We start from the raw sequence: 72,089 nt of genomic DNA, 5'->3' as shown, positions 1-72,089 counted from the left end.
TCTAGAACGAATATATAAAACGAATTGCCCCAAACACTCGCATAATATCATATACATCAGGAACTGCAAACTGTTTTAGTATCATACGGCGCAACGTATAGGCAATATTGGTACATTTCTATGGTAAAATAAAACATTTAAACTTTAAAGTATACATTATTAGAACATGGCACTTCGTTGTGTGTTTATTTTTTTGTTCACGGATACCTATCTATAAAAGATTGGAAAGTGATTTTGGATGTGTATACAAAAATGTACGTACTTGCGTGAAGTATGATTGATTTTTGATATGTTGTTCGTATGTGTTATTCTATTCAAATTATGATTTTTGTAATTTTTTTTATATAGGTACGTACTTGATGACTACACTTTGAAGTATTTATTATTTTTATACTATTTAAGAAGTGTCCTATTGTTCTTCCAACATTTTCCAAATGAAAAAAGTGGCTAATCATGCTTGGCGAATCACTCGTACACCATTTTATTTTAAAATATTTTTCTGTAACCCTATATATAAATAAAATATTTTTCGATTTGCGTGAACCAAAATTAAATTCATGTGTGAGTCATCCTAGGTATTTCGAAATCATATAACACTTGAAATATACAAAAATCAGAATAATTTCTTTATTATGGATAAAAATGTAGATGGGCATACTCGATGAAACACAGTGCATTATAATATGTTATTACTAGTTTATAACCAGACTTTGCTTAGGAAAAAATTAATAAATATAGTTTTTAACAATCACCATAATTGTTTAAAAAAAATATAAATGCACTGACTAACGTGCATTATCAATTTAAATGTTTGTTAGCTATTATATATTTTAATATTTATATCACTATAACATAATAATGATACAACAATGGTAATAGGGGTTGGATTGTTGAAAATCCTTTTTTAGTGGATCTCTACATCATAAAGCTGCGATACAGACCAAATTACTAAAATTATTATTACCAAAATCTCATAGCTTCAGTGGTTCCAGTTAGGTGGTGATGAATCAGTCAGGACATGTTCTTTTATATGTATAGATAAATGATAGTTAGTACATATAAATAATTTAATAGCAAAAAAGTTATAACTCGAGATAGGTCTTGCGTTAAACATGTCAAATAACAGCAATATAATAAAAACTATTATAAGTTATTATATTCAGTATTTTGACCTAAGTCAGTTGTACCTATGGTATTTTGAATACTACTTATGTGTTAAGTTCGCCTAAATATTCACGCGTTTTCAGAATTTTTTTTTAACTTTAAAAAAATAAATAAAATATTAACTAATAATATTAAATACCTAATTATAATAAAACTATTGTTATTTAAAAACTCAATAGTATTTAAAAATACAATTGTCTACGGTTTTTTACAATATATCACTCATGATATAAATATAATTTAAAACGATTAGTTCAGTTAATCCAATCGGACTATCGTGTGTCTAATAATATAGCAGTTATATTATTTCTGCAGTGTGGCTTCGGTTTCATCATAAAAGTATTGAATATTGTTTTGCTTCCTATTTTTTAGTCAAGTGTCTCACTTCCGTTTGTTATATATACACGCACTAACATATTACACAACAACTTACTGTAGTAAGTACCTACTTGTACTTTTGTACCTAATCGAGTATTTGACTGCGTTGAGATATGTCACTTTATTTAATGCTCAAGTGCTATGTTATAATGTTATAATATATTATTGTTTTTATTTGCAATCGAAATAGTTATAATATTAATATGGTTTACTTTACTTTTGAGTTGTTGACGCATAACAAAATATCTTCTATTTCATGAATCACATATTTATTGTTGACTTTTTAAGCATAATAATATAATATAAGCATCATCTTCACGCGGGTAGAGCACATTACACATTGTAATTTATTATTAAAAGACACCTACGACGCATTTCCCACCAACTCGAGTATACCTAATATGTTACGATATTTTGTTTCCGCTGTAATATAATAATAATGTTATGAAGTATATGAGATATATACTCTTCATTTTCATAGTACTATATATTATATGGGTGGGCGTTTGTTAAATTATTTGCTTATGTTTTTAATTTCGCAGACGAAATATTTTGTCAGTCTAAAATTGAATTTCGTGGGCGAGTTCAATGTATTATCGAGCAATACACTTCAAACAGTGAAATGTTTTGTGAAATCGCAGAATTGTTAACTGCAGTTAAAATGTTTCTAAAATAATATAACTTTTAGACTGTACGATTAACGCAACTTTTCCACAACCATGTTCTCGATTCCCGAAAAGTGGATTGATTCCATAAAACAATAATAACGAATGTACTTTAAGGTATTATATCAGAAGTCTATTTTATTTTAATAAAATAGAACTCCGAGATTTATCTGTACTGAAAAAAATTATGTATTTATTGAGTATTGTAAAGTAGGTGATTAATTAATACCTACACGCCATACTTAATAATATTTACCTTTTTAATCATACAACATAACAACTTTATGTGGTCGTTATTTAATTGATCTGTGTATGATATCGTTAAATACACCATTTATACAGTTTACACCAATGCCTTGTAAATATATTTATAAGGTACACCTACGTGGTCATTTAAGTTACCTACGCTTCAGTATAGGTACGCCTATTATAATAATAATAGGTACAATTCAAAGAAACCTTTTATATGGAAATAGTATAAAAGTTGACGATTAATAAACTATGCAAGTTTGTTATAATTTACGAAAACCAATATTGTGCAATTTAAATTTTTAGAATAGTTTTTTTCGATTATTTTTATTTACGCAAAGAACATCAATCAATGTGTAATAAAGCAGCATCGGCTGCAGCTCCTTACTACTTTCGGTTAATTTATTGAAAAGTTCAAGGCGAGTAACTTTTGAATCGTATAGCTATGTACAATTATCTTATTTTTAACCTTAAATATCAAAGTGGTAAAATCACGTTTACTGAGCTCGAATCGACGGGAATTTTAACAACAAAACATCAACGATATGATTATTAAGCTCTTAAGTATCGAGCCAGTCGTATATACTTAACATTATTTTATTATAAAGGAATAGGAAAATGTTGAACTCCTGACGAATTATCGTGATAAATGGCGCACTAAAATAATAAACTATAATAGTACATAAATTACAGTAATCGGTTTACCAAGTGTAAATACACTGCAGCAGCTACACAACATAGTATTACTATACTTTGTCCAACGAGAGAACGTACCTATTCTGCTCATCTACCCTGCGTCACGCTGCTATAGAAAAGGTGTCGCGTGAGGATGGTTAGAAAACCCGATTTTGGTCTGCTCCTTTTTTCTTTGGACAGAGTATATACGAATAGTTTTCCACCATTCATTACGGACAACTAAAATAAATATAAACACAAATATTTTATCACAATAAGCCAGCCGATGATATGTTGTTGTACCGGAAGCGATGGAGTACCACCTAAAATATACATCTTGTTTGATATTGTGATCTCGAATTAATTGAGAAACTCAATCGATAGGGTTAATCGTTCAATCAGACGCAGTTCAAAAGATGTGACGCAAACAAGCCGCGATCGATAGCCTTGGTCAGGTCCCATATAGCATAATGCATAATATTATTATTATAATAATATGACGATTTCTAATATTCTATTATACTCGGGTATACAAATATTTATCGTAATATATTATATGAAACACTAATCATAAATATTTTTAATGACCATTCACTGTAAAGTTTTAGAAAAATCAAGTTCTACGACCAATGCATTTTTATTCGCATATGTATTTACGTACGCAACAGGTTTTTACTATTAAAAGCAATTATCGTACGCGTAATAAAAGAAAAAAAATGTTATTACGTCCATTGGTATGATACTAGTTTATTAGTACTATAATAGTATAATATTATATACCTACGTCATTCAGCAAACAGAAATTTTAATTTTTCGACGCAGTATTATGTTTTTGAAATAAGAACTATTTAAATAATATAATAAATATTATCTATGGGCTGCGGGTAAATAATGAAAATAAAAACATAGGTGTATCGCTGCGACGTCACAATTTGAATACTTATAATTTATGTATATTCTTATGTCGATAAACTATTGCCCTAATTAAAAGAAAAAAATTCCACAAATCGTTAGTACCTAAATAATTATACTAACTTCAAGGTCCTTTGCACAATAATTAGTGTTACCTAGTTATTATAGTTATTAAGTACATTTACTTTGTGATAATGCGATATCCCAAAATTTTTTTTAAGAATCAAGTAGTGAACAATTATTAATATGTATATTGCATCCATTTAGTGAAATCGAATTTTTACACGAAATAGAAATCATTCTCTTTCACTTTGTTAAATCAAATAAAACATTAAATCATTTCGAGGATATAATTTATTTATTATCTATCGCTTTATTCGTGCAATCTAATATAATATAAAACAATAATTATCTTGTATTATCAATTTTCCGATGCGAAACAAAGATATTTTACATAATGCATGGCGCTTATTAAATATTTAAAAAGAAGAAATATTAATTCAGATGTTGCACTGCAAATTATTGACGAAGTCCTAAAATATGACTATAGTATTCACAAAATAATATGTAGCCAACCATAACTGTTTTTCAGAGGTCCAAAAAAACGTTTTAGAAAAAAATGCTATGTTTACCAGTTTAATATTTGATCAAATGTTGTTGTAATGCTGTTGTTTGTATAAATACTTTTGGTAGGTTATGTTTGAATCATATTCAATAAGGTAAGTGTCGAAAATATTGATGTAATTAAAATTAAACAACATTGACAAATTATTATTATGACTGGGAATACATTGAAGAGAATCCACTGTGGCTTAATCGAATAATAATTAATAGATTTACATATACATTATTCAACATGTATTCGACTTTAATACACATGTCTATGATACACGTGTCAAAACAGCTATTGGATTATTTTTTGTTTAAGAATTTTGCGTAATTATATGTGCACAATTCTTTTGTTCGTTAAATTTTTTTTTGGTCGTATTTTTCATGATAATTATATTTCAAATGATTTAAAGTTCAAGTTCAAATGTTTAAATTACTACAAATATATTTTACATTATAAAAATACATGAATAATAGACGTATTCCAAACGTGTATTTTCAATGTTTATTGATAGTAACCTCTTACAATTATATTTTAGTGCTCAAAACCTCGGCTACGAAAAATTTATCTATGAATAATAGATATTCTTACCCTCGAGATAATTAATAATATCTTATAATTAGGTGCCTCAAATCATTTTACACTACATATCATAATATACCATGTCCTTCGTGGACCACAATCTACATATTAATATCTAAATTTATTTGAAATAGGTAAACAATTTTAATTACCATTTAGTACTCATATTTATTTTAATATAATATATTATTATTTGTATCATATAATATAATAGCACCAATTTAAATTATTTAAATTAACATTTTTCAAGTTAAAGTACTTATATTAGCAGTGTACTATGGTGTACCGCAGTGTAACGTACACCAACAGGCCATATCGCAGCGTCACGAAATTTCACTTTTAATAAAACGTATATTTTACATAACAATTTGCATTTATAGTTATTCCGCTGTGTCCTTGAACCAATCCGCACTGTAATAATCTATTGCTACTTACATTACACTATGAATAACGAATCAAATCGAACGCATTAAAGGTCTGAAATTCAAGACCACATTTTGTTCGACGACACGATGACCTATATAATGATAATGTACCTAGTATTCCTATTACGCACTTTTATTTTTCGTTTCCAGATATCCTGCAGGTATCATTAGGTACGCGTTTTATTTTTTATCTTAGCACCTTTTCGCTCCACCGAGGCGAACGTTTGAGTAAAATCGGTTATACGAACGAAATTTGTGACGATTGCCGTTTAAGTAGCGGTGGCAAAACATCGGTGGCACCGAATACACATGCAAATAATATAATTTATAATATGTAGGTACCAATAAGGTTAGGTGGCCTATGATCGGTTTACGATGAGCCTTTATCATATTTTATTTCCGGTGCTATACTCTTATGGATCGCTAACGCTAAGTGAACATACGCGTGTACAAAGTTAGTAAGTTACTACCATACTGCTTTAGGAGATGCAAGGTCTTCTACATATTTTTTATCAGGTGGCTAGTTTTTTATTCGATATCACGACGACCACTTACGTAAAGAGATTACCCGAATATACAAAATTAAAATACAAATATTTAGGTAGGTAACACATTTCCGGTCGAAGCGACGAAGTATATCTGCTGCAGCTCTTAGTCGTGTTCAACGATTATGTTTTTAGTTTTTAACTTATTTGACACTCTGATAAATAGTAATGTAATATTTTATAAATGTCCCAAAAATTTTGTTTTTTATTGGTCTTCTGAATGTGAACATAATTACAATAATATATAGGTATATTAGTATATTACAATAGTACTATTATAGAACTACAGCTAGGTTTTTCAAAGAAATAAATACAACATTAGGATTTTATCTTCTGAACATCTATGCATTTTATAGTGCATAATGTAATACGAGTAAATAAAAATGCAATTGTTTAAAATTCATTTATTTTTTGGTAGGGAATATAACACAATGTATTTTTGTTAACTATAGGTATATTATAGTTTATATACCTATATGATAATTTTTATTTGTACTTCATTGGAATCAAACACTCTATACACATTCTGTAATTAATATTACCTATTGTTGATTTAATTGGAAAAACTTAACTTACTTAACTGAGTTAACCGATCAACAAAAATATATTATCATTATAGTGGCTCAGCTTTGGACATCAAGTCAAAAATTGTATTTTGTGACGTAAACTTGTATAATTTTATGTAATACCTAAAGGCTATAATATAACTACTGTAAATGACTAAATGTATATTGTTTTAAGCAGTACTGGATATGGGATGAACGTATAGTGCCTAACGGTCACCAAATGACGGCCCATGGACTAATTTAGCCCAAGAAAAAAGGTTGAAACCGTTAATATTATACGTTCTAGACTGCAAGTGCTACAATTCATAATTTTTGTTCATTGGTTTTAACCGATGTCTGCAATATTTTGATGACCCTGGAATAACTTCCAGATTCTTAATGCGGCCCTTCAAAAATATTAATTGGTGACCACTGGTATACAGGCCAATTATACCCGGGCCTAGGTATAGGGGCGTCTTATTGGCTCAATTTTAAACCACATATATTTATTTTATGTACATAAGGGGTGTACATGCATTTATTTTTGTACATGGAAAGACATGACAAAATATATTGAATGATGAATACATAACCATTTTAAATCTATGATCTTAACTGTGGAGATGCCTCTGATTCATCGAATTATGTAACAATCCTCCCACTCCCCAGATATTCTCTCTTCAGCGTTTTTCGATATAGTAGGATATTTTCCCATGGAAAATTTTTCAATTCGGACTATTATAAAAATAATAGAAATAATAAGTAATGTTTAAGACAAGTTTAATAATAATCACAATATTTTACAAAAATCCATTGCAATTAGTAATCTACCATTGAAGTCTAAAGTTGTATCGAAAAGTAATAAAATTGCCAATGAAGTAGAATGAATTTCCAAATATTTCCACAAATGAAATCATAAATTTAGGTATAGTTTAATGTCGGTGTAAAAAAATCAGTTAAAAATTATATTTATAAAATAAAACAATGTAATAATCCAAATAATTAAATGAGTTGTAACTTATCTCCGTCTTATACAAATGTACAACAATACAACACCAATTTTTTACATTCACCAGAACTAATGTTAAATTGTTACCTTATTTAATACTATAAATTATAATGAATTTGCCTATTATCAATCTTACAAAGGTAAGTATTGCCGGTATTAATTGTACGTAGTTTTTTTAAAATTTTTAATTATAAAATAAAAATATTTTAAAATCCATGCTACAATGTAGATTATGTTTTTAGTTATTACCTTTAGATGATTATTCACTGTCACAAATAGTCCATGCTTTTGTAAGACAGAGACAATTTACGCATGCTATGACGAACTCTTTATATTAAAGTAAATAAATAAATACTAAAATATCTAATAAATATCATTTCAAAAATAAATAGTATGATAGACAATAGGTGTGAATAGTTATTAAGCTAATAACTATTAATGAATTTATAATGGAATGGTTGTCATATATTTATCATTGTCTTTATTTCATATAATATTGTTCGATATTTGGTTTCGTTTGTGACGAAATACCTAATGCACAGCATGGGATTTCCAAAATGTATGACAATACTGATTAGTAATGTGTAGGTTTAATATATAATGTACTTTGCCTACAACACGTCAACACATAATATTATGCCTACTATACGAATTAGATGCATTTACACAAAAATGTTGTAATCACAAACCACGTAGATACAGATAATGACCTCTTAGGTTTGAGATCAATTTATTTGAAACAAAAAGTACCATAAAGATATAAAATGGTGGTTAAAATATTTTAAGAATCTTTTTAAACTTTGAATGAAAAAAAAATATGTTCTCTTTTATTTTTTATGATGATAGTATCATGAAATCTTAAAATGTGCAGATAAAACATTGATGTTTCGCATGAGAATAATTACGAAAAAAAATTTACTGAGGATAACTTTAATTTTAGATTCTAAGCTAAGCGATAAATGTATTAATTTTATGATGATGTGTATGGTGTATGACAATGATGTGATAATTTTTACATTCTTTTATTTTCAAAATATTGTGACTCTTTTTGAAATGTTTATAGATAATGTTTTTGTGTGGTCAAAAATCTTAAGAATGTAATAGATTCCTCAGAAGTTGGTATAATAGCAATATTCAAAAATATTAAATATACATAGGCACAATTTTTTTATACGTATTTGTAATTAAAATTGCCAAATTCACTGACATTTGCAAATTATTTTGTATTTCAAAGTGTTTAATATGTTTAATATTTACAATTTAAGCTTGAAAATGTATTATAATATAGGTCACTCGTATAGTAGTTAATATTGGATTTGAAAACCTAAAACATATCGACACCTATATTGTATGTAAGGCAGATCGATACTCACTTGCCTCCATTTATTTTAAACATGTATTGAAATGGCATATTATTATGACTTAAAAAGTAGCAAGCATTACAACTGTTCCAGCTTTATCGATGGTAAAAATTACCTGTAGAAATAATAAGAATAAACAATTTTTGATAATTATTACAGCTTTATAATGTAGAGTTAAAGTGAGTATATTTTTTATTTCATTTTACTGATATAAATTAAGTAAAAATATCTGATGATTTTAGTATAAGTTTCGCTAAAAAAATGAATTGTCAGTCTGAATTAATGCTATCTTAGGTGATTCTATTGCGTATCATAACTATACACAACTAGCTGTTTTTAGCTGTCACATACTTAATTTATGCTCCTAAAGATTAAATGTACTGTCCGATGTACCTATAACATCATTATAAAATTATTGTAAAGTATTGTACGAGTATACTTCATATATACCTATACTTTTTGGTTTTTCCTTGTACTGTACAGGTACGTCATATATTATTGTGAAATAATAATGTATCAACGTTATTTACAAATATTTTACATTTTCACTTAAAAATACTTAATATTTTAGTAGGCTTTACTAAAAAATGAATAATGAAATTCCAGTCGGTCTTCACGCTATTATTCGTAGGTGGTAGGCGAAAATCTGTAGTAAACCTATAATTACAATATTATTTAGTAATTTTAACAAAATATTTAGATGTCACATATGTAATATAATACTCCTAAAAATTATAGATGGGTAACTCAATTATATACATTTAGTTGAATCAACTTTTTGTTTTTTTCCGTATACTTTATACAATATAGATACCTACGTCCTACGTCATATATTGTGAAATACTAGTATATTATTATTATCGTTATTTACAAATATTTAATTTGAAGACTGTATAAGTAGCAATGCAGTTTTTACATTAAAAGCATTATTTACTAATTGAAAATTAATCTATTACCCTTTAGCACGTACTACATGTTATTATTATATAGGTGTAGAAGAATGCTAAATTTAAGTATTTTTATAACTATAGAACCAATGTTTTCATTGAAGTCCGGACTTTCTCTTAGAACTTTTGGCTATTGGACGTATTTATCTTTTTGTATTATTAAACATCATCAGTCATCACATCTACTATCTATTATGTTTATAGTTCTGATATAAATCTCTTTTTTAAATATACATTTCATTTATTTGGTATTTTTATTTATTATAGGTAAATAATACCAATATTGATTATAAATTAATAATTTTAGATATGTTTTCAGTCTGTAATTATTATTTAACAAGGAAATAAATCTGTATCGATATTTTATTTCCTTGCTAAATAATTATATTGTATTGTACCACACAGTATACAGCAATAATTGCAGTTAACAGCTGCAGTCTGCGAAGGAGGAATTACGAATCTAAATCCTAACTGTATATTATGATCCAAACAATTTTGAATGTATTTATAAATTATAATAGCATAGAGGTAAACTATAGATTTATTATGACGAAACTCTACCTTATATTATATGTTATACCTTATACCGCTGTAACTCTACCACAATACAAAATTATAAGCTTTAACATAAATATGACCTAGTGCAGTCCAATTTATAAGTCTACTCAATATATTGGTAGGTTAGCTTTGGTAGATATTATTAATTACTATTATACTTATGTATAATAATATTATAAGTATAGCTGGTACTCTCTATTACCTACATAGCGTCGTTCTCGAGGTCTGTGGATAAACAGATATAGTTTGCTTTGTAATGGTAATATTATAGTCTCCGATAGCTTCTGTTGCAATCACTGGATATAATATCATTTCGCTATAAATAATGATCACATTTTAATTTGTTATCATATTATGACTGCTGAATTTCATCACATTAAATTATGTTATATTGTACATCATAATATCTACTATTATAGGTACCTACACTCAAAATTGCCGATTATAATATATAATATGTAGTTGATTTAGGTATACGGATCTGGTTGATCTGAAACAGACGGGTTTTAGCAGTTTGTAAAACCTAGGCAATTATTATTTTTTAAACTTTTTAGTCTTGGGATAATGCGTTAAAGTGTTAAACACATTTCCCAATGTTATTAATCTATTTAAAAAGTTTTTTTTTATCGAGTGTGTTTTTTATGATACCCATACGATATTATACTATAATAGTTAATAATAATTTTAAGTTTGCTTCCCGTGATCGAGTTATGAGTAGGTACTTATAGTGCACTCATGACTTATTAATAATAATTAAACCACAAATCTCTGAAATTATTAGCGAGTCACCATCGACTCCCACCTATGCCTAAACTCTGAAGTGCAGAGGCTACTGCCGTTAAAGTCATCACTTGCTGCAAGTTAAAGTCTGTCCGTTAAAGTATAATGCGTTTGGCGGGTTTGACTCCGATGAGTATGTAAAATTCTCAGGACTTAAGACTGATTTTTATAATAAAAACCCTAAATATTATTTGTTTTGAAAATTTTCTAAGATACACCTATGTCAAGATTTTGGGAGGCTTTTTCCAATGAAAATTTTCTATTTGTTTTATAAATTAAATAGTTTATATTCATATTTTTTAGAGGTTTCGTGGTAACAATTTGGGATAGATTATTGTTTAGCTGCCTGCAAAAGGCCAGTGCACCCCTCGTCAACCTGCACCATACTTGTGGATCCTGACTATATAGGCCCTTCCATATTATACGAATATTTTATCCCAATACTTACGTACATTGATAGTTTTCAAAAACACTAGATTTTTGTTTATTTCGTCAAAAATAGCTGAGACCCAAATATAAAAATTATGATGTCAAGGTCACTGCCGAACAGGTTTATAACATCGAGCACGTGAGACTGGCGGTATGTTGTCCGAAATGATAATTACCTATAAATATATAGTACTATTAATAATAGTCTACATATCGTAACAGTGGTATTGATAAAAGTTACGTCTATTCAGGTAAGCCATAAAATGGTAACAATATGTTATGGTAATTTTAGGTATTTACTTTCGATTTGTTTAGTATATTTGTTAGTATTGTAATGATATTATTACATAACTGCTGTATACTCTTATGATAAAATTATAAGAATACATAAATAAATGCATACACCAAATATTGAAATACCATAGCTAAGATACTTTACCAAACCGACGTCGATTTGTTATCGAACTGTATGTCTGTATACCCCGTCATACGTGTAATAATGTCATGGTGAATTAACTTTTTGTTCTCATAATATTTTAATATTATAGGACTATTAGTGGCTTTAGGTCAATACAAACAATTATAATTAATTCAAATATTTAACAAATTAATTATATCCTAAAAATAAATAAAATATAAATTATCATTTAGAAGTCTTACAAAATGTAGTTTTACCAATAAAATAATTATTGTTTAATCGTAAAAACTAATTTATAGGCATTGATCATTTTGAGTTCATGACTAGGTATTCCATCGCTATAGAGCAAAGCGAGCAAGAATAACATCGAAAATATAATACTAAATTGGGTATACACATTGTCAATAGGCTGAGCAATCTAACTATTTTGTTTCTCGTTTTTATCGTAACGATAATATAGAAAAACGTAAGCCAATTTTTTAATGTTTATTTATTTTTTCTTATTTAAAGTTTAAACCTCCAAAATGGGTAAGGAGTACAAACGTACAGCTATAGTTATTAAAGTTTTATAAGCGATTATACATCTTTGAATAAATATAGAAAATGTTAATAAAGAAGATTAAATTAAACTATTACCGATGCTTATGGTCTTCTTCAACTAATAACACATAAAATAAAAATATGTATAAATATTAAATATAATATGGATTCATTACTGTGAACAAAATCGAATTACTATTAATTTATTTATATATAAATTTACTCTAATACATCATCAACATTCAACACATTATTATTATTATACATTTTATTTTAACCTCTTTGTTATAACTTATAAAGCAATGGCTTTAAAATAGTGCCATAATATTTTACCACTATAAAGGAACTTCAAAAAATAATCTTTTAAAATATTAACTTTCTTAGAACATAATATTATTAACTTCTGATAAATTTTGGTTTCTTTGACGTTGAGTTGCGGGAAAAACACCTTCAAAGTAAGGTTGTGTGGCCTTTGTGTGTTTTTTGTTATGTCTATCTTTTTTATTCAACCATAATAATACAGCTGGTTCCGGGTTGAAATTATTGACAGTTACCATATTAATTTGAACATAAAGAAAATCTTTAAAGATTTCTGGTGGTAAAGAAATTTTTCTCGAGGTTTTCATAATGTTGCAACAGGCAATTAACCATTCTACATCTGCAGAATGAGGTTTAGCTCCAAAAATGCTGGCCTGTTATGAAATTTAGGCTTAAATTATTAATTGTACAGAATGTAATTAATAACATACTAATAGTCATCCTATTTGTGATAAAGAAAATTATGTTCGTGATACAAGTAATTTCATAATTTTTCAGCGTTTATAACGAAACCTAGGTATCTATTTACCTAGCTACATATATTTTCAGGTTATTTATTGACTATAGTAGCTTTTCGTCAACAGACAGGTAGTACACTAGTGCCTTGTTTAAAATTTGACACGATTTAGATGTTTACCGGATAATAAGTATGTTTATTAAAAACACAGAAAGAATCATCAAGAAATTACATAAGATAAATAAGTATAATGTAGATTAATGAAAAAAATATTTAACATTAAACTATTATATTTTTATTCTACCTCCATAATACATAGAGTTAGTTAGAGTAATATTATTAGAGCTATAGTATGTATCATAAATAATATCGTCATTTGTCAATGCATACGATGTATAACAATCGGCCGATACTCGTATTTATTAATTTTTTCTACTCGTAGGTAGAATAATTAGTTTACCTTGTTAATTTGGTTTCAGAACAAGGTCTTTCTGTAAATACAGGAAGAACAGAAAACTAAGTCTAGACTTGATTATTTTCTTCTATACGTATGAATATTTATACTATTCCCAAAACTTGTTTTTTTAGTATCACAGCATCAAAGTGCAATATTATAATTGCGTTGTATTTGTATAGTTGTCCTAATAGGTAATTATAGGTATTATTATTTATAAATACCTTCTCATATCACACGTATTTTTTTATAAAAAAATCTTTCAACTGAAGTTAGGTTATGTTGGGTTATTTATTATATAACATCGATTTACTAAGTACATTGTTAACTACATCTAAAGATAATTAACACATTCGTATCTATAATATATTCACAAAATGTCAAAGTTATATAATATGGACTGTAGTAGATTATTATTATACATTCTTAACTTACTTTATAAATTAAAAATTGTATATCTAATAAAATAATAACTAAAATATTTTCATAATAATTAGGGTGGGGTGAAAACAGTTCAAATTCGCGGCACTTTAAAAAAGTAAAAAGTAAAGAACACCGTGTTTCTGAAATTATAAAAACTGGAAAATAGTTATTTTATTATATTGATGCACAGACACAAAGTTATAAATTATAATGTAAAAGTAGATACCTACCATTATAGTTTAGTTAAGCTATTAATTCATCAATAGAATGTTAAAATATTTACACTTATAGTATATTGTTGTCAATAGACAATAACTTATTTATTAATTTAAAACATATAAATAATGTATACTTCGGATACTTATTTTATCAACGAATAGGTACTATATAACTTTGTTATTATAAATAACTTATCCATATAAGTTATTTTTAATTTATGTATAACTGAATATTGACTAACATTTTCCACTAAATCTATTTTGTCTTGTCTGTAATCTATAGTAAAATTATATTATATCATAAAATATATATTTATGCTTTATATAATATTTATGCTTAGATTGACTTACATTTTTGAGATAGTGAATATAGATTAACTGTTATATAATAACAAGAATAAATGAGTTTCACTCGTTTTCTTGATAATATATAATATAGTCATGTATATTATGAGATACCTCGTACCTAAATGCATAATTTTTATAGCAAAACGAACCGTGGCCCAAAGTAGGTTGTAAATTTAATATATTCAATAATGCAATACAAAAAGTTAGAGGCTTACAATGAATAATATATTTAATGATATAAAAATAAAAATGATAAATTGATTTGGATTTGTAATTTATTTTACATTTAAACAATTCAAAATATTTTCTAAAAGAGGTAGGTACTCATAGGTAGAAATACCTTTATTAGAGTAATTAAAATTTATTTAAAACCGACTTGTGGGCTGTGGCTATATAGTTATAGAATTTTGAATGTAGTTATAATCAATTCAATAGGTACAATACGAATAAATCAATTTGTTTAAGAAGATGTAAGCGTAACATTTTAAATATGTTATTTTCTGATATTTATGTTTAAGGTTAACACACACAAACTATAGATAGGTAGTAGGTACTTGTATAATAATGTATAGCTCGTAAGTTAATTATCATAACAAAACCGCTCTACAAATTCTCATTTTGTTTTATATACCCACTGTTCAAAATTCAAATCAGGTAATATAACCAATAACCTGAATAACCTACATCATAACAATTGCTGAATTGGCCTACCTACGATTTTAACCCAACTAAGATTTGTTAATTCTAATTTAAAATTATCAGATAACTACCATAGTATTATGTTTAGCTGATCTAAACTAACTGCTGCTCTAAGTCGTGGTTGCAGTGATATTGGCAAAAACAAATTCTTATCAATTTAAAAAAATAAATAATTTTATAACTTGTAAATTATATTTTAAAAACTATTATGTGATAATATAAACGATTTTATTTATTAGAATAATTTTTGGGAAGGGTCTAAACTCGTTTTTAGAGAGAACAAGTTAGAAATCTAGCCATCCCCATGACCCCATATGCCTAATTGTGGTTATTGATAAGAATCAGATATGAATACAGATAATGGAAGTATACGTGGGTGGTAGCAGGTGATCTACATTTTATAATTTTAAGTAAGTATAGTAGATCCTGGTGATACATCAAATTGTATAATGAACGTTTTTCAACAGTTATAATACACACTATTTACATTTATTTTATAGTATGCAATGTACATTTGTACCTAAAGTCCTACAACCTCCGATGAGCAGTGAGCATTTGGCTATTATATAATATTATAATATAAAATGTTAATTGTTAATACTTTACTTATAAAAATAATTTGCAGATTTCAGTATTATAATTTATAAAGATGATAAAGGCTTTGTATCACAAGCAATAAGCTTGCACATCCATGATCCATATGTACTTATATGATGTTATATATGTATATATTATGTATGATAGTATTGCAATAATAATACTCCAAACAATTTGAATTGTGTATACCCAAGGGCGCTCTCTGTTTTAGTTAAAATTAATTGTTTTATCACTTATAAACAAATATACATTATGTGCTGTATTATCAGAGACTTTTGACTTTGCCTCCCCCGGGTTTCTATTCTGCTGGCGTCCTTGTCACAAGGCCTAACAAGGGCTTTGTGCATACCTATATAATAGGGCTGTATTAAGTAAATTATAAATATTGCGCAATAGCCATTAACTTAACAATAATACAAAAAATATACTTGCTTAAATTATGGTGTACAATAATCAAACATAGTATTATTTCTATAAGATCAATAAATTAAAAATAACACAACACAATATTATAGATTTTTTAATTTGAATTGATTTATAAGTTCTTTTATAAAATAAATTGTTCTTATTTTTTGGATTAGACGACCGACGGTCGGACTGAAGATGCAAACAATTGTGCAAAATGAAAATTATACCTAAATTAGTAATTTTAAAATAACAACAAATCGTTCCAATATTAACTATTATAAACTATTGCTATAAAATGACAATAATAAATACATTTGTGTTTTTGAAATGATTTGAGGGGACCTATACGGCAAGGCGCCAATCCTCAGTGAACTATACACTTCACCGCCATGGCGCCATCACACGATCTTCACCCGTAGCCAGTAGGCGCCAATGCGCCATAGCGGCAGTGCTGCTATCAATCGGCGTTGTCGGTGTCGTTTATTATCATAATTGTAATGATATTGTATTGTTTTTGTTATTATTGTTATTATTATTATTATTATTATTATACCATTTCTTAAGTAAGGAACAATGACGAGAAGTCGAAATGCCGGGTCCGTCGGGCGTCGTCGTCGGTGGTACCGCGTTTGTTCCATGAGAGAGCGGCGTGATAACCGTGGCGCACTGGATGCGGTTAATGATAAGACGGCAAGCACGGACCGTACGCGTTTGTGTGTGTGCGCGGGCGAGTGTATTTACACGCGTGTATGTGCGGTCGCGTGTGTGTGCGATTTCGCGTGCATTTCGTATTTCCGTCACATTGACATTGTTGTGTGTGCATGTGTGACCGACGTAGACCAAACGGGGCAGTGCGTGGGAGAAAGAGCGAGACGGGACCCGCGGCGCCTAGAGATCGAAAAGGAAACGAAAAGTGGGAAAAGCCCATAAAAGTCGTCTCCGGAGCTGTAGATCTCGTCGCGTCCTGTTTGTGACCGGCGAAATTATAATTCTCGTGCGAGTGTGTGAATAATATAGTAACAACATAAATTGTAAAACATTAGTGAAATTATTTTTTTTTAGGTACCTATTTAATGTAAATTTTAAGAAAAAAATGATTTGTTGAACCGTTCGCCCACGGCCAACGCTCATCGATTTTTATTGCCTATCGTTTGTCGCAAACGCCTTTGCGTATCGTAACGACCGTCGTTCACGTGTGTAAAAAATCGTTTTTCATTGTCGGCGTACCTATTTATTGTTTTTTTTCTCCGTTAATTAATTTTAATTTTCACGCGTCTAGTAGCCGCACCGTACCGCCAGTCTACAGATCACCAGGTCGTTTATTCTGGTCACCTTAAAGTAACATGACCACTACTAAACGCTGCCCGGTAGCCGGATTTGGCGTCTTGTAGACGCCACTGCAAAACGTCATTCATTCTCCAGAAAATTATCTGTACTAGGTAAGAAAATAAAATTTCAGACAAATACAATATGATAATTTTTGAACATTTTCACCCCACCTTGGTGTTTGGGTACTATCCTCCTTCCTTTGCCTCAGATCTACTGGGTACCCATAGTACTCTAGTATTCTAGTACCTACCACTTACAGAACTTCATTTCCAGTTTAGATCTACAATATGATGAAAGAATGTTGTGTGCAAATCAAACTGCTTAAACTTGCAGTATTCCTACGAGCATTCCCTATTCTCTTAGTATTTTAATGCACCCACCACCTGGCACTTGGGGTCATTGATGAATTACTAATGCATCAAAATTTGACAAAGTATAAAGTACAACTTTTCGCTCAGTTTTATAATAATACATTAGTTTGTAAAATTAATATTGAATTAAGCTACAACCTGTTTATTCTTATATATATGTTATTTTATTCAAATGTGCTATCAGTGTTAATGTTAGGATATTGATACTGCAGCTGTTGTTTGGCTAGTTATACCTTAACAAAGTAATATCAAATAATGTGTATTATATATATCTATGTAGCATGAGATATAGCAGCTGTGCACAGTGCATTTAAAGCTCATATAGGTACAATTGAAAAGAAAATTCCATAGATGATTCTAACACTTTTCCTATCACAGTTAATACATACATATCAAATGTTCAGTCAGTTAATGAATGATAGTTTACCGCCTACCTAGCTAATAAGTAATTGTATTTAGGCCTAATTTTAGGAAAAATATATGTATACATATTTTTTGTCTTTAAGTTTTATGTTTGTATATTAATTATGTAAAGGAATTATAATACACACTTTGTTATGTATAAATTCTTGACAACATAAATTTGTTGATATCCTCTTCTATATGAGGAACACTGTAATCAAAAATGTTGGTTTAGGTTATCTTAGCTAGTATTGTAGGTAGATATACCGTACCTACATAATATCTTGGTTTAATTAAATGTATATTTGGCTCCTATAACCATTAGAATTTATAATGTTGTACCTACATAACTTTATTTTTGATAAACATATAGATTGTTAATTACTTGGAATGTAAAGAGGTGTCACAACCTATTTTTATAATTTACTGTCTACTGATATTGTGTATGGTAGTCGATGGTAGTATTTTTTGTTTTGATTTTAGATTAACAGGCAGGTAGATCAGTAGGTACTTTAAAATAAAATTTGTGAGTAGGTACAATATGCACTATACAATCTTTAGTTGTACTCTTTTGCCTATTAAAATAAATACCTAATTATTAAAACCTATAGTTTGAAATTTAAAAATTGAATATTACTTCAATACCCAGGTACCTAATATGAAATAAATATGTATTTTCAAAAAACCTAACATTTAAAAAATAAATTAAATTTTTACTTTATTTTTAACAAATGAACCAATCTATTTGTATTTTAAATGGAAATTAAAATTATAGATATTTTTAAATGATAAGTATTAGAGAGTAATTAGTGTATGCTAATTTATTATGTTATGATAAAATAATACACGTACATGTTTGTATTTGAATTAAATATATACATGCCTCACCATGTGCCACTCATAACAAACTTGACCCATTCTAAAACATGTACTACCTCTATTATTATTACATATGAAATTAGGAAGATAATTAATGTCTAATTGATCCCCTTTTAGTTTTAAATTTCAGCAAACATTATACTGACAATGTTTGACTATTGACCTTTATAATATACTAGCTGATAAAATACACTTTGTTGCCTGTTAAAAATGCCAACTCTATATGAGATTCGCTGGTGGTAAAGCGCACAGTATATTATTATCAGGTAGGCAATCCATCTGCAGTTGGTGCGTTCTCTATGTGAATAAAATGTTTAATTTTAATTTTTTTATTTTGATTTCGGATACAATGATTAGCGGCCATAAGTGCAACTCAGCCACCTTGATAGGTAATGTGTGAACATTAAATTTGATGCATGCTTGTACCTGATCTGCCTGATTGACCAATGGCAACCAATAAATAAAAAAATACTTATTTCTACTGAATATCTCCTATAACCAATAGCAATAATTTATAAACAAAAATTCATTAATATATTTTATATTCTTTAATGGTTTAATTTTTAAGAGTAAATTAAAAGTCAGATTTAATTAAATTACCTATGCGGTTAAATTATGATTAAATTCTGTTTTTTTTTTTAATTTAATGCCAAGTGTTATTTGTTAGAAGTTATCATTTACTTATTATTTATTAATCGTTACTTTTATCTTCAGTTTATTTCTTTATTATAAATTTAAATCTGAACATCTGAAAAACAATTTTTACCAAAACTTAGTGTGTAATGTATTCATATGATATTTATAGGAGTATGTACCCTAGTATGTATTTAAAAGTTAAATTTACTTACACTTATAGTAAATGATTATAGATTATAATTTAAAAACATTCATTAAAGTAGGTTATGAAGTAATGCTAATGTAATGCATACAGAGTAAATAGGTACCTATATATTATGAAAATTAAACTTGAATTCAAATGTTAAGGTTTAAATTAATACTTCAGTGAGTTACATTTCTAAAAAGTGGATGTAGCTCTGCTGTACATTAGGTGTCTAAAGAGTCGCGGTAATGAGTGTTAAATTTGAATTCAATGATGTAAAATCATTCTATACAAAAAACCATTCTGAGCGAAGACGGTGTATAGCCATAAAATTTCTAAGTAGGCATATTTTAAGATATTATTGTGATTTAAGTAATTAATTTTTTTATTATTATGCATTAGTACTACAGTAGGTTAGACTTAAATTCATAATACTTAAATTCAAATTGTCATTGTGTGTATAAAATATAATAATATACCTACCTACTCTAAAAGTTTCAAGTAGTCACAAATAGTATTTTTGAATTACAACAAATTAACTAAAATTGTTATTTTTGGGTTTATTATGGAATTTAGGGTGTAATTTCGTTCAAATTTAAACTTAAAATAACTAAAAAACTGTGTTAATATAATTTTTAGATTTTTAGGTTTCAGAACTAACTACTTACTTACTTTTTTAAATTTTCAATCTTTAGCTATAAAAGTTGCACATTTTATACATTTGAACTTAAAATGCTTTTTTAAAAAAACCTTGCCTATGTATTTTTAATATTTTTAAACTGATATTGTAACAATGTGGGAGGCCTTGCATTACATATTCAAGCGTTTTGACTCAATAACAAATCGAATACTGAAAATGTCCGTAGGCAGATAAAAACAAGTCGAAATTTTATCAAGTATAGGAAAATATAGTGTAAATTTCAAGTATCTACAGTTATTCTTTTTTGAATTACAACAATATAAGAAAATGAGAAATCGAGTGAATTATCCAATGTTGTAAAAAATTAAACTTTAAACGCTAGTAAAAATTTAATTTGACTTTCCGATAGACATTTTTTTTCCTTTTTTTTTTTTGATAACGTTAGACAAGTTTATGAGGAATGTCGCAATGATTTTTCAAATCTTAGATTTAAAAAGACAAATTTTTACGAATTTCTTACTTAAAAATAATTTTCATGATTGTTGCGAATTATGTCAAAAAAAATTCTAATGCTCCTAAAAAATGATTGTAGACTTACGCTCAACTTTTTCTTAATATCCACTAACACTAACTTACGAGAAACCTTGTATTACATTTTCATGAAATCAAACGAAAATGATTTTTAAAAATAATAATAATAGTCTACCATTTCATATGCATATAAATAGTTCAACAAGAGTCAAAATATTTTATGGTGTATAAAAAATGCTAATATAAACATTCAGTGAAAATTTCATGTATCAACGGTTATTATTTTTACAGTTAAATCGAATTTGTCAAAAACTGCAGTTTTCCTTAAAAATCTCCGTTTTTCATTAATTTTTTTTTTGTTTTTCCCGGCGCTTACCAATGGTAATTTTAAATTTTGACCTCTTGAATGCTCAACTATGGATCCACATTCCTATCGGAAAATATACTGAAGTTTAATATCGAAGAATTATTTCAACTAGGTAGGTAGTTATCGTGCAATAGACAAAAATAAACAAGATAAAAACACATCATTGTTAAATCTATACACTCATCGTTCCTCTCAGAATCTGAAATGACACTGTTAAGATATAATTGAAAATAACAGTTTGGATAATTCACTGTTGCACAAATTCCTCAAAAATGTCAATAATTTCTACCATTTTGTGTCAGTGAAAGCTGGTTATTGTATTAAATGTAATTAATTACCTATACTCAATTATTAAATTAATTAATTTAATGTGAATATAATATGGATAAAATGCACAATTACCTAACGATAATGGTATTTCTTATTCAGTGCCTTTTACCTATAATAATTTGTATTATTGTTAAAATACTGTTAGTATAAAAACAACAATGTTATTGCCTATTGGTAATTATTGTAAGGCTATTATATACGAAATTCGAGACGAGTAGAAATAACGTCACAAGTAGAGTGTTATTAATATTAAATTAGTACCTATAACTAAAATTAACAGTACATTTTCAAAATGCTAAAGAAGATCCTTGAACCTAGATTAGTATAGATAAACATTTTTAGTCTTTATGATTATCAAGTTCTGAATATTACAATTCACACAGATTAATTTTAACTTGCAAATAGCAGAATATAATAAAATACTGATTTTGTGCAATTCATATCTTTTTTTTAGTTTTTGAATTTTGATTTAGAAATGTTCAGAAAATCTTAAATAAGTAGGTACTTCGTCGTAACACTATTAAGCCGATCGTAGGTCGATATACAAATGTTTTTCTTTAGCGATTACTGACTTTATCGATCGACCGATGTTGAACGAGACGTGTAGTAACACGATTATTATTGTGTATTAACCAACTGTACCTTTATAAAGTGATTAAAATGTATTGTAAAAAAATTCCTCGGGTATTCCCCAAATATTTACATAAGTACATTAATAATATAATAAATTTGTAGGTCGAAGATGCTATTTAGTGCCGTTTAAAAACTAATTAGAAATAAATTACCATACTAAAATGTATTTTAAGTATGCTTACAAAATATTAATAACTAGCTGATCCCGTGCACTTCGTTGCCCGTCGAAAATGCCAAATCTATTTATGATACTTGCTTGTTATAATGCGAGCAGTATATTATCAGGTAGGATATTATATTATATTATTATTATTGTACCCCACGTACTCAATATGAATAATATTTTTTATTTTCATTTTATTTTTTATTTTGACTGGATACGCCGATGGGCGGCTATAAATGCAACTCAGTATTGCCTCAGTAGGCAATGTGTGAAAATTAGATTAGTTATTTTTTATTAGTTATTTTTTACCAAAAACTAAATAATTATAATAATTGTTTATTATTCTACGTCGATACCGACCTGCCTGTGGTTGTCGAGTTTGATTGTTATTTATTTTCAGTCAGCGACTATTTCTTATTAAAAAAGGTTTAGGTATACAATTCACACTTTTATTTTAATTAATAATAACTAATTATTTATTAACTTTATCGGACTAAATTTATGCCTAAAACCTTCTATGTGATGTCCTCTTTAATTTAAAAAAAACTGCACGAACATCCAATAAGTAGTTTTCTCGATCAACACGGTCATAGAAAACCCCTTACAATTTTATATAATAGTATAGATATATAATGTTTTATTTACCTACCAAGCTACGTACCATTTAAACATAACCAGGACCAAATATTAAACTAGGCCAATTGAATGTAAAACAATTCAATTGTTCTACGAAAAAAAAATATGTAGGTTGGTTTATTATACATTATTGATATATAATTTTAAAATTAAAGTTTTGTCGTTGTCATTGTTTTTAATGTTTGAATATTCTCGACATTTGTAATAATTATTTATTTATATTTAAAAAAAATACTAAATAACCATCAAATATAAAATTAAAATAATACAGAATGGAGTTTTTTAATTATATAAAGTATTGTATACCTATTACTTATTTATTGAGCATTATTTTATAGGCATACGTATAGTTCCAAAAGTGGTTCAATGTATAGAACACTTTTTAGTAGGTATCTATTTAGAATAGTTACTGATACGGCTTGAATTTAAAATAATATGTAGGTATAAATAGAAGTCTATATTTGTAATGTGTATCGAATATTCATGGTATATTTAGTATTTACACATATGTATTTTAATTTTTTCATGTAAAATGGTAATTATATTACAATAATACATTTTAAACTTCGAAAATATTGAGGATAAAGAGCATAATATAAGTAAGTTATAAAAAATATAGATTATAGATTTATGATGAAAGCTCTGAACATTTTAAAACATAGGTACCCAATAGTTTTTGTTTAATAAATTAAAACATGCAGTTTCTTATATTTTCCAAAACAAAGTGATTGAATTAAATGAAAATTAGACCGTATTTTAGTTAGATGTTATAAATCTGTTTGGTTGATATAATATTATATTCAATTGCTTTAATTTAGTTTGTATTTGGTTAGTACAATTTGTCTATCAAGGTTCAAATAACATTCGTTTTGGACCTTAACCTGTTATGGATTTTTCGTACTTATAGTATGGGGCTTATACTTTTATACACTACCTAGTTTATCCGAAACTAGTTATTCCTGGCCTCGGCTAAATAATTCTAATTGTGAAGGTTGTTATACTAGTCAATTTTTCTGTTAAATGTGAGATATAAATATACTTTTTATTTTTTATTTTAGAATAAAGTAATTTGCTATTAAGCTAGATAATAAGTTTCTAATGTAATGTAATAAAATGCATTTGTGCACTATACTGAAATTCTAACAATGGAAACGTCACACGATGAAGTGTCTGGAGCTTTCAAATTAAATTTCAATATTAAATTGTGTATATAATTTATTTTTATTTATTATTTAATTATAAAACTATACACATTTTGTTAAATTAAGACCTATTTTGTTATTTAGATTTGTAAAGTTATGTTTTCATAAAGTATTGAAATTGAATTACTAAATTTATCATATGTTTTTAACGATACAAACTATCCAAAAATATTAAATTACCCGCCAGTAGAGGTATTGTTTTTTTTATTTCATAATTTTTGGTATTGGTATACAAAATATGTAAAAATTTAGTAAGTACCTAATTAAATTACCAAAGTAAATAGAATTATCATTAATAAAAGCAGATAAATATCCGATTTTGTTTAGACTTTACTGGAGCGTCAAATAAATTTCATAAATATTTTATTTGAGCATCCGCTTATAGTAATACGAATAAAAGAAAAATAGTTGAAATGTGGGATGATTTACTTCATGAAAAATTGTCTTTGAGGTATTTTTTATTGGTTTTGCTTTCCTACTATTAAAATAAACTATTTTAGCTTAAACATAAAGTATTGGTGAAATCGAAAATAACTTCCAATGACATTTAACTGGAATATTTAATATATTTTTATATTTAAGTGGAATAAAAATGGCATTAATTATGCATTTATGCGTCTCAAAATCTATACCTATAATCAATGGATGGTTGACGTACTACGCCGGTTGATACCAATAACTGCTAGCTCATTGATTTTTTTCAGTTTGGCTTCACATTTTATTTATTAAGACTATGTATTATGTTTCAATTTTAAGTTTTGAATAGGAATATGTCCTGTACACAACTTGATATTGAGTTTTGAGTGCTATGTTGTCTCGCCATCATATTTTTGACGTGGCGTGAAATAAAACTGTTATAGGTATATTATTGTTTAATACACTTTAAAATAATGGCAAATTTTATTTTAAAAAAATTTGTTCTAACCAATTGTAGTCAATATCGTTTTTAATTTTTTTAAATGTTCTCACAAATGTTTATCGATTTTTCGAGTCCAATTTTGGGTTTTCAGTAAAATCCCTGTAATTGCTTGAATATAATTTTCTCCTCACATTTTTTATGCCGTGTTTGAAGTTAACATTTGAATATTTTATAAAATTCATTAAAATCACGAACATTAGTAAATTTTTTAGAAGTTGAAAATTAATTAAAATTTTAGTTGTAATACCCACTGCTTGAAGATTCCCTTTTTACTGCAAATAAAAAAAAGTCTTCTATAAAGCCACATGATTGTATTGTGTATATTACTTTTAAGTTATAACTTACTTGAAGGTCAATCCAACGTAATATTCTAATATTGTTTCCAAACATATACCTAGGTGTACACTTGAATCTAAGTGAGCACTTATAACCGCTTCCATTAATGCCTGAGCATTTAAGTGAATTCATACCATTATTTTATATGTACACTCGTCGTATTTACTATAGTTTACATTAGATAAATGTCGAAAAACTGTATTCATAACACTAATAAACATTATAATATATTGTGTAGTCAATCGATCTCATTTTACTGATGCTACAATATATTATATTACTATTAATATTGTACATAATATTAACAAAGGTATATTCTCAAACCTCCAAAACATAATTTGACATTAAAAAAAAATTAATTTGTATAATAGTATAATATAATTTTTAATGTTAAAATGAACACTTGTAAGCCAATAACCTACGTAGTTGATGCTTAATCAATAAAAAAAAAAATATATTAACAAAGTATTGTAAATGTACAATAGTGCACCATTAAATCTTAGGGATGAACAAAACGAGAGTATCCTGTACGAATTTCTTAAATTGTTTGACATGTTATGATAATGTAGTTGTCACGTATTTCCTGTTTTTTATAGGTACCTATGACGTATCTATTATATAATAATTTAGTACCTAACTAGTTTTATTTATGGTATGTAATAGTTGATATGTATACAATTTATATTTTGATACTAGTTGCATGTTATTATTTAAATTATTAATTGGTGGTATATGCATTCACAACGTTTATAAATTTTTTAACATTTGTGGTTTTATGCTTAATTTCTGTGTTTGTAATTTTAAATATAATAATCCGACTATAACACGTGGTCAATAAATGAAGTACTTAGTGCGGGGGTGGCCAACCCGCAGCCCGTGGTAGATTTTGATGTGGCCCTCACTTCAATTTAAAAACCATGAATTAATTGTATTTAATATATTAATATTACGAGAGCAAATTTATTTTAAGAATATAAAACATCAAATAAACTGTAAGGGCCGATGCACATGTCCGTGTTTTGAGTTGACCATTGCTTAAAGGAGCACACAACACAAAAAATAAGTTTTTTTTATTTGAAAGAATGTTCAATTCTAAGGATAATTGTATTGTTTTTATGTTTCTACTCACATTATTCAATAAGTTATGAGCAATTGAAAAAAGACGTGTGACGTCACTGGGCCGGAGTCATCGTAATTGCCTATCTTATTCGTGTAAAAGTTCCTCGCTTCACACAACGATTTATCAACCTAAACATTTTCTTTTTAAAATTTAATTGACGTTTAAATGTGAGGTTTTATGTGGTTAAGACGATGCAAGAATCAGAATTTCAATATGACGTTTAGTTTTTTAAGTATTAAAAATCTTAAAACAGACATTTTGGTTAAACGGCGGACCCGTTTTTCGAACTCCGCGCGCCGCTCGCCATGACGTGCGGTTTAACCAAAATGTCTCTTTTTTTTAAGATTTTTAATATTTAAAAAACTAAACATCATATTGAAATTTTGATTCTCGCATCGTCTTAAACACATAAAACCACACATTTATACGTCAATTAAATTTTAAAAAGAAAATGTTTAGGTCGATAAATCGTTGTGTGAAGCAAGAAACTTTTACACGTATAAGATAGGCAATTATAATGAGTCCGGCCCAATGACGTCACGCGATTATTCTACATCTCTTAATATTTTTTTTTACATCGTATCTTCACAAAATCATTTCATATAACCATAACTACAATAATTTAACATTTAAAAAAAATTTAAAGAATTTTTTTATTTGTGTTGTTAGCTCCTTTAATAGGATTGCCACAACTTCAATCGATCTAGGTATTGATTCATTACTTTCACAAAAAAAGAAATTTCAAATTTCACATTAAATAAAACTAATGACTTTTAATTTTTTTAAACTAAAACTTTTTTTGTTTATTATAAATAAATATATTTTTTTGTGCACTTATAATTAAATATTAATACTTGTAAAAATATTTCTGCTTATTAATCGCTATTGTAAAATTATAAAAAAATTTATTGTATTATAGAATATAATTTAATCATTAAATTTGAATGTATTATTATTAAATAGAAGTATGTGGCCTAGTCTTCACAAAAGGTTGGACACCCCTGACCTAGTGTATTAATTTAATACACTAAAACGAAATACACAAATACATAAAATATATATGCATAAATATTAAATTTACATCAAATTTCTCTATAGGTATAACATTATTTTGTGTTTAAAAAAATGTGTACCATAGTTAAAATTATAGTATTAGGTACACATATAGACATATTATAGTTATTATACTTTGCAACTGCTTTACAATGTTTCAAATAGTCATGCCCAGTGTCAGATGTAGCAGGGGGTGTAATATAGTGTTATTATCGTAGGTATTATATAGATAGTTTGAGCTGCACATAATTATTTGCGTTTTTACGCAACTATCTATATTATATCCCTTTTTTTATCAGGCCGGTAAAAATAATTTATACAAATATTTACGTACATATTTCATTTTAAATTCTGAGCAAAGCAATGAATATATTGGTTTTTCAATGATGTCTTTTCTCGTGTCTTTTTCATACCTGCTATACATTTGAAGGGAAAAACATTTTTTAACCTTCTAAATTGAGAGTTTTTTTCTGGTATCCAATTTGATTCTGGTTGCCCCGTAATGAGTCAAAACTAGAAGAACTCTTTTTTTATTTATAATAATTCAATAATTGAGAAAAAATTAACCAAAAACAGCGGAGGACTGAAAGATGTTTACCGTTTAATAATTTGGTACAACATATCCGGCGTAAAGAAGTTTTCTGCATTGATATAGACACAAGACACACATTTAAGTCAAGTATGGACATTGATTTTGCTAAATACACGTACGTGTTACTTGATAAAATGGTCAGATGGTAAATTATTTTTTTTATAGATTTAACAACTACTATTTTTAAAGAAGCAGAGATTAGTGGATATTTATTATTTACCATATAATGGTCTTAAATATATTATACACCTCATTCTATATTATATTGTATTACCTTGATTTTTCTAGAATATAATACATGAGTTTTTATAGTTATTTGTTAAATTAATATAATATGTAGATTGTAGGAACCTGACTGTAGAAAAAAAAATTAAACATTTCAGTAATTTAAAATTTTAATATTGACTTAACTGCTGCTGCTACTTCTAGAGGTCATTAAAGTTGTTTCACTAATTAAGATAACTAACGATTTTTTGCTGTGTAATATATCACATTTTTAATTACTTATAATTGAATTGGATAATTAAATGTTCCGCTATATACTTATTTGGTTTTTAAAAAAAATATAACACGCGGGTACTGCTATCAACGAAACGATGTCTTAATATTTGTTTCATTTCGATATTTTCTTATTTGAAATGAATTCGTGTGTAAACAAAAATATTTAAATAAAATAACTATGTTGTGAATTACGTTATAAGTACTTATATACTTGTATCAGATTATAAATTCCTGAAGTTGCTTCAAAGTTGTATGCCGTCTACGTTTTAGTTGAATAATAAAATATATAAAACATTAAACATGTTAACAGTGCATAGCGAATGCCGTGTTACCTACTTATAATTTTTTTTTATTATATGAGATAAAACATTGGCAACAGTAGGGTCATTGGCTTGTATTAAAAAAAATTTGTTTGATTCTTTTGACAAAATACAAGTTAAATAATATTTGTCGAAAAAAATATTCAACCTTCTTTAATACATTTCTTTAATAAAATTTACATTGTTTATTGTTTTATTGTGTCTTCATCAAATCCCAGCTATGTAGGTCCCAGATTTTTGACTTTAGAACACGCCAAATTGAATATATTTGGTCTTCTGCACTCATAAAGTGGCCTTGAATAAAATGTGTGTTACCTATTTTGAGTCAATATATTTCTGGATGTTTTACTTTGTCCTCGACTTTTTCATTCCTTCTGTTTCATTATGTTTAGCCCAGATTTTTTTTAGTATTTTTGGTTTCGTTTAACTTTTTAGATGTTTCTAACATTCGCATTCCCATTTTATTTCATATTCATTGTAAATGAAATTATTGATGTCATCTTTTGATATTTTGATTGTATACCCAGCTACATCATATCAAAGTATTTTTGCCTTATCTTTAGCAAGTTGACCTTTGGATCCACTATCCACTCTTTCATTTCCTGACTATCACAGTGCCTAGTTATGCAAATATTATATTAGTATTAATTTTATTATTTTAATTTATAAACATTAATTTTGTAATTGGAATTATTCACCCTAATAATATAAATTACTATGTCTAATATGAATATATACCAGACATTAACAATTTTTTTTCTTTATTGATTAACCATCAACTACATAGGTTATTAGCTTACAAGTCTTCATTTTAACATTAAAGATTACATTAACAATTATATTGTCTTGTAATATTGTTTTCGCAGATATATCTAATAATTAGGATTTATAAAATAGGATACTATAATATTTTATTAAAAAAATTACATTAAATTAAAATGTTAAATTATCATGACCTATAATTCTCATATACCTTCGGTACTAGTGTACTACTATATTTATATATTTTATAGTACTTTAAGGTAAGTACTATCTTTGTACTATATTAAATAATTTTCTATTATACCCATAGTCAAAATAATTTACAGAAACATATTTTAACTAAGAAAAATAATAAAAATATAAAAATAAATTGCGTCTACGTAAGACTAACACATAAGTATACTGCCTTACTATTATAACTCATATTGTTGTTTTAAGTATTATTATATTTTAAATTTATTTTATGAATTATGTTTATACATATATAATACCAATGGATTGATAGTATGTTTTGTGTTGTGGTAATTTTAGGTAACAGTTGTACATAGTATGTGTAGGTATGTGAATGCACAGTATTATTGATTTACATCTTTGACAAATGGGTGCGGTAACTATATTATATGATTCTAATATACAACGTTAGTAAATATATATAATATACATTTTCTTATCAATAGTTATAAATACTTAGAATTTTTAATGTACGAATGAGTTTAAAAAAAAACAGCAAGTAAAAAAAAACAAATGAAAAAAAGCATATAGAAAAGAAAGCAAAATCTAATTATTATTTATTTATTGTTTTTTAAATCAGTAGGTACATAATATTATTGTAGTTATATAATATTAATTTGTTATAATAAGTCATATGAAATAATATTACATTCCATCCGTGCATAGGTACTATATCAAAGTGTTTGTATTACATTTCAATATTAAAATTGACAATGAGCATAAAATATTAAAAGTGGCTTCTCGAGTCGTGGTCGTATGCTCAATTTACGAAAATGCTCTGAGCCTACGTACCGGCCGTCATTGCTAGCACTCAGATGGGTGGCCACCCGGGTTTTTAGCAACCATCCTTGCCACTCACACAAATACCGAAATAAATCAACCGTTTCCCCCTACAGCTAATGGCCATAGTTACTGGACTTTAGAGTTTAGACCATAAAAAAATAAAAATAAATTAAATTAAACTAAAATTAAAATGCATCATTTGTAAGTGCCCAGTCACCTATAATTAAAAAAAAAAATAATTGATACAATTTTTTGTTATAATTAGGTATATCATATATTTAATATAATTAATATTTGGAAATATTTTTAAAAAATGGTATAGGTTATTAAATATTAACAATTTCATTACTTATAATTAAATATTAAAAGATTTAATATTTATCAATAAAAAAATATAAATAATAATATACTATTGTATAGATTGTATAGTTACCTATAAATGTCTGTTCTTTTAAATTATGAATTACCTAACCTTGATTTTTGATTACGAAAAGTAACTGTTTCTGATGGCACCTTAGCTCGAATTGCATTATCCAAGCTTCCAAATTCTTCACAGTAAATCCCAATTGGATTTGTAGCCGTAGTTGTTGACTTATCCTTTATTCGAGCTAAGCATTTATTGACTTAAACTTCATGCGTTCTTGGAGGATGAGTTAGTGCTTTATTGATTATTGGTATTTACTATTTCAGTAGGATTTTCTTTCGATGTAGTTAATTTACCTGGACACTTAAGAGTTGACGCCTTAGAGCACCTCCAAACATCAGATATTAACGTACCTACTGTAATGTTTCGTATACATGTGGCCATTAAAACAATAAGTTTTTTCGTATTTTTATTCGGTTTATTATTTGATACGACATTTCAATTATTAAAAAAATATTTATAATATTTACTTAAAACGAAGTAGAAAATTGTTGAATTTTTGTATTAAAATAATGAACACAGCCAAGCTGTAATCTCGTAGCTTTGGACTGACTGAAGTCTGTACATCGGAGATATATTATTTATATTTGGGAAGTTTTTGTAATCTATAATCGGTGTGCGATTTGGAAACACGTTGCTGTCATAAGCCGTTATCCAAGCTGCAGCGATAACAAGACATTGACGAGTTATTTATTGTTATTTTGTATATACCTATACCTTATATTTATATTGTATGTTTAACTTTTGTAATGTTTTGCTTTTTTTTCATTAGTTTTTTTCCATTTGCTTTTTTTTACTTGCTTTTTTTCCTAATCCCGTTTGAACAATACTGTTATGATATGAAACATTCTTAATTTCACTGGCATACCTGCTTTCAATTCAATAGTAATTAAAGACATTATATTATATTGGCATTCAGTTATTTCAAACGTTTCTGGGTACCTAAAGATCTACAATTCAAATGTTTAATTAATTGATGATTTGTAACGTAACTATTTATTTTTCACTAACTTTAGAAATTAGATTTTTATGTAGGTACCTTATCCAATTATGTAATATAATGTTATAGGTAAATTGTAAAATGTGGTTCAGAATACCCTGCTCAAATTCAACCAAATTCGATTCTATACCTTTACAATTTTAAAAAAAAAATGTTTATAATTACATATTTCGGAATTCAGTTTGAGTTAGTAATTAATATTATGTGTCTCAAGTACCTATAGTATAAAAGATTATATTATATGTACAATCTACATCATACATTATATGTTAAGTAGTTTTATCAGAAGGTACATAATATAGACAATTAAATTAGTAGATATTATAATTTTTTTCGACAATTATATAGATATGTATTCGCATTGATATTTAATTACAATAAGGATGAGAAGATTATTATGTAGTTTCAAATTTCCAAGTCATAGGTACATGAGGAACGTTCTCTAACTATATGACCTCACTTAGTGTACCAATCTAATTATTATAAGGTTTAATTTTTAATTGATTGCAGGTTAAAATAAAACGTTATGATAAAATATGTTACGTGTTTATATATTTAGCCGAACTATCTCTAATGTTTGATAATATCTATCATATTATAGATCTTTAAGTGTAAATTTCCAAGTTGTTTGTAAATATTTTTTTGGCTTTCAGATTACAATTTATAAAATTAATGTTTTTGTTTATTTTAATTTTTATACAATACCTAATGAAACAATGGAGTAACTGTAGAAATATGTATTGGGATTAGGTGGTGATAGCTTAGTTTTAGCCCTATTGGAGTAGGTAGGTTAAGTAGAGTGGTTAAGTTAGGGTAGGTACTTATTTTATATACTTAGCTTGTTCTATTGTTTCATATTTTCAATTTATTGTATTTTTGTTCACGAAAATTTAAAGTTATTAATGAGTTAGGTTGGGTTAGAGTGGGCGATCTGATACACTTTGGATGACTTAGGGCAATACACCCATCGTCAGATCTGATGAGTTTGATGAATTAGATAATAGACTTGGCTCGGCCTGTGTAATTTACGAATCAGTCTTGTAGTCTGGTGGCACAAGTTTCATACTTTGAACGGGTATGTCGGATAATAACAACTGATTATCTAATATAGCATAAGATAAACAGTAATAATTATAGTCATATTGGGGGGTCAGTCGAGATTCGTGGCCGTCACTGTTATGGACAGTATACTGATTGTTATTGAGTTATTATTTTAAATTAACATATACATTTTAATTAAGGCGTCGAGTAGCATAGGGCCGTTGGTTTGGTTACACCATGTTTTTCGCTAATTTATCATTTATTGAAAGTATGAAAGCGTAGTATACTCAAATAAACTTATAAGCAGTTACCATTAATTTCTTCAACAAATATTGTTGAGTTCAAATTATCGCTGGATTCAAAAATAACTAAACAGTTATTAATTATTTTGTATCAAACAATTTCATGGCAATTTACTTTGAAAATGTGCATGCATAAAATTTTAATTACATTTTCAATTAAACAATATAATTGTCCGCTTGTTTATATATGCACGATATATTATAATAGTTTTAATTTATTTTGAGTTATTATTAGCATTTAAATATAAATAACTTGGTAAATATTATTTTAAATCTTAACGTCTAACAAAAAACATTACAGTTAAAAAATGATTCTGAAGAGAGCTCAAGTTAACCAAAAATGGTCAAGATTTTAAAATCTTGTCAGGCATGGGAGTTTATTTATATTTTTCTACCACTTTTTTTCAAAGACGAAAACTACGTATCTGTGAACTACCCCCCTCCACCCTGATTTGTCAAATCGATTAAAAAAATTGACCAATTTTGTATTTTGTACCTTGTTCATAAGCTAAGAACCAAAAAAATTGGTAAATAATTGCCAAAAAATTGTAAAATTCACCAAATAACAAATTAATTATTTGAAAAATATTGACACATTCATTTTATCATATAGACTGAGTTGGAACTACGTGAATTACCCCCCCCCCTGAAATGTAGGGCCAACCTAACAGATATGAAATATAGATAATTATATATTTACTTACTTAATAATGTACGATTACCATTAATATTATTATTATACAAGTGTACTTATCAAAAGTAATAGTAAGAAAAAAATTTAGAAAAAAAACTGAGGTATGTAAATTACTATAGATAATTATTAACAAAAATATATTTTAATACCGGTATGCTATGATTTGACGTCAAAGCAAGTATATTTTAACGAATGATTCACAATTTAGTCATGTTTATCTCAGACTAATATTTTGATAAAATATCAATGGGAATATTATTTTTATTTGTGGTTTGGTTCTAATCGGGGTTCTAATTATTAAAATTGTACTTAATATTAAATGAAGAATTTAATTTAAATCATATTGTGTAGGTGCTAGGTACCTTAATTGTGATGGGTTATACTTTATCATATAGAAATAATAAGAATGTGTATGGAAACATGTAGTTTTTTTAAAAACTTGTCATTATTGTTATATAATAATTATTAACTTGTGTGTAGACGATGTTCATGGCACGAATGAAATGTATGTATTTAATAACAGAGGAATAACTCCACCTTCCTACAAAAAAGGTCTGAAAAATTGTTATTCACCAAGTATATCCCATTATATATGTATACAGTTGGTGGTGTTTATTTTAAAAGTCGTATTGCTATAATTATTATAGTGTTATATGTATTTACTATTTATATATATTTTTTGTTTTAATTCTGCATCAGCAGCAGCGTTTATATTTACTGCGGTCGTTCGTCAATAGGTGGAGCGGTGCGGTTTCTCTCTTGCTCTCCGTCTTCCCCGGTCATCGTCTATATTATAAAACGAGCAAATCGTTGAGAAGCAGTAAGGACAACCCTTTGAGTTGGAAGAAAAAAACGATGAAGAGGATAATAATAATAATAATAAAAATGTGACTTTATACATAATAAAACATACATAAGCCGGTGCCGCGAAGGATTTTTACACGGTTTCCGTCCCCTCTCACTGGCTGGTCGCTCTCATTATCTTTCTCTCTCACTCTCTCCCGGGCCGACGCACACTACTTGCTATCTAAAAAAGGCCAGTAGTAGTTGGAGTTATCTCGTCCGGTCACCGCCGCGTCACACTCTCCCACTCCCACACATACACGCGCGCGCCGCCTCTGACGACGACGACGACACGGTCTCGGAATCGCCGACGCCGCCGCCGCCGCATAGTGGTCTTATAATAATCGTCCGCGGTATCGGTCCAGTCAACCGCGTGGCTTTCGTGCGTATTGTTCGACGTTACCGTCGCCGCCGTCGCCGCCGTCGTCGTCGCGTAAAGTGACATGAAACACGTCCGAAAATCAAAATAAATATATAAATACCTATATTTCTGATACGATATCAGAGAGGTACCTAGCGTTACACAGCGGCCGCCACCGGACTACTATACTAGTGTTTCGGAATAATATTGGTTACCGTGGAATTTTTTTTTTAATTTTATGAGATAAGGTACAGTCTTATTTTAAAATTTTTTTTTATTTTGCTTATGCCATAGTAAATTTTGGTTCCTCGATTGCCTCTATAGATTATAGCAGGTATCCGGACATCGGGATTGCCGCCGTGTGTTCTGTCTTGGCGGATTCGACTATTGTTCTTTCTTGTTTTAGAAATAATTAGATTTTTTTAATTATTTAGCAATAATACTCTACCTGTGTGTACATTTCGTCTCCCTCCCCCGCTCGGTGACATCCGCGTACACGTCTCTGGCTGATGAACCGGCAACGTTTGCGAGTTGAATTATGTATAATATGCTCTCTCGTTGGTTGCGGTGGTGGTGGCGATGGTGGTGTACGTGGGTCGAATCACAATTATTATATTACATTCGATTTTAAAGACGGCTGTATTATACCTATATAATATGAAAAACATGCGCGTGCGAAATGCATCGCCCGTGGTTGACGGCGGGTGTTTTGACGCGTCGCCGTGACGTCACTGTCATGGACGGCGGCGAATAGCACGTGCAGTCGCAACAGCAGTTGTGGTTCTTAACGCTCTTTTTAAAACTATAAATTATTTTACAAAATATTATGTTATTAGTTAGTTACGTGTAACGTACGTTTAGCGTGACGAAAACTTACAAGTTTGTTCATTTTTTTTCATTTCAATCTTAAAACTTGTTGGAACAGTGGTAGGATAAATTATTGTTCACAACTTGTGATATAAAATTATCGTTGCAGCGGGTAAAACTTAGGTTAGCTTTTTCGTCGAACCTTTGTATTAAACGTAGAATCTAGGTGAAAATCAATCGACCTACCTATATTATTAAGTCATAACCCCGTCACGGCGACGTACACAAATACACGCACAAATAATACAATACAATATTATATTATAATAATAACTAATATGGCTTCTTTACGTAACCCAAAGAACTTTTATATTTCCTTACGAATTCTGAATCGGCGAAGAGCGTTTTATGCTCTACAGCCGCTTGTGACCGTGATGATAACATTTTCAGTTTACATATTAGTATAATCGTTATAATATAATATATAATATGCTATTTCGACTTTACAATGTACGAATACGTAAATATGGGTTTGCTTACAATATAGGGAAGTCAACACTATGCCTATATTTAACAATATTACTATACCTACAAGATTAACAAACCATCGTAGAACTTAAATTATTATTATTATTAGTTACTCGTTTATTTATAAATGTATAAAAAAAATTGTTCTAGTGTTTATTACAGTATCGTACCTGTCCTTCCTGTTTATAATATTATATTTTACCCTGTACGCGGTTTTCCTGGTTCAGGCATCTTGTTATCATATCGCGTCGAATACCTGTTTTTTTTTTGTTTATTACGTGAGTTTGTTCAGTTTGCTTGGACGAATCGACTTATACACCGTTGTTGTTTTTTTTCTTTTCCCGCCATGTAAACGTTTGTTGTTGTATATACACATAATATTAATATGTCTTTTTTCTTTTTATTTCAGTACCTACATACAGGGACAACTACTACAGTCACCGAACAGATCTTAAAGAAAATATAACAATTAAAAAAAAAAAAAATGGCACAACTAGTCTTAAACTTTATCGACAGTTACCACGACATAATGGACAACAAAAGTGGTTAGTACTTTTATTATATTAAGTATTTTTTTCATTTAACGGTATCAACTTTCGATTTCGGTATTACGTCAAAAAAAATCTTAATTCTAAAGGAATTATGTTATACCGGCAGAACAGGTGGATAGATGTAGGTACCTATAGGAAGTGCGATTACTACTATGTAATCGGTGAGGACAAAAATTTTGCTTGGAGAAAGGTGTAGATGTAGGTCATTAAGTAATATTTTTCTAACGAATGTATGTTTAAATTATTCTAATAAACGCTATTTTTCAGCAGTTCGGTGTATCTAAAAGTTTTCAAAATTTAAGTGACAATATAAATCGATTGGGGGGAGGAGGGAGTAAGTAGTCGTTATTAAGGTTTCCGATTATGTGAAAATCGTTAAAATGCATAAAATGTATAGTATGTGCGAACGCGATCGAATGCATTTCTGTTAGTCATTCTTAGTTGTTGCTTGTATTAATATTATTAAAACTATTGTATTTCTAAATTGTATTATTTAAACACTGAAATATGATGATGGACCCTTCAGGGTCGATTATGATAAATAATACACATTGCATCATAATTCATAAGTATTATGTAAAGTCTTTAGTATGGCTCATGTTTGTCTTGCAACCCTATAGAATAAACGCTATGTTATAACAAATCATTGTATAGGTAGTTCTTATATTAGGTATTATATGTTGGTTTTGTACGCTTACATATATCGTAGAAAGTGCACGGTATCTACCAGTTATATACCATTCACGACAGCTCCAGCTGTTATCGGCATTCTGGTTTCTATTGTACATGCCATAAAATTCCTTCCCGAATCTTGAAAACATCCTTATATTCTAAATTTCAAAACAAATCTTTTATCGGGTTTTTTTGCCTCTGTTCCTGTTTGTTTGTTTTTTTTTTTTTGTTCGCTTCCGAATGCTCTAATGCACCCAATATAATATAAGTATTGTGGTATGATTTTAAATCGTATCATTCCCAATAAAATATATTCTTTGTTTTCTTTTATTTAGTCACACATATACAAAAATAAAATATACCTACCTATTGGAAAATATTTTTTTTTATTATTCTTTCCCTGGGATTTTAAATAAATTCCTTTTGCATATTTGCAGGGGTAGATGATTTGACTTTGACATGCGTCACGTTCTAAATTAAATTACTATTAATTTTTAAAAGCTTATAATAATGACTGTATTTATTTTAATACCTATTGTTTTTAAATTTGGTTTTGCTAAGTTCTTTTATAAAATTTCATTTTCCAAAATTGTTGAATTATTATTATTTATTTTATTTTATTTTAATTTAATTTAACTATCTTAGTTAAGTTAGTAGTTATAAGGCAAGAAGTACGTTGTCAGTTGAGTTCGATGCTTAGTTAGTGTGGTGTGAAACGGTAACAATAAAAAATATAATTTTTAACAAAATAACAACTATAGGTAACCGTATATATTACATACCCGAGGCATAATTAATAATGAGTACTAATTATTTTCAAAACAGTCATAATACATTAATGCAAATTTAGTTTAAAGGCCGGAAGATACATAGGTCCAAATACGTTTATACGTTCTTTTCCTATGTGCTAAACATACATTTATATCCGGCCTTTAATAACAGTTACTGTTGTAATAATATAAAACCTTATTAAAATGTTGAATTATGTTTTGTGAAAATAATAATTTTTATTTCACGTGTGATAAATTATTTTTTACTTGGCTATCGTAAATTCACTACATATTTTTTGGGTACTGCTAGAAAATGTATTCCCTGTAGTATTTTTGTTTTGTTTAGTATATTATATTCAGAGTAAACAACATTTTTTTTTTTTTTGGCCATCTGTTTTTCTGTATTATAGCTATTTGATATAACAGGCGATCCACCCTGTATAATATGAACCATGCATGCTGACTTATTTCATTGTAAGACATTTTCGTTATTGGAAAAATCAAATTTATATATAAACCAAAATAATTGTATGGTTAAAAGTAATGAGACTATTTTCTAACAAAATAAATGAAAATTATTCGTAACAAAAAAAAAAAAAAAAAAAATAAAACACATTCATAATTTAACTGGTTGGCTAAACATAAATCCATTAATTTGTATAACATTTATATGTTAGATAATTCACAAATAAATATTATTCGTAACAAAAAAAAAAAAAAAACATTTAAATGTGTAATATATTTTGGATACCTAGTTATATTACATCAAGTATTAGGTATATATTTTTATATTATTATATAATTTTAATGGTTATTTAATTATATTTTTATTACTTGTCTAACTTTTTAACTCATCGTTATTAAATTAACTATATAAATTATAGCTTATATATTAGCTTATTATAAATTTAGCAGATACATTGTGCGAAATATACCTAAAATAAAACAGTATAAAATATATCCATTACTAAATATACAAAGACAAAAATAAGTTAAACCTTTATTTTGACTTAATATATCAACATAGTAAAAGAAAAATATTATGTACAAATCATAATTAATTTGTGGTTTAATAAAATAGTTTTTTTTAGTTATTACACTTTTTTTTTACTGCGAAATAATTTAAAAAATATTTAAATAAATAAGTAAGTATAAGAAAGTACGGTGGTACAATTATTGGGCAATTTTTTAACAATACATATCTTACATCATTTAAAATATAATTAAATTATAAAACAATATTAAAAAATAAAAAACATACGACCTAATTCAATGATAAATTGCACACGAATAACGATTCTGAGCGGAGACGGTCTGTCAACCTATATTTCTGAGAATATTGATATTGTTATTGGTAATTTATTTTGCTGATAAATTCGTATTTATATTATATACAGGTAGTACTAATTATTATACCAATATTTTATTATATTATTAACTTATAAGTCAATAACAACGTAGTACTTTCGCCAACGGTGTGTATAAAGTCATGGGACAAATAGCTTAATATTAATCTAAATATTTTGTAATAAATAACCATATTATACTTACGAAGTGGTGAAAAGGTTTAAGCCCTTAAGAATAATATTTTTGACTGAGCCTTAAAATGTTTATCAACACCAATAAATAAAACTTAAGAGTAGAACGTTTCAAATGTCTTTAAATAACCCAAAAATAGCAAAAACATTTTGAAATTGAAATCATGTTCTTAAATAGACATTAGTCCCTTTAAATTATTAGTATTTGCTATTTTCTAATTTCCCAATTAATTTAGTTTTTGTAGGTACTCTATATAGCTAAGTTTGAACTATTCATATTTGGTTTCAATCTATTTATTACTTTTCTAATCACTTATTTAGTATCTAGGTCTACTTATAACTTATTATTATACTAAAAAAAAAATCCGCAGTAATAATTAACATACTTGCCTAATTCCCGATGGTAGCAAATTAACTAGGCCCACTAACTAATATTATTTTGATAAAATTCAAAATATCAATGTAATATTTTGGGGCACTGCCCCACTTTTTCCTTTGATAAAGATATGCTACTGGCCTAATCGCAATGTTTAAAATTTAGTTTATCTCATTTTTACTCATACAATGTTAGTACAAATAATTATTTCTGTATTGTATCCTTGAATATTATAGGTAGTGATTTCATTTAGTATTTATATTTATTTAAAGGACATCTCAATCAGTACCAGTTATATTTAAAGTAGTTAAAAATCACCTACTATTATACTGATATCCTCTAGATTGTTAAGAGATAATAAATTTAAATAGGTAATAACCCACAAAATTATATAGTTCTATTGAGTAAAATAAATAAGGATTAACTTTAACAATACATTAAAATGTTATGAATAATAACTAAAATCAATATGTTCAAATTTGATACGATAATATTGTACTTCAAATTATTTTGAGCATAGCTCGATAATTATTATAACAATACGCATATCATTAATAACCCAAGTTAAATATGTTTTAAAGACGTTAAAAATGTGTTTTTACTTTAACTAGAGTAGAACAAAGTTACATCTAAAACATTTGATTTAATTTTTAAGTTTATTCTGTGATTAGTTAAAATTGGAAATAAAAAAATTAAATTTGGGCACTGAATAAAAATAATATGTTGAGCATCCCGCTACTCTGGTCTGAGCCAATGAGTCCTATATAGCGTCGAAAGTCAGTTATTGACTCCGTCCGACGTCTATTATTATAATAACTAGAAAAAAAAATTAAAAATGTTCTTTATTTTTTTTAGAAATAACGTTTAATATTGTAATTTACAATCCATACTAATAATCAAGCCAGGAAAATATGTGATGATATAATATAGATATTATTATTAAGTATTTCCTGTATAACACATTACGCATCACCTTTTGCTGCAAGGCCTTCTGTCCTAAATTAAAGATCATGAACTATTAGAATAAATAATTTTAATATATACACTGGTATTTATTACTGCATTAATGGAAATGTTTATTTATGTGTTGTATGATTATTATGCACGCAAAATGAAGATTTTATATTACCGCCTGAATAATATTTGATTTTAGTAAAGTTGATTTTTGTTTTTTAACTTTTGGTGTTACAGTTGTTCAGTTTACATTATATAGTATACATGTAAACATGATCATCAGCTATTGGCTCTAACCCTTAAATAGAAACATTTTGTAACCAAAAGTTGAATGCATCGGAGGGCACCAACTTGTTAGTTGTAGATATACTTGTATGCCATACCACAACATGTATCAACAAATATAAATAATAATCAACATTTTATCTTATTTTTTTAATATTTGTATCATTTAAATCTATTCTTTCACGATGAGTATTTAAAATTATTAGTTATTGGGTGTTTTTTATTCTTAACACAGAATATATTCACATTGTTTGTGGTGAAATCATGGCTGATTATTTATAATGTACTTATGTACGACTACTATTTTAATATTAATCATTGCATTATATTGTACTTAAAAATAATTTGACACACTAATGATAATAATATATTTTTGGAACATTGGAGGTCTTAAATTTATAACTTTATATTTAATATAAAAATATATTTATGTAACAGTATAGTATATATTTACTTATATTTTGTTGTTTTCAATATTTTATAAATTACTAATTATATTATTAACTATTAACTAGTACAATTTAACTTTATTTAGTAAATAGTTAAATAAAGCTATCTTTCATTTGCTTTAAGAATGTAATAATATACCTAGGTACTCCTTGTAGTCTAGAAAAAAAAATATGGTTTACTGTGTATTACACATTCCTACCCCGTCTTTCGTTTTATAGTGTGTTTTCTATTTACGGACTTATAACGTTATGAATCTAAAAAATACCATTTACTATTCACGTATTTCACGAATTTTAATTTTACGTTTTTCTATTTCAGATCCCAGAGTAAACGACTGGCCGATGTTGTCCAGTCCATTCCCGACGCTGTTTATTTGTCTATTCTATGGTTACTTTGCCAAGACGCTCGGACCAAGACTGATGGAAAACCGAAAACCTTTTCAACTTAGAAAAGTTCTCATAGTTTATAATGCAATACAAACGATGTTCAGCGCTTGGATATTTTATGAAGTAAGTACAAATTGCCGGCCACGTGCACTTTTTGCCAATTACTAAATATTGTAGATAGATTATGTGATAGGAATTTAGTAATACGTAAATTATAATTCAAACGTGTGTTTGTGTCATTTGCGTTTCCGCGTTCAGTTTCCTCGTTTTGAATCTTGTCTTCATGATGCAATAGAAAACAATCAACAATATTATTTTTAACCGTCCTTTTGAGCTGCAACTTCGTGCGCCCATGTAAATATTTAGGATAGTTAAATTAAAATATTTTTTCGGGTATTATACTCTGTGTACTTTAAAAAAAAAAAAATAGACGTTTGTAGATAACTTGCAATTATTGTTGTCCACTGAATATATTTATGCAACTAGAACGTCGTTGCACGTTATGACTTTTAACGCTTCTGTAAAGTAAGGCTATGACGTCTTTCAGTTGAGCTATAATAATGATTATATTGTTATATTATTAAAAACAAACAACTATGATCTTTGTTTTCTCTTTAAATTTGGACTAATCAAATCTCTGGAACAGCCGGATGGTTAACCCTGTGATACTCGGGTAAATTAGCGTTGGTTAATTTGTTTTCCTATATTTAGATGAAATTTTAAAAGCGATGATAGATAATAATAGATGGTAGTACCTAAGTACAATTAATTATTAGGTATCAACTGTAGTTATGTGTTAAAAAAATAGTTTGATTTACCTATATAATGTAAGTACTATATGTAAGTTGTACCTAATGATTTTTTTTATTTAAGCATCACGCTTCGTTCTTTGTTATAATTAATATTGTTTTTTCAATGGAAATTAATTATAACTATAACCATGCATAAATTAATATAGAAAATACTAATTTGTATGTGAATTTAAAAAAAAAACAGTTGAAGAGATAATTTTATTCATTAAGCATCATATAATATCTTAGATGCCATTAGGTTAACTTATTTAATTAGGTCATACGAAAAGCTTTGGTGCATTGTATATGGGTGCTGAATGATTAGGTGATGACCATTAATTCTGCAGTGTGTCCGTGTTTACAGATGTTTTTTATGTAATTTTCTTTATTTTTGTGCGAGTCTATTTGGGTTTGGTATTACTGGCCGTTAGAGTTTATGGACAATTATTTCTTCAGTGTTATTTTAATTTCCAACCGTTGTCTATTATTTTATCTGTTTAAAAAATGGATATAAAGTAATACTTAACTCAATACATCTAGTCGATTTAATGTGCTATTATAAATCTATTTAACTGCTATTTTTTTCTTTGAAGAAATTATAAATTATAATACCTATTGCTAAATCTTTTACAAATACACATATTTATATTTTCTTATCATAATATTTTTTTTAAACCTTTCAAAATATGTATATAGATAGGTACTGATATTTATATGTCAATTAATAAATTGATAATTTATTTTATTCGCACGTTAAAAGTTGATGGACAAATGTTAACAAAATATAGATTTATCACAATTAACGAAAATTAAATTATGAACTCTCATTAAAATGTATCTAAAAAATACTTTTAAAAACTGGGAAAATAGAAGTTCCAACCGTTGTTGGTTATCATTTTACTTTATGTTACCATTTAGATACATTTTTATAAGTAGTAAAAATGAATTTAAATAATTATTTATTTGTTACCTAGTTTTTTTATCTTATTTTGAGAATACAATTTTTCTTTTCAATGTTTTGTTCTTCGGCCTTGATACCTATTATCTAATTAATAATTCTATTATACTAATATATAAATAAAATATATACAAATAATAAATAATAATATTACTATATAAACGTTAAACATCATGACAATATTTTTTACTATTTGAATTATTTGTTAAGATTTTTTAGTTTTTAAATTAACTATTAATTTTAATAAATTACAAAAATACAGATCATGCCATAATTATCTTAACCTTGATTAATGTTAAATTAATTTTTTTATTTTTGTGCAATATCGGAAATACATTTTACCTACTACCTATAAGCTTGTTTTCTTAAATTAAACAACTGTAGGTAGGTATTTACTTTTTTATGTTAACCCCGATGACATTCATCTGTAGTACCTTCATACAAGTTAGAATTGATTAATGTACTTTAATCATATTAAAATTCCTTGTTTTACAACTAAAATATAAGAATATTGTTTTACGCAAGGTTAAATACTAGAGTATATCAACTGCATTAATCGATCGTCATAATATATCGTCGTAGCACAGTTACATTTTAATACATTGAGATTCGTATTTTGAATTTATAATATTTCGATGGTATTAAAAAATATATCAAAGTCATAATCCAACATTTAAATTCATTAGTTTCTATATACTACGCTTATAATATTGCGTACCTAATTATAGATATCAACTTTTCAGTAATTTTGTTTGCAATATTCAAAATTTGAAATTTTATTTAAGTTATAGATATGATTAGGTACTGTAATTAACTAAGTTGCTTATGTGCTTTAAAAAAATTTATTTTAATCTCAAATTCACAAAAATCTAAATAATGTTAGTTCTTTTAAATACACTCCAATAACAGTTATATATTCTACAGTATATTGTTTAAAATTTAAAAGAGATTATATTTCAATGAACCTCGCAGCACTATCATATCAATAATATTATATAAACTACTAAACGATGTTTAACAATATAGTTAGTTGAATAAATTAATACTGACACGTTATACGTTTCAATCGCAGATAAAGTTATTTGTAAACGTGTAACAACATAAGTCAATAGTTATAGGTACTAATGTTAAAATAGTTCTTCTTTTAAACACTTAAAGTTTATTTATTTCTTAAGTGTTTAGAATACAATATTAATGCGTACTATTTAGTTCAATTTTACATAAATCATTCAATCACTAACACTTATTTCTGAAATTATTCAATATCCTTTAGTGTACCTACTTGCGTACTTTCTGTAATTAATCAAACTTCTTTAAAGGGTATTTATATTTTCGTGTGGAACCAGCATCTTCCTACTTATATAATAAACTGTGTAGGTATTTATTTAGCTTTTTTGCTAATTGATTTATGGAGTTGTTATAATAGTTATAGGCCGTATTTGAGATTACTCGGCGTACTACTTTTATTAGGACTGTTATATGGCGCATTTACACGTTGGGGTCGAAATGTGTATTATTTAGCTGTATTTTTAAGTACAGTTTGGCAAACGTATATATACCGTGATTAGGCTGAAATTCAATTGGCTGATTCTTCAGTATTGTTTTAGATGACGGCGTATATATTTGTAATCAATCTGTAAACGCGTGTATATTTGACCCAAATTTATTCTTTGTCCATTATAGTGGTATTTTTATTTATTTTTTAATAAATTAATGATATTTGATAATGATATAATAGCTTATAATAATTTAAATTGTACTTGGCTACATAAAATATGTATTTAGTAGACAATACAAAAAAATTTCATGAGCTTACATTATCAAAAAAAAATTAATGATAATAATATTTATATTAAGATGTATAATAATATATTATTATACATTTTACTGATGTGTTTTAAAATGTAATATTTTGATTGTAATATGTATATTATACCTGTATGTATTTGCATATAGTTAATAAATATATAATAATAGCTAAATCGAATTTTTTTGTTAAATCGAGTAATACAATTCGAAATAGAAATGAGTTTAATTTATCTATATCTTCCTTGAAATTCGAATTACTGAGACTCGACTGTAGTATAAATTATAATATAGGTTAGGTACCTATGTGGTGTGCGCCCGGCATATCATAAACGTTCATCGGGTCATGATACCCAATTCGGCCTTGCCTAAATTACTATTTTTTTTCTAATATATCATACTATCGTTTTTGTCAATTATGATAATTTTTGCTTTTTTTGTGAAAATCTACCATAACCGTTTTGAAAGCCGAGCCGAAGACATGTATCAATATAATATTTATATGCTAAACCTAGCATAAACTATAGCATAAAAAATATGCTTCTAATTCAAAAATAATGTTTTGTTTCCTCAGTATATGATGAGCGGCTGGGGAGGATCGTACAGTCTAAAATGTCAGCCGGTTGACTATTCCTATAGTCCGATGGCCTTGCGAGTGAGTATTATATAATACCTACATTATTATATCAATATACTATAAACTTTGTATTTTTGATTTGTTATTATATATTTTGTTAACGAATCATAGTAGTGTACCGCTTTGCAACTGTCTAGGTTCTACTGACGTCTACTGATGATATGATAAAATAATACAATTATAATAATATTATGCTATTTTGTTGCTATAATATGCTCTTGTCTTTATATTTCTAGATGGCCCAAACTTGCTGGTGGTATTATATTTCTAAATTCACAGAATTTTTCGATACGGTAAGTCTTTCTAGCAGTGACTGTTTAATATAATATATTATTTTATCATTATTATTATAATTGTGTGTTGTACTCGCAGGTGGGTGGTGTGGCGGCGGGTAGGTGGGTTATAGAAATGGCATTGTGTTCACGAATATCGCGGGTGGTCAGCGTATTACAAAATATTTCACGATATACCCTGAAACTGTGTAGGTATATATATATATATATTAAATATAGTTGGGTCGGGGTGCCTGAAAATAACTGGCCGCGTAGAAATAATTCACAGACGTCGTGTATATAATACCATAATATATATTAACGGTGGCGGCGTGTAGCGGGGAAGAAAAACAAAATCGATCGACCAATGTCACACGAGCTTTCGTGTTATTTTCGTATAACTCAATGCTATTGCCTTCTCTATTATATACATTGTAAAAGGATGGTGGTGGGGGTGGGGGTACGTTTTTGGTCTATATACATATATATTGCATTGTGTTGGGGTACCGCAGCTATTGTGTGCATAATATATATTAGGTAATTTTCGTAACTACTACACAATAATAATAATAATTTTATATTTTACCTACCTATTTAACTTCGTATGATATAATTAACAAAAACCGTATCGTTTTCGCTTTGTTTTTTTTTCCAGTTGTTTTTTATACTTAGGAAGAAGAACCAACAAGTGTCGACGTTGCATGTCATCCACCATGGATGCATGCCGATGAGCGTCTGGATGGGAATGAAATTCGCCCCCGGTTTGTCAACATATATCATATTTATATTACTTAAGTGCCAATTTTTTTTTTTATTACAACTATTGAATATTTATACATGGTGATATCAACCGTAATTTAGCGTGGACAGAGACAACCGATCGTACCTATATGTTATTTTTGGAATTCTAACTATATATAGTTGAATTTAGTTAAATGTATTCAACTGCCCTTGTTTTAGATAATTTTTAATATTCTATATCGTAACTGTGCTCAATACTCATGAACTGAAATTTGCCAAAAAATAATAATTGTACTTGTAAAATTAAAAAATAATACATGATGAAAAATATTTAATCAATTTTTGAATTGCGTTGACCCGGGAATGAACCTTTCCACCCTCTTTGATGATACACTATAGACAGTAGCATATTTATAAATTTCTCGCCTAATCCTATTCCCCTATTCCTAATCACACGATGAGCTAATACTGATATGAAACTGTATTTGAATATATTTTGGTATATACATCATAATTAAATCTTAACCGTATGTGACGTTTGTAGACATTAATTAACTTAAACCCAATAATATAATCATTGAATCATATATATGTTCATTATAAATTATCTTATTAAAATATATAATACGATATAAGTAATGGTCTTACCATAAAATATAGTAATATTATGGATTCAACTATAAAATAATATAGAAAAAAATATCACTTAAATTTATTTGTACCTGTCCAAATTAGTCAATAGCGTATTAAACTTTTAAAGTGGCAACTATTAAATATCTAATATTTTCAAATAAAATAGCTGTAAATATTCACAGCTAAAATATGATCAAGATTAATATCTAAACTATTTTTTTCTTGCTCGCATGTGTATTGTCTATCCATACTAAACAGTAATCCGTTTAAATGGGTATACTAATTTGAAAAGTTAGTTTCATGTTTTTTTAATACGATTTAATAGGTATTCACAAAATACTTATAACAGCAAGTGGCTCCCCTTAAAATGGGAAACCTATTCTTTGAGCAACATTTTTTTCCGATGACTTAATCTCTAAATAGTTTGAAAATATAAACATTTATTAATTCAATAGTGGATATTCTGATATCTATAAACTTCAATATTTTTTGAAAAGTATTCTAGCTGCTTCTGGTTATGGTATTAAAAATATTAAAATATAAGATTTTCGCAATTATCTGTCGTCATAAATAATTAATAGTCGACAAATCCTCGCCACATATATACAAGTGTTCTAACCGACCAAACCCTCCCCACCGTTAAAAACTTTCTAAAAACATCTCAAACAATTATTTTAAATGTTACAAATGGATCACTCTTTTGGTATATAAGTACACTGTATACAGCCACGTAAACGAAATAAAATGTCGAGAGGGGCCACCCAAAACCTCTGTATCTTATTTGTGTACATATTATAATATGTGTAATTAATATTTTTAAATTTTTTTAAAATCATATAGGCGGCCACAGCACTTTCTTCGCGTTGCTCAACACGTTCGTGCACATCGTTATGTACTTCTACTACATGGTGTCGGCGATGGGACCTAAGTACCAAAAATACATTTGGTGGAAGAAGTATCTCACCTCATTCCAGATGGTATGACTTTATATCCACTACAAATTAAAATAAATTACAATTTATTGTGGTGATCGTTAATCGAAATTTGTTTTTCCTCTATATATATATTTACAGCTCCAGTTTGTGTGCATTTTCGTCCACCAGTTCCAACTTTTGTTCCGCGAATGCAACTACCCGAAGAGTTTCATGGTTTGGATAGGCCTGCATGGCGTCATGTTCTTGTTCCTGTTCTCAGACTTCTACAAATCCAAATACACTAGTGACGGTAAACGGAGACCTGCAAACGACGGAGCTTGTATGGTATGTTGTGTAATTATTAAAACAAATAATACAATAGTACTAGGTCATGTAAATTGGATGCGAACTGATGGGGACGAATTATAAAGAGCCCTTGTAATTTCAACTGTTTCTACGCTCTATTGACCTTAAGGATGTCATTTTTATGACGTTGAAAATATTTGTATCGATCTCTTAGTCACTTTTTATTTATCCCCAAGGACTCCCGGTCGCGCGCTTGTGCTATACGTTTCACTAAATGTCACGGAAAAAGTATATATAATTGACTCGTCTGAATTCTTATGTTAAGTATACTGAACTGTATTTCAGTCTTATCCTTATGTCGATTGTTATTGTGTACCTTTGTGCAATGACATATTTGACCATAATTTCCCAGAGGATAGAGAAAATAATGAATTTTTATACTTATACAAATTATTTAGTATAGAAATGGATAGGTTTAATTCTTTTTTTAATATTCTAAATCAATAACATTTTCTTTTCTTAAGTTTGCAGCAATTGAGAGGAGCATAATGAAGCCAACACAAAATATAAATTATATAGACATTGCCCACAATAATTTGTGATATCAATCATTTGTAGTGATTATGATTGTCCCTCAGAATGAAGTACCTACCTCTTATTTGGTTTAAGATACAATAGTTAATCGGTTTAGAGGTGGCCACTTTTATTGTCGAAATCTTAATCCTAATGTAATTTTAATTACCAAATGATATATTTTGACGGAAATGCAACCAAATTAAAAATATTTGCGTTATTATGATGAAAATAAAAAATAAAAATCGCAATATTGCTTTCTTCAATTCTTTAATAATTTCCCCTTCTTCCCCCTCAATTACACCCCTGGCAATATACAATATATGTATAAGCTATATCTACGAGAACAAAACAAAAAGAATTAACCCTCTTATAGTGCCTTTTTATTACTGCAAAATATTATAATGGTGTATGTTGTTTTCTAATACCTATATAATATAAGTATTATACCTAAACGGATTTTTCCCTCTTCCGAATTTTTAAGTTTTTCTCCTTCAATTGAATCGAATTTTTTATTTAAAGCGACCGGTCTAGTTTTAGAAATTGCAACTACTGCAGTCGTCGTTATCCGACTTTAGGCGTATGTCCGCGGTATCGATGTTAATAATATTATGCTGAAATCATGAACCCAGCGTCATACAACACCATACCTATACTATGTTATTTTTATATGTTCAGAATTATAAAAGACTAATTGAGCGGCACTCATAAACGTGAACATTATGACATAAAAAAACTGGTATAAATTATTAGTAAATTATTTTGACATTTAAACGAGTTTAATGTGTAGTAAAAGTTCATATTGTTAAATTTCGTTGAAACAAAATATATAATAATAATTGTATTGTCTTTGATTTATTCTATTTTTTTAATTGGGCAGCATATTATACATATTATACCTACTTCATATTTTCATGACTATATTGATTTCGTTTAATCCATGTTGTATGTAATATGTATACAATTATATACTTAACTTAAATTTGTTTAATCGAATTTATTGTCATTCCATATTATATGTTCGTTATATTTTGGTGGCTTAAAAGATTCTAAATATAAAAATCAAAAACAGCCATGTCGATCTCTGTTATAATGTTGAATATTGTACCAGCTGATGCAGTTTCAGCGATTCGAAGCTTACATTATTTACAATTACCGCTAACTTAAATATACTCTAAATATGTTATAGGTGGGTACGCGGATGTATAATATATAAATATATTTAATTTGTATAGAACATATTCAAATGTGTGTCTAATCGAGTATTTTAATTCGAAAAGCCGATGCAGTATATTATATATAGACTTGTCGAGCATTATAACTTATTCAGTATATTACGTAAACATACGTTATGCCAACATTGACTTTTGTTTTTGAATATAAATTACATATATATGCTCGGCGGTCGTCCCCGCCGAATCCACACGTATACTTACTATACGTTTTATATTATATATGCCACCGCACCTAAACTCTTAAAGGATTTCGGTATATACATGTATATATGTAGTCGTCTGCGTATATACTTCAGACTTCTTAAAAGCCCGAACTTTAAGATTTATAGATTTTACGTTCGGGGGTAGAAAAACAACGCTTGCGCTATTATTTATTTTATTTATATTGACATATTGTATATAGAGAATAAATATACATGTACCTATTATATATCATAATTCATAAGCGTTGTATATGCGGGCGGAATTGCAGTTTTCTCGATAAATACGAATGTATAAATTGGTGTGTGTGTGGAATGTTAGTAATTGCACCTTTCTGTGGCTTTTGTCATGTACACATGATACCGTTACTTGCGATATCAAAAGGCGCGTTCTATAATGTAAAATCATATAAATAATACTATATTATGTAATGTAGAAAACATTTTTGGAACGAAACATATTTAAACTCTTAACGATTGTGCATACAATAATAAAATATTTTGATACCAAATTCTAGAAAGAAAATTGACATTCTACTAAACATTCGCCCCCCCCCCCAAAAAAAAAAAAAATGTATATACTATGAAACATAGAGCTACAACTTAAAATGAATTAAAATCTACGTTCGAGGATCACAATTTTAGTCAACTTTTACCCGATATATTTTTATACTTCATCTGACAATTTTTGGTGACTAAAATATATGCGCATGTCTACGCAGAAAAAAAGCTATCTCGTTTGGTTTTATAAAACGTTTTACACCCCCCCACACACACACACACACACACACACACACACACAAAATCTGCTCTGAAACAACATCTATTTTGAATAATTCTATATAAGAAAAATACATCAACTATAAGTACCCAGTCGAGTTGGAAGAGAACTGCATTTTATAGCATGTGTTAAATAATGTAACTAGTAGGTAACTACATATTTAGCTCTTATATATTGGTTAGAAAACAGTCAAATTTTATGAGAAAAAAATAATGACTACCTACTTAGTACTACTGACTTGCAGGCTTATTAATAATAAGTTATTATATAATCGTCTAACTCGTTAACGCCAGCCTTGATGTGGCGTTAATAATATTATAATCATTCGGGCTTATATATACATTTATTGTTTATGTACTAACCGTTGTGTATGTACCTTTATGGCTGTATATACATGTATAATCGTTGTTGTTTTACAGCCGGTGGAGGGAGCGAGTTACAGCAAGTGTTCCTCCAACGAACACGACAACGTCGTGTACTATTCGAACGGCATCGTCAACGGTTTCAAAACGACTGAAGACGCCAAAACCAAATAGTGATGGGCCGATACGATTAAACGTTCCTAATCGAATAGAGGAGAACAGCTGGCGGATATATGACACAATCACCAATAATATAAAGCACACTCAAAACAAAATAAAAATATTGAAACACAATATATAATTATATAAAAATTATTGAAAATGAATTATTTGAAGAAAAAAAATGTCCATATAATTAACTAAAAAAATATTTAAACGAAAAAAAAAATTTAAAAAAACGAAAAAATGTTTATATGAAGCAGTAAAACTTGGACTTATACGCTGATCGTCTGAGGTGTACATGTAACAACAAATCTAATACGTATAAACAAACATAACTAAACTAAAACAATAATATATATGGTATGTATAATATGCATATTATGTACGATACTGTATATTATGCGTATAAACATAAAATATTTGATTCTTTAGATTCAATATCCATTTAGATTTTCAATTTTAATGTAGCGCATTTTTTTTTTTATATATACGAATTTGTAATTAACGGTTTTTTCATTATTGGAACCCAGTATTATTCGCGAATTGGTGTGAAAACGTGTGCAATGCTTGAAGTACTTATATATATTGTTATCGGTAGGTAAATTTCGGGGGATGGGTATAAGTATATTGTGTAAGTATAGTACATCGAATAACATTTTTTTTTTAATTATTAACTCGTACACTTCGTAATAATATATATTATATACTTAACGTTCGAATTATATATACCCATCCCGATGGAATTTTCTCTCTTGTTTTCACTCGAAATATAACTAATACGAATCAATAAACTACACAATATTATATTGTATAAATATATTAAAAACGAATAAGATAAAACGGAGGAACAGTACAAACGATATTAAATACACTAATTAGGTAGAGTTATTTTGGAATTGTGTTACCTTTCGTATATAGATTATGTTATTATGATAATTTTAAATTTTTAAATTTATATTTTTTTCCTTGTTCCCATATATTGTTGTGTACAATATGTAATACATACGGCAACGAAAAATATAAATGTAGAACTCTCTAAGTATAACCTTATATATAGTGTCAACAATGTATATGTATGTAGATTGTAAGAACGTGAGGCCATCGTACTTTTCTGAATCAGCGTGTTTTTTGTTTTTTTTTTACAATTTTAGTCATATATTATATATATATACTTTCTTTTTTAATTTTTGTTTTTTTTGTATGGCTATTAATAAATACAAAAAAGATTTTATGTTTGAATATCTTTTTAACTTTTTGATATATAAGTGTATTTATTTAAAATGAAATTAAAAAAAAAAAAAAAAATTGTAAATCAAAAAAAATTGTTATTTTGCAAAATATAGAATTTTGAAAAAAAATTGTCTGTTTATTTGATTACTATTTCGTGTGGACGGTTATTATTTTGATTCGTATGCAATATAAAATATGTATTGGGTAATACCTATAAAACATAATACGTATGGTGTTTGTTCGATATTGGAGAAAAACTCAAGTGTTCCTTACTGGAATATTACGTTTATGGGTTTGCACCGGAAAAGAAAATCTCGCCAAAACAAAAAACGTGTACCACCAACTATATTACACCGATGTATCTATTTCAATTACCATGATACATTGGTACAGGTACCTCGTTTAATACCGGCTGCAGAGATTTGTTCAGGTATTAATGTATTATACAGGCGAGCCAACTGCAGCATAATACATGACAATATGCTAATACAAATGCAATGTAATATTTTGTTTATATTTTAGCGGGACACGATCGAACACACTTTTAATATTATCGATCCGCAAAAATAATATCATCGTCGCCCGGCGTAGGTGATCATAAAAAAAATATGTGTACAAAGCTGATGGCGAGTACCAAGCGTACCTATATACATCGTCGAATTACGAAACGTCGGTGTTGGATAACGAGTGAACTTCCGGCGTTTGTGGTGGGGGGGAGTGACTGAGCGGCGACGACATGGTGATATTATAATAATGTGTACAAACTACAAACGAACGGCATTGACGACTCGGTTGTCGAGTGTACGGCAGCTGCTGCAGCCGCCGCATTTATCGTATCTTGTAGTTCATCTTCGTCGATTGTGTGTGAATATTGAATATAGGTGCATTTAACAACGGCGAGAAGGACGTATTATACGCATAAATAGTTCGACTCGTATTTTGTGACTATAATATTATATTTTGTATTTTTCTAATCCTATAAATTATAATACATAATATTGTTATGGTCCATGTGTGGGTAGGTACATATTTTATGATCATCAAAGATATAAGGCATAATCTACTGCTGAAAACATGATTGAATTCGTCTTGAACTTCACTTTAAAATGATACTATCTTAAAATTGTTACATTAATTGTTTCTCTTCGGCATTAATGTCATTTCTTTTAGGCAGATAGGCGCAAAGAAACTTCAAGAGTTGAATTATTATATTTTTTTAACTTCAAAGTTCGAACTAGGTCACTTAACTTGAGTAAATTATTTCCATTAACTTACTCACTAACCTTCGTAAAATAAAATATATTACTACGATAATTGATATTAAACATAATTTCATGCACACCGGATATGGCATTCCTATCTTCACTAAACATACACCACTAATTTTAGACCAACGTTAACGACGTGAGAGAAACGATGATTATCACTTGCATGGAAGCCTACAAACGATAAATAAACCTCAACATTAAAATATGGTATATATTTTCTATGATTTAAACAAGGTCGAAAAAGATAATATGGAACGTCGTGGTTGAGGTTAACAATAGTATCAGCTGCAACCGTGTTGACCTATAGATTTTTATATTATACAGTGCAGGCCGTATTTATGATGAATTCAATCATAATTTTTCATAATAGATTCAATAATATGATGACAAATTAATAAATATCTGAAAATGATTACCTCGGCTATGGTATCGCACGGTGTTATAGGCGCGTGCCTTCGATTATTGTGTATAATTTACCTACATAAATCGGATCGATCAAAGAAGTTATAATGACATATTATATTATTATATCGTTGCAACAGACGTGTTTAAGAGTATTAAAAATTCGATTCACCTTCGGCCGGTCCGGTCCCGTGCCCACGGGTTTTATTTTGTTCGACGCTGTAATATGATAATATAATATACAAGATCGTCTACAAGGTGATATTTCGTATTGGGAGAAAACAGTATATAAATGTACTTACCTTATAATTATTACTAAAATTCGGTGCCTACAGTTTTCATAGTAAATTGTTATTATTTAAATATTTAAATCTATCGTAATTGTTATGATTATCGCCTCATTACGCTTATGTGTTTTACAAAAACGTTACTTTTTTTATTTTTAACGAGCAGCGACCATAATTTCTTTTTAAATTTTAATGGTGAAAACTGGACTACAAAATTATGTTTTGTCGAAATCATTAGTTAGACTTGGAGAGGTGATTTGGGGTCACTTGTATGATGTTATTATATCATGGGACAAACTGCATGTGCTTATAGGTATCTTTATTTTGGCGGCAACACGATTCTTCAAATTTAATTTCTACATACACGATTCAGCATGGTTTTTAATGCAACGTTGCCACATCGTAATACATATTGTATAAACAAATATAATATTTTGTTATAACGTAGGTAGGTATAGTATAACATATCGTATTGTGCAATAGACGACTCTTCCTTTTCGCAAAATTGATTTCAGTGTATACTTTATACAAATTGTTGAACTTATCATATTTGATATTCTGAATTAGGCCTGTGATATATTTCCTTATGATAATAGACACATATTTTGAAATTATAAATACATTTTTACGACATTTCATAATCTTAATATTGTTTAATAACAATAATAGTTGTAAAAAATAGAAAAATCTTAAAAGGAAGTACTTATAGCCTACGCTTCAATTGTAATGAATAGATTAAACACCAATCTTAAGATATTTATCTATTTTCAAATTATTATTTTAATTGTATATAATATCGTATAAGACATATACTCAAAACTGATATATTCTCGACTTTTAGTTTTTACTTTTGAATTATAAATGTATAATATAATATAATTTGAAAATACGCATTTTAAGTTATAACAAGAGCAAACATACCGAATGCCATCGTTGCATTAAAAAAACCATGCTGAATCGTATACATTAATATTAAACAGTTATTAATATCATAAGGATTCCTCAAATGTTCGGAATCGTTCTCTACTGGATATTTTATTGGGCGATTACTATATAAAGTCGTAGACAAGACTTGTACAGTAATAGTACTATTTATATAGGTATACTATATAAATATATAATTTATACAAAAGGCAAACATTTAATATAGGGTAGGTATGCGTAAAAACCACTTCAATCTGATTCGGAACCTTAGGTGACACCTGCTCTACCTGGCCCTGGATGGATAAAGTATGGTAGGCTCCGTGTTATACTCGATGCTTTAGTGCTTGAATTGGGAAAACAAATGTAAGGGGAATGCAAAAATATAAAACGAATTTGCTAGTAAAGTAGGTAAAAGTTAAGTTATTGTTACTTTCCTCACCCGAATATTTAAACTTCTTATTGATAAAGATATAATTTGAAAGGGTCCTACACACTAGAATATTTTTAAAAAGAAGAGAGGGGTACTCCGTACCTCTACAACACTCTCCAGTCTATAAGCACTGGGTATACAGTACATTTTATATTAATAACAATATACGAACAAACACCGTTGTAATATTATATTATATAAGTATAAAATATGTATACCTAGAGTGTATGATATTTCGAAAAATTTAAACTATAAAAAATACCAGAAAATACTGTTTTTTGACGACTTAAAATTATTTTTAAAAACGTAAATAGTTGTTGAGTATCATACTTTAAATGAAACATCCTGTATTATATTGTAAAAATAACGATGTATGTGTATAATAGGTGTCGTGTCGCGTGTTCCCGAGCATGGGAGAGAGAGAGAAAGAGAGATAAAACATATAATGATATCGTAGTAAATTATCAAATACACATGTAGGTAAATATCAATTCATTTTTTTTTAATTTTAAGAGCTGTTACAGTGTTATCATTGTCTTGTGACAATATTAAGCTATAGTAGTACCTATCAAGTAATAATATCATTATTACTATTAATATTATCGTTTTATTAGTCTTCGAGTGTGTTTGATACGACAAAGGTCACACACACACGAACGTATAAAATGAATATAATAATAGATATTATATTATTGTCGTGGACAACGTACTACGCGTGAGTAATAATAATAAATTTGCTTACAATTAATATTTTATTGTACCAATAAAATATACATATATATCATATATGTTTATGTACGTATTATATATCATAATTAATTATATATAACATACACATGACACACTGTAATGTATAGGACCAGATTTCAAGGTGGACGTTATTATTTTTATTTTACTGTTGACCGTCCAGAGAGGATACGAGTTGAATCGAGACGCGGTCATAGTATATATATATTATTGTGTCCAAACGATTGTCACCGTATTGTAAATTGTAATAATTACCTGTTGTAAGATATTGCATTCCATTAAAACATTAGGTAGACTCCTTTGTGCCCTAGTACTCAGGGTTTTTATTAATCGAAAGCATTCGGGGGTGGTACGTTATTATTTATTTGTAAGTAAAAATTGTAAGGTCCTTTGACTATAGTTCTCTACTAAATGCGTGGGCAGAATTTCTATCTACTCCCGAATCAACTATATCTGTACGATTCTTCCGCGTCTAGTAGAGCTGTTACTTTTTCAGCCTCGTCGGTTGGAAGGTCGACGAGGGCTGGCCAACAATGTATTTCAGATCGTGGTGATTCGATGAGTCAGATATACAGGTTCCCAACTGTAAGTACTTGATATATTCACAAATTGATCATAGTAATTATTTTCTATAAAAGAAAACATATTCAATTTTGAAGTGAAAAATGTATGAAATGTTCAATTTTTATAGCTAAGTATTGAAAATATAATACAAGTTTTCTCATAAGTATGGTTCATACTGTAACCAAGAAAATTTAAAACTATTTAAATCCAATTTTTTCAGACATTTTCGGTTAACATTTTGACAAAATAAAATATTAATAAAAGAATAACAATTTTAGTTATTTTTTGTTGTAACTTAAAAATACTATTCGTTGGTACTTGATAATTTTAACATAATATATAATTATATTTTATACACACAATGGCATTCTCAAAACATTTTCATTAATTTTATGGTACTGCCTATTTATAGTTGTACAGTATAAGTGTATAAGTAATATTAAAATAAATTATTATAATAATTAATAGCAATACTTAAACGATAATATGCTGACAGACCGTCTCCACTCAAAGTCGTTTTTCGTAGCTATGTAATGATTTATCATTGAATCCAAATTAACACTAACATCTATAATGACTTACTCAATGACGATGTACACTGGACACTTACATTACAGCAGACCACTCAGACCAGTTGCCTACATTCTACTTTTTTTTAACAACAACTTCATTCAAATTCTGATTACTTAAGTACCGAAACGCTTACATTTTTTAATGACTCTATTTTCAAAAATATTATACGTGCTTTATAAAGAGTGTCTCATGACGATGCTTAAAAATGTTTTTATACTATAGCTATTATTTATATACATCCTGGCAAAATCATCGAGAGTATATTAAAGTTTTTATGATTTAATTTTTCATTGCAAAAAATTAAGAACTAATAATTTCTATTTATAATAATATAAAACATCTAATAATATCTATCTATATGGAATCATTCTCATAAACAAAATAATTTGATTTCAAACAAACCATTTATAGATTTTATGCCATTATTGCTCTGCGTTCCATCTACATGCATATTGTGTTCTTAGCTACCAACAGATAAACATCATAAATCTGTTCAGTATGACGTTTTTTTGCAAGGTTCGTGATACCGAAGACGTGCGATTGGTTGACTGTATTCGATGGTAAGATGATCGTCGGTGCAACGATGCACGTGGTCGAGTCCTGCAGTGGTGCTGCGCGTGTCGTCGTGACGGATCTGCCTGGACCGTGAATCGCAAAGCGAGCATTGTCCGAAATTTTGTGGTGACCACATCGTCGTTTATGAGTGATCTGAAAACCATCTGTTCATCGGTATGGTAAAATATATTTTTTCAAGATTTATTTCAATAGTGCAATACATGGTATAACAAATACTAGTGTCTTGTTTAATTATTATTAATATCAAAATCTCTCGTATTCCACCGTTTGTTACTACTGTGTTAGGTGTTACTATTAAATACTGTATGGAAGATGTAATAGATAGTGTTTAAGAGGACGCTACACAGACATTTTTTGGCTCCTTAAGTGAGAACTTCTCTTACAAGATTATACAAGGCATTACAAGGTGTAATTACAAGATATGTGTCTGTTCTCAGTTTATCATTTAACGCACTAAATACTAAATATTAATTATTAACTATCACACAATTGGCATTCAGCAGTTATACGTTTTACAGAAAATTGGCATTTTTTTAAATAAAAAAATACCTTAAATTATACCAGTTATAACTCACACTGGAAGTTACGACGAGTTCCCCCAATTGGTGTTCGGTGTACTTACTTGCCGAATTCGTCACTTGTGTACCTATAATAATAAATTTCCGTGAAGTAGGAATTAGGAATAGTTCACTTGTCCAGTTAGATTTTATCACTGGTGCGTTTCCCGATACAAATCGTCTGTAAATGTGTCTCAAGTCAAAGGAACGGACAATATTGTGTAATGATTATAAGTACTTGACAAAATATATTATGCTAGGTATTCGTTATTGGAACACTTAACGTAAAGCGTAAGTACTTATGCATAAATTATTAGCCCGCATAATGCTCATATTATAATTATTGGTGGTATACTTGACACGTATTTGTAGGTACCTACCTAATATTATATATTATGTCTCCTTATTATATAAAAAAGTTTTGGTTTTTTTATGTCCCACGTATATTTTTGTTTCAAATTACATTAATTTCAAAATGCAAATGGTTGTGACCCTTGGGCAGCGGGGATGAAGATCCCAAGTGATTGGTGAGCGAAACCAGCAGGATGAAAACCACGTAGTGTATAATATGAAACTAATATTATATAAACCTAATAATATTTGTATGGTCAGTATTACGCGAAACTTGGTATTAATATCGAATACTGTTCGACACAAGTAATGACACTATCACTTAGCTAATTAGTTTAAACTAGCTTCTTTGCTCGCGGTCATCACTCGTCATTACAAAAGTACTGATATGTGAGCTAATCCTTGGAAAATAGCTAGTATGATATATAATATGAGTTTAATTCACCCGCAATTTTCATGATTATACATTATATTTGCTGTACATAATAATATCCGACTATAATATAATATTCTATAAGGAGCAGCCTCACACGCGCATCGTTCTGCACCGAGTTATATATAGCTAAGTTAACCATATATAATGTGCCTTGGACGAAGTGAAACGCAAATCGTTTGTAATATGACATCAGAGCGTGCATCATGCAAGTATAGAATATTATTGTCTTTGGGCTATGTAATCGTCGTGTCTTATAAAATATGGGTGTAAAATATATGATTTGTGTATAGTGATAATGCATGTAGATACTTGCGGGTACATGTTAATATCATTATATTCACATCTTGACGTATTTTTTGTCTTATTTTCGATACAATTTAATATAATTAAATACTCCAGGCAGAGATGCGGAATGACAATCTGCAGAGACGGGCTATTTTTCATTTGAAACGCGACCACATCACATAAATGTTTTCTTCGGAACAAATTATTATTATATCGATCAAGCGCAGTGCGACCGCCGTCGTAGGTCTTCGCGGACAGTATTAGACAAAATAATGTACGCTATAGGGTATAGCACATTCGTATTGTACTACGCATGCTTTAGTGCATTGCGATTCTTTGCGGCGATAAAAACGTGCGTTTGTCATGGGCGATTAAAACGATAAAATACAACAATAATTCTCGAGATCCGTTTCGGAATGACGACGACCGCGGAGTCCCTGTCAAAAAATCGTGACAAACTGCCATTTTTTTCTTCGGCCCGAAATTCCGTCATGATAAAGGTACATAATAATAATATATATCATATTATTATGTGCAGTGGGGTAAACTGAAAATTGGTATACAATCTATTGTGTTTTGAATAAAATAATTGAAATAGCCGGAATATAATATTATATATCGTAGTACTATAAGATATTTTATTTTTAATGGTTCAAGGCTACATATTATTTTAATAATTATATTAAGATTTTAACAAATGTTCGTATTTATTTTATTGTTTTCCCCGATTATTTTAAAAAGAACTGAGCACTTTTAATGTTGACTTCCTAAAAGTATCAACTAGATCCGACTTGCTACCAGAAATCTCCTTCGAAGATATAAACAGATAATTTTTTTTTCAACTATAAAAATGTTCTTTAGACATAAACAAACAATTGAAAAATCAATACATTCTTCGCTTCGTAAAGAACCAAAAAAAAATCTCCAAGTAAACAAATAAAATAAATCAATCCAGGAGATTCCCTATGGTATTTAAAAAAAATAACTGTATCATTGTTTCTTTATTTAACCTTTTATAGCATATATATATATAAGGCATTTTCAACCCTGTTAATCTAAAAATTGGTATGCGACTGGCTTCCGTGAAATTTTTTTTCGTTCATAGTACCTACCTAATTAATAATTACCTAAAAAAGTTTGTTTTATAATGAAACTGATATTTTGTTTTTCCTATATGAGTTAAATTATTATGCATACAAGTTTCATGAGGTATTCTGTCAATTCATGTTGTAGATTACCATTATACTCGTATAATGCATATAATGCGAATTTAGAAGTTTGAAATTAGTTTTAAACTATTCTGGTTAACTAGATTGAGGTACTGGCATGATATAAAATCTGAGAAATAATTTACCAATTATAAATAAAATTCATGACTGCAATATGTATGAATTATTTTTTTTAAGTTTACGAACAATAAAGAGCGATCGGTAATTGTGATTATTTTCAAATTATTGTGTAGGTACTGACATTGAGATTATAATATTATAATAATGCTAAATAATATATATGTATACGTTGTACACTTGTACAGTTTACATATACTATAGCTATTAACTACATCTTATATTCCTCATGCCACTAAAAAAATATTCACCTAAATAAGCTATGCGTATATAATAGGTGAATCACGTTGACACCATTACTGATCCTTCTCATTCCCGATTTTAACTTTATCGTTATAAATATTTAACGTTATTAAGTAATTCTTAGTATATCGTTTATATTTTTGTAATAATTTACTATTTAGGTACATCAAATATCAATGATAACTCTTTTCGTATTTCCGTTCTTAGCTTGTATGCCAATCGCTATAATTTTTTTTTTGAATTTTCTACTGCTAAGGTTATTATAACTTACAAAAATAAATAATTATTTAAGTTGAAAAAGAGCTTAGTAATATATATTGTGGTGTCAAAATTGAGTTGTACATATTAATTGTTTTTAGAAAGGAAAGAATTTCCTTAAGATTGTCTACTTCAAAGCTGTATATATTATAGGTTGTCATCTGGAATTTCTGGGATTGTTCAAGTTTCGGCAGTAGACATCAAGGTATTTTATTGTCAAAGGTTCGCCACATGTTTGGCTCAATACTGGTTCCTCCTTCCTATAAGATGGTCGGGGGACTTCTATTCGGGACCCCTACTCGCAGTCTGCTGATAATGACTTCATTTGTAGTATTAAAATGATTGGAATATATTAATTAAGTCAGTGTATTAGATTTCGAGTTATACGAGTATTTCCTTAACTTTAGTGTTCCCTGAACGTCACTCTTCCAATTTCTATAAGTAAGAATAATTTTAGTGGGTTGTACTTTTTTCTATTAAGTCCTCTCTCGTTTGTATATGGATTACAAAAAAAAAATAATAATAACTTATCATAATTTTGAAATTGTTAGTGCGTAATATATATTATTATGATTTATCACCTTATTTTTAATTAAATTAAATACATTTTCGGAATGTATAATAGTTTACATTTTTAAATATCGCAATGTGTAACATTAAAATGCATCCGCATTCCGCAATTGTGTCTTTTTCTTATTTAAAAATATATAATATCTTTTGTTATGTTGAAACTTGACATTTTCTGCAATAGTGTTACGAAAACGATAAAACTTCCGCAATCGTGTTACATACAGTGCGTCAGTTGTAAATACTTCATAATATAAAATAAAGATTATTCACTATTCGGAAATTCCGACTTTCAAGGTACCCACCTACAATTATTATATTAATATACCGCAGCGGAAATAACGTTTGTACAATAATTATATATAAGTGCAGAGGATATTGTTTTCCTACTTACAATTATATGACGTAGGTACATGTGATATTATATTATAATGTCAGTGGATAAAAAACGAAAAGTCGCAAGTCCGTTTTTTTATCATTATAAATTATGATCGTTTTATGAGGCATTATGAATGTTAGTCAATTTTAGTAATCTAGAAAAAATGTGTATGTTCAATAATATTAACATCTTAAACCAATCATTTTGAATAATTTTTTAAAAATTTAATTTTTGTTTATTCTGATCCATAAAACGTGTTTTTTAGTGTTCAAAGTATAATATAGACTATTCATACTTTTTAATTTTTAAAAATATTTTAAATTGACTTAGGCATAATATAAAGCGCACACAATATAATATACAACGTAATGTGCGGACTTGTTATTTTTGTCAAAAACGAAACAACTAATTTCGTCCTTGTTTGAACGTTTCAAGCAAATTATATGTTTTACTATATCTAACACGTTTTTCATTTATATTGCATTGTGTACGTCAAATGAGACATTGTATTTTAAACTTGTTTAATAGTAATTAATATTTCTTTTATATCCATAACTTTTTAAAGTAAAAATATTAAAAATACTTGATGGGAAAAAGTAATTTCCACTTAACACAAAACTCTGTTTTCATAACAGAATTTTTATTATTTTTAATTTTCAATTGTTCTAATTTATCCACTAAATGAATAAAATTATGCAAAAAGACGAGTCTTAAAAAACAGCTCTTATGTAAAAATGTTAACATCAAATTGCTGTTAGCTACTTACAATATTGTTGGCTTTTTAGCTATGATGCAATCTTCTCCTGCAAAAATTCAGAAGTATTAGACAGACCGTTTATCCTACTCCGGAAAGTCACCAAAACGCGTATTAAATCAAATTAAAATATTTTAAATCTCACTTCTATGACGTCCCTTAGACTTTATACTATTATAAGGTTTGTGGTTGCCCCCGACTTACAAATGCGCAACATACCAAATTTAGGTTAAGCTGTTCTCATTTAGTTTTATTATTATTTTAATATTTGAGTGGATTTAGATACCTATAATTAAATTCAAAGGAAACAACACATTATTAAGCTGCAGTTTGTCAGGAGAGTTTTTTTGATATTTTAATATTTTGGACTGATTTATACATAGGTGCTTATAACTGGGTTCAAAATTAAAGTATCGAAAATACAATTCCAGTAAATAATGGAATTTGTTGTTAACTTTAATTTTGATAATAGGTAAGTTCACTCTCATATTGTACCACGAGCCAAAGCCCAAATGAAAACTGAAGAATGACAATGTGCCTTTACTTAACACTCTTGTAAGTTGTAAGACGGAAACAACATGTCTAGGTGAGATGTCTCACGCCCTGGGAACTGCAGTATACCCACCATACATGTATTCGATACATTTCCCTCTCTTTCTTGAAAATCTCGATTCTCTGTTTAAAATAAAATTGTACTCGGTTTCATTGTAGGTACACATCAGACATACGGATGATGGACAGATGGCTGGCGTGACAGACGAGCGTTGCCTGACCACCGCCACTTTATGGTTAAGTATTTATAAGTATATTATACTATTTCTTAATTGTTATACATTTAATTTTTAGTAACTGGCTTGAGCCCCATGTAACATGTACATTTTTTAATTTATCTATATTAGTACATAAAAATATTAATCGTAATTGTGAGGGAGTAGGTAGTTATTTCTGAGAGGAGTAGGGGTTTTCATTTGATAGCTGCATTGAGCGGTTGAGCGGTTCATTCACTAAATAGTTTGAGTAGTATAAAATGAGAAACTGCATTTGTTGACGAGTGTAACATAAAGGTACTCTGATGCTGATGAGTGAGAGGAGAGAAATATAATTGATTTTAAAGATGATGATACTTCAATGTTATATAATAATATACTACATCAATCTATGTATTTTACAATCAAATTTAAGAGTATCGAGTAGTAAGTATACTTTTAATATGGCAATAAATGTATTAGCATATATTAATATACCTTAGGAGTATTTTTTTTTATGTAAGACCCTTTAATTCAAACTGATTTTATTATTCATCTGATATCAAAATTACTAACAAAAAAATGTGTTCAAGCGAGTAACCACCAACCGCCCTGCTGCAGTGCAATTACTCTTCAAAAAATTATCTCCCTGTACACTGTTCTTTCATATAATATTATGTAGAATAAGATTTCATACGATTAACTAATATACCTACCAATGAATAATTTTTCCACATTTTTTTCAGAATAATTAAAATCAAAATAAGTGGTGTTAAAAAAAATGTACCTATAAATAAAAATATTATACCTAATTATGAAGACAAATTAGTTAGGGTTATTGATTTATTATAATTTATCAGTATTACCATTGATTATAACTACTAGTATTTCTCTCGTGACCGGAGTCTTAGTCCTCAATTCTTTCCACCCTAATTGTGCCACTGCGGTCACGGGTGCAACTATTGTCCGACCTCGAGCATCCTCGAAATATAATTTTTTTTTCATTTCATAATATTCGATAATAATTTTGTGGGACGTAACGTATGTAATGTCCTGCTGTCTATATTCTAGTAATATTATACTATTATGTATTCCGTCGTGTATGATATTATACCTCCGGGTACTTGCTGTAACTCCTGCAATAACGATTTATCAATATTCGCTCGAAAACGACGCTGTAGTCGGGCTAATGCAGTTTTATAGGTATGTGCTTGTAGTTGAGCGAGTGGAAAATAATAAATATTCACAAAGTGTATAAAATATAATATAGTTACATAACACTATATAAATCGCTATGATATTATCATGTATATTATGTACTGTGTATTTGTGCACAAGACCGCGATTGGACGCGACCGATCGAAGTGAATTATTAAACGGGAATCTGTTTCCGGCACCCGGCATAATTTAATGTCGAACCAGAAATTTAAAATAAAAAACCAGTCACTGTCGTCGGCCACTGCAGTCTGTGACCCCGCGCACGCACTTTCAACAGGACAATAATATGTACATAGAAATGTAAATAAATTGTTTATAACTTACCTGTTGCAGATTCGAAGCAACGATCTATCCGGTGGAGGTCGTCTGAGTGGTTGCGTTGATGGGCGGGAGTACGCGGCGACTGCTGTAAATTGTTCGCGACATAAAATTGCTGTAACCTATAATGATGTATAAATGTATAATATTATTTAAAATTGCTATACTGTAGCGATATTTTCGTAAACCAAAAAACTTATGTCTTTCTACAGGTTTTTACTTTTTTCAAGATTCTGTCAAAAGCTACATGCGCCGGAAGGTTATCCTCGGAAAATGAGCAAACATTCTCCATTCGAGTGCGCAGTTCATTTGTTTAGTGGCTTAGGTGGCGAATTCGAAGCTCTTCAGTCTTCATCTATTATGTCAAGGCCTATACAATTTAATTAACATATAATAATATAGTAAAAACGTGTTTGAGCTTGTCCGCACTTTGTAGAATAATATTAAGTAGGTGTATTCGATACTACTACGATAAAATCAAATTCCTAGTCAAAACGGGAGAGATGCCCGTATTGCTTCGGATTTTGGAGGGTATTATTATCACTGAAGCAACGTGAGTAGAAACTATAGCGGTCAATTTTAGGTCCCCTGCATGGGGTCTTCGGGGCCCACAGTATAGGAACTCGACTAATTTGGTGACCCGCTAATTAGAAATTATTTTTTACATTCTTAAACATACTTAATAAAATATTAACGTGTGATCAACAAAGTAAAGTAATCATACAAAAAAAGTAATTCTCTTCAAATGAAAATTTAATTTAATATTAGATTCAACAGAATACCTGAAAATGTATTAAATAGTTAGCCTCAAATTATTATCAATAAATAGTAAAAGAAATTAAAATAACACCAAGATTTTAAGAATCTGTATGATGAATCAAAAAAGGAAAAACGTTTTTTCGACAAAACACAAAAACAGAAACTTGTCAACAAATTAAAAATAAAAATTGTAATTTATTAACTACCCATAGCTAAATGTATGCAAATTCACGTTTTTTAAAGTTATATTTTATAGTATAATACAGTATTATTCAATAACATATTAGGTACATTATTACATTATAGTATATCGAAGTGTAGATTCGGCCGATCCGGGTAAAAAGTGTAGTATATAGAGGCCCAAAATTTGATGTGAGGAGCCTGGTCATTCTATATTATATTATCACGATTGTAAAACAATATCGACTATCATATTATATAGTTTATTAAAAACGTGTCTAGAGCATGTAAGCGTAATTTAGGAGACATTATGTCTATTAAGTACCCCCAGTTTGGAGCACAACAATCACCCTCATAATTTATGAAATTATTATAGTTAATTATTACTTATAGTTCTGATCTTATATTATAATCAACTAATGTGTACAGAACAAAATATATTATATATTATATATATTTGCATAATATGGATATTTTATGGGAGGGGGGGACTAAGTTGTTCATTGTGTAATCCACGGTTATAAGACCAACTAAAAAAATAATGAGTCTTCGTTCTCTAATTTTTATAGTTGCACCCATGGTCGAGTGATTTACGAACTGTTAAAAGTGAACGCGGACCGGATTTAGTCATCGTATAACAAAAATATCGTCCTTTTTACGATGACAAAGTACCTGTATGTAGTAGAAGCAGTATAACAATTTATAATTTGTAATTTATTATAGTTCAAGGGACAAGCAGCCCTTTTTATACATTATGAAAACAAACAACATAATATTTAAAGATAAACAAAATAATATTAAAATAATGCAAATTAACAATTAAAAAAAAAAATTAATTAAAAGTATGTATACATTTATGAATGTCCTCATTGGCCGATTTCATCATACGCAAGATATAGGCTTGTTTTTAAATAATTAGTTGCACACAAACATGAAATGGAGTGAACACTATAGGAGCCTTGAAATTTACCTTTGGTAATAGGTCCGGAGCATTCACCATACCACTAATGAGTTTAGATAGGAATAATAAGTTAGCTTGGATTCCTCTGTTACTGAATGTACCTACTTAAATTTAGGCGTTTTAATGCCGGCGTGTAGTCGTGCGAAGAGCACATTTAAAAGCAAACCACTTTCGAAAAATTTAAGGTGACAACTATCATCACTATATAATATATTCCAAATATATTATGTCCACATTTCACTATGCACCCATGTCTTACAATCGGCGGCGTAAATGATAACCTGAACAATAAATGCTTTTAGTCAGCTTTTTAAAATTGTTTGATTCCTCGGGATCGGACTGCCTCCATAACAGTATACAATTTGTGCTGTTCGGTCTTACGCTAGGCCATTAAAAAATCAGTTGATTTTTAGCCGACAAAAATTCGTAATTTGAAATAATTGTTATGACATTGACATCAACTCTCAAGCATAGGTAGTTGTAAATATTTATAGTTATCATATTAGCTGTAATATCAATATATTTTACCAGAAAATATAAGACATTATTTAGTATCTTCGACAACTGCAAGATCTGCTGCAGTCGGTGCATAGCTGCAGCGCCAGTGTACTGCGTCATGAATTTATTGTCGGCGACACAACCGGCCACGACAACGAACAAAAGTTTAACAATAACGAATAACTGTAATATAATTGTAGATATATAATACTGAAGACATATTATATTGTACCTTAACTACGTGTATTATCATTATACACGTAATAATAGTATTATAATATAATGTAGAAGGAAGTTTTTCGGGGTTCTTTGACACGCGGTCGCCGACGCCGCCACGATGCACAAATAATCATTAACAGAGTATATTATAAAATACCCGGTTCCTTGGCACCCTCACCCTCACCCACCCTTAAGTAACCAACCACCGCCATATCCGGTCGGCCGACGAACGCGTCGTACGCACACTATCGCCGAACGCCGGCGAGACACGCGATCCGCCGCGGCCGTCGCCCTACCATCAATTGCCGCTATTATTCTCACTCGAAATGTATAAGTTTCTTTTTATTAATTTTTTCGAATTTCAACGTTGTTCCGGGCAAAATTTTCAGCGGTTTGCCGTCGTTGTGCTTGTTACGGGCCATTATCCAACGTTCTAACATTCGACTTAGTCGTTTATTACACAGACTGATTCATCAAGCAGCCTCACGACTTTTTTACTCTCGAACAATGCAGTTATTCGAAATCTGAATTTTGACATTTTTAAATATACTTTAGGGCCATATTTTCAAATGTCGTGGTTAAACAAACAAATAGTTCAATCAATAGTTCAACTGTAAAATATTCAGCTGATTATTTTTCGGAAAATGTTGTCCGCGGTGGTATATATCTGCTATTTTGCTATTTTCTAAACGTTGTACCTAACTTTGATATTTGGAAAACAAAATAATATAGTGTTACTCCAGCCTATAAATCTGCGGGGCATCGGTCAGTAGCGACAAAATTCAGGCTGATTTCTGGTCACTCGTTTTAATAGGTTTCATTTTTGAACTCGAATAAAGTGAAACATGTAGCCTTTAATCAACTAAATCGATTGATCAACGATCAATATGGTTTCATTCAAACGTGTTCTATATTGTTTACCGTTTATATTCATGATTCTATCGTAGCAAATTATCAGATAAGTAAATGATATTTTTAATTTAATTAATTTAATTCATGGTTGATTGCTCTCGTCGTTTTATTCGT

At 28.5% G+C, this 72,089-nt stretch overlaps 1 protein-coding gene and 1 long non-coding RNA gene across 6 annotated transcripts; both read left to right on the top strand.

Annotated features, from left to right (window-relative positions):
• The first annotated feature begins 17,430 nt into the window (after nucleotides 1-17,430).
• LOC111036167 (elongation of very long chain fatty acids protein AAEL008004) lies at nucleotides 17,431-55,128 on the top strand. Of its 2 annotated transcripts, none has more exons than XM_022318095.1 (9): nucleotides 17,431-18,153; nucleotides 38,044-38,179; nucleotides 43,549-43,739; nucleotides 47,746-47,826; nucleotides 48,045-48,101; nucleotides 48,736-48,841; nucleotides 50,295-50,431; nucleotides 50,528-50,713; nucleotides 53,883-55,128. In XM_022318095.1, the coding sequence occupies exons 2-9, from the start codon at nucleotides 38,119-38,121 to the stop codon at nucleotides 53,997-53,999; spliced, it is 936 nt and encodes a 311-aa protein (XP_022173787.1). In that variant the 5' UTR covers nucleotides 17,431-18,153; nucleotides 38,044-38,118; the 3' UTR covers nucleotides 54,000-55,128. The 2 variants fall into 2 exon arrangements, with proteins under 2 accessions (XP_022173787.1, XP_022173786.1); XM_022318094.1 differs by lacking the exon at nucleotides 17,431-18,153 and adding an exon at nucleotides 36,276-36,547.
• Nucleotides 55,129-60,341: 5,213 nt separating this feature from the next.
• Nucleotides 60,342-68,767, top strand: LOC111036175. 4 transcript variants are annotated; one of them, XR_002604739.1, is made up of 5 exons: nucleotides 60,342-61,141; nucleotides 66,637-66,750; nucleotides 66,876-66,952; nucleotides 68,462-68,586; nucleotides 68,659-68,767. It is a non-coding gene; the product is annotated as an uncharacterized LOC111036175 (long non-coding RNA). The 4 variants fall into 4 exon arrangements; XR_002604737.1 differs by lacking the exon at nucleotides 60,342-61,141 and adding an exon at nucleotides 62,599-63,117; XR_002604740.1 differs by lacking the exon at nucleotides 60,342-61,141 and adding an exon at nucleotides 62,600-63,117 and having other exon boundaries at nucleotides 68,462-68,578; nucleotides 68,659-68,756.
• The last annotated feature ends 3,322 nt before the right edge of the window (nucleotides 68,768-72,089 follow it).

This window comes from Myzus persicae, unplaced genomic scaffold (assembly GCF_001856785.1).
Source record: "Myzus persicae strain clone G006 unplaced genomic scaffold, MPER_G0061.0, whole genome shotgun sequence".
In the NCBI taxonomy this organism is placed as follows: domain Eukaryota; kingdom Metazoa; phylum Arthropoda; class Insecta; order Hemiptera; family Aphididae; genus Myzus; species Myzus persicae.
This window is presented reverse-complemented; position numbering and strand designations above follow the sequence as displayed.

What these genes read in the sequence shown, in the direction of transcription:
- LOC111036167 (XM_022318095.1), top strand. Translation starts at nt 38,119, where the DNA reads ATGGCACAACTAGTCTTAAACTTTATCGACAGTTACCACGACATAATG. An exon ending in ATAGTCCGATGGCCTTGCGA is followed by an intron (nt 47,827 to 48,044) that starts GTGAGTATTATA and finishes TTATATTTCTAG; the next exon opens with ATGGCCCAAACTTGCTGGTG. An exon ending in CAAACGACGGAGCTTGTATG is followed by an intron (nt 50,714 to 53,882) that starts GTATGTTGTGTA and finishes GTTGTTTTACAG; the next exon opens with CCGGTGGAGGGAGCGAGTTA.